At 41.0% G+C, this 72,089-nt stretch overlaps 1 protein-coding gene across 2 annotated transcripts; it reads right to left on the bottom strand.

Moving 5' to 3' along the window:
* Nucleotides 1–32,787: 32,787 nt before the first annotated feature.
* On the bottom strand, nucleotides 32,788–71,435 carry PPM1A (protein phosphatase, Mg2+/Mn2+ dependent 1A). 2 transcript variants are annotated; one of them, XM_054970444.1, is made up of 6 exons: nucleotides 71,100–71,435; nucleotides 46,447–47,300; nucleotides 45,110–45,227; nucleotides 40,035–40,143; nucleotides 37,333–37,390; nucleotides 32,788–35,764 (listed from the first exon to the last, which is right to left on the bottom strand). In XM_054970444.1, exons 2-6 carry the CDS (start codon nucleotides 47,278–47,280, stop codon nucleotides 35,735–35,737), a joined length of 1,149 nt encoding a protein of 382 aa, XP_054826419.1. In that variant the 5' UTR covers nucleotides 47,281–47,300; nucleotides 71,100–71,435; the 3' UTR covers nucleotides 32,788–35,734. The 2 variants fall into 2 exon arrangements, with proteins under 2 accessions (XP_054826419.1, XP_054826418.1); XM_054970443.1 differs by lacking the exon at nucleotides 71,100–71,435 and adding an exon at nucleotides 55,453–55,639.
* Nucleotides 71,436–72,089: the final 654 nt, after the last annotated feature.

The raw sequence follows: 72,089 nt of genomic DNA, 5'->3' as shown, positions 1-72,089 counted from the left end.
TGGAAGGTGACATTGGCGGAGGATCTTTCACAGACAACGGCAGTGTCACTTCAACTAACCCTGGTTAGTACTGCAAAGTGGAAGAAGGCAAGAGTAAACCACTTCTGCTAATCTCTTACCTTGAAAAACCTATGATGAGACAATCCAAAATGAAAAAGATACAGTGCTGGAAGACAGAATCCCCAGGTCGGATGGCACTCAATTGGCTAATGGGGGAAGAGCCAAGGACAAGTACGAATAGCACTATTCTTAATGATGGGACTGGATTAAAGCCGAAAGGACGTCCAGCTGTGATGGAAGACTGGATTTTGAAAGTAATGAATATGGCAGAAATGGATAAGTTAACAAGGAAGTTAAAAGAACAAGATACTTTGGACTATGTTACAAATTGGGAGAAATTTAAGAATTATGTGGAAAAAAAGTGGGACATGAAAGGAAAAATGTGGTCTTTGGATAATTGCTAGAAGGGGAGAATAGATCTTTACTGGTTTGCAATTAGTGATGGAAATATGATAGTATATGTTAAGAAGAATATAGTAATATTGAAATAAATATTAGAGTTATATTTGGAATATGATAGATAGAGATGAGTATATTATGGTTATATTATATTAGAGGTTAGGTTATGTTATATTATATAGTATATATTATAATGTAGAAATACTTAAGTTCATATAGTAGGAGATAGTAATTTAGTATAAATGAAGGGAATGGAAAACTGTTGGAAGTCAACTGAAAAGGGGGGGAATGGGTGGGAATAATATAATGTGATGGTTGTTAAAAAGTATGTATGGTGATTTATATATATTGACCCATCCAATAAAAAATCTTTAAAAAAAAGAAAAGAAAGGATGTCCAGCTGTGGACGTGAATACATGCAAAAGGAACGTCCAAAGCTGTGCGACAAACATAATAGGAACATGGAACATGAGAAGTATGAAAACAGGTAAGCTAGAAATCGTAAAAGAAATGGAACATTTAAACATTGCAGTCCTGGGTGTGAGTGAACTAATGTGGACCGACTCAGGACATTTTCAGTCAGAAAATCACAGTGTTTTACTGCGGAAATGAACTCAAAAGAAATGGTGTTGCTCTAATAGTGAGGCGAGACATAGCACAAGCAGTTAAGAGCTACAACGCAAAGTCTGATCGAGTAATATCAATCAGACTTCAGGGAAAGCCTGTTAACATAACCATCATTCAAGTTTATGCTCCAACTATGGTTGCTGAGGAGGAAGAAATAGAAAACTTTTACGCAAGTGTCCAAGAAGAAATTGACCCATCAGGATGCACACACACACACAGGCTCGGCTCTCTCCGAACCCGGCTGCGCTCTTCACAGCCCCCTGAGCTGGCTGAAACAAACTCGGCTGCAAACACAGACACTGGTGCCAGCATCTTCATACAACCTAGGTTCCTTCTCCTTTACACACTTCCACTTGGCTCGCCCTCGAGCACTCTTAATCTAGTGGATTCCACTTCCTCCCCTACATCGAACGGTGCCCCTGCTCTATACCGAGACTGACCATTGGACTCACTCGCCACTGCCTGGGGGAGGGCTTTTTCCTTTACCTTCTTATTCCGCGGCTTCTGTTACCATTTCTTTTTTCAGTCTCCGTCACTGGACTCCATTGGCTTCCGACAGGTCCGTTGCGGCTTCCCCCGGATGCCACCACCGTGCGGGCACCACCAAGGTCCTACGGGCTGACCAAATTCTAGTCAGGGTGCACTCCCCGAGAGACATTGATGCCCTCCCGTGCTGGCAGCACCCGTTGGGAGTGCAACAAATCGGACGAGTTCCCAGGTTTGTTGCACAGATTTCTTTATCTTATCTTGTTTTGGCCCATTAGTATAGGAGACCACGCCAGAGTCCGAGGAGAGAGATAAACAAAGGCCTGTTTTATTGTTTATAAACAAGGAAGAACAATTCAATTACCGGGATGAAACAAAAGGCTCCTTGGACTGATTAGTTCTTTGGAGCTATGATGCTACAACCTAAGAATTTATACCCTTGGGTCAATTAGCATAAGTTATATAAGTTACAACCTTGGGACTACATTGGTCCAAGCAAGTGACCACCCACTGGTCCAGTGATCACACATTGGCCAAACAATTCTGGACATCATTACAATATGCATACTTCTCAATATCTTTTCAAGGATCATCTTCTTGCGTTAGCCTTGCTTATCACTTTAGAACATTGTTAATCTTTTCAAGGAACATCTTATCAGTTCCTCTGTCACTTTCCCTTTCATAAAGGTCCTATTATGTCCTGTCCTTTTGGCAACTAAATGTCGCTTCAGCAGCCTTGTACCATGTAGGAAGAGATTGTTCTTTTGGGTACTGTGAGAGGGGAGCAATCCTCCTTTAGAACGTGGTTAGAGCTATGTTCTCTGGTTCTCCCAGCTGGCTTCTTTTCTTTCTTCTCTGCTCTACAGCTACTCCTAGCATGGTTAATTCAAAAGGAGATTTCTCTTATCAGTCTATGCATAGTACTACAGGTGCATCTGAATATCTATGAGCCACCCCAATGTACATAGGTGGATTGCCATTCTTCAAACTACAACAGCAAGCATTTCACAGTCAGTGGCATACTGCTCCAAACAGTAAAAATACAGTTCAATTACATGAAAATAAGGAAGTCACATAAAATATTTTAGTCCATTAAATTTACTTTCCACACACCTAAACAAGATATGCTGATAATCATAGGTGACTGGAATGCAAAAGTAGGTGATAAAGCAGAATCAAACATAGTTGGAATATGTGGATTAGGATCATGAAGCAAAGCAGGAGAGCGGCACATAGAATTTTGTGAAGCCAACAACCTGTCCATTGCTCATACCTGCTTCAGGCAACAAAAAGATGATTGTATACGTGGAAATCACCGGGACCAATGCAGGAACCAAATAGATTTCATAATTGGAAGCAGAAGATGGAGAAGCTCTATTCTCTCAGCTAAAACAAGACCAGGAGCTGATTGCGATACAGATCATGAATTGCTAATGTCAAAAATTAGAATAAAGCTGAAGAGAAACCCTCTTTTAGTGCCAAAATACAATCTAAATAATATTCCTGAAGAATTTAAAGACCAGGTAAGGAACAGATTTGCAATACTAAGTTTAATTGATCATGAACCACAAAAACTATGGGCTGAAACCAGAGATATTATCAAGGAAGAACGTGCAAAGACTATTCCTGTAGCCAAAAGAAAGGAGAAGCCTAAATGGATGACTGAGGAAACTCTTTAAAATTGCTAAAGATAGATGAGAAGCAAAGGCAAAAGGCAACAGAAACAGGGTCAGAAAACTCTAAATGCAGCTTTTCAGCGGCTTGCACACAGACACAAAGATATCTATTATAATAGCCAGTGCAAAGAAATAGAAGAGAACAACAAAAAAGGAAGAACAAGAGACTTGTTCCAAAAGATTCAAGAAATCAAAGGGAAATTCAAGCCACAGCTTGGGATGCTGAAAGATCAACATGGAAATACAGTATCTGATCAGGACAAAATAAAGGAAAGATGGAAACAATATACTGAAGAACTGTACAAAAGAGATGGAAGGATGACAGATACTTTTGACGAAGAATCTTTTGATGAAGAACCAGAAATCCTAGAAAGTGAAGTAAAAGCTGCACTCGAAGCAATTGAGAGAAACAAAGCACCTGGAGTAGATGGAATACCGATAGAGCTATTTCAAGCCACAGAAATGGAGTCCATCAGAATCTTAACAAGAATATGTCAACAAATATGGAAAACAAAACAATGGCCCACAGACTGAAAACACTCAGTCTACTTTCCAATCCCCAAAAAAGGAATGCTAAGGAGTGCAGCAACTATCGGACAATCGTGTTAATTTCCCATGCAGACAAAGTGATGCTCAAAATTATACAGCAAAGACTCTTACCTTATATGGAACGAGAAATACCAGATGTTCAAGTTGGATTCAGAAAAGGAAGAGGCACCAGAGATCACATTGCAAATTTACGATGGCTAATGGAACATACCAGGGAATTTCAAAAGAAAACCAGCCTGTGTTTTATAGATTACAGCAAAGCTTTTGACTGTGTGGATCATGAAAAGCTATGGAGAGTCTTAAAAGAAATGGGGGTACCACAACATCTGATTGTTTTGATGCACAATCCTCTGGACAAGAGGCAACTGTCAGAACAGAGTATGGGGAAACAGAATGGTTTCCAATTGGCAAGGGTGTCAATAGGGATGTGCGTTTCGGCATTCAGAATGCCGAAAGAATGCCGAAACAAAAGTGTTTCGGCTTCTTTCGGGGAATGCCGAAACGTTTTTTTTTTTTTTTGAAAAATTTTTATTGGGTTAGAACATTTTTATTTTTACATTACAGTCAATTTTCCCCTAATTTTTCGTTTCTAACCCCCTCCCTTTCCCCCCCTTTTGTTGACTTCCAACAGCTTTCCCACCCTCTGTCCCTTTTCCCTTACTTCTATTAAGTTCCTCTGTCTAAAACAGATATACATTCTCCATTATATTAAGCAGTACATCTTTAACTCCTTTACTTATTATACACCCAAACTATACGTCTTTAGATAAACAATTTATCCCATTTTCCAGTTTTGAGTAATTCTATATAAACCTATATATCATAAACCATAAAAATTTCCCACATTTAAATCAAACAATTTGATTTGTTCTCTATATATTACTCTTTTCAACTTTTTATGGTAATTCTATATAACTCCTCAGATACTCAATCAATTTAACTCTTCTATACATTCAGTTTGGTGCATATAAATCTTGTCAAAGAAAGAAAATATTGTTAGTTAGTCAATCCTCATGTTTAAACCTTATCATTAATTATTCTCTATCAGTTGACCTATACATATCTATATATATCTCAATCAATTAATCTAACTGCTTATAAATTCACATTTCTCTTCCTCCCCCGGTAAAGTCACCCCTCTCTTTTATACTTTTATTATATTTCAGTAGTTCTCAAACTGCCACAGTTTTCCTCCCACCTCCCATTTCTTCTCCAGGTATTGTTTCAGCTTCTCCCAGTCTGTGTTGAACTGCCCTGAGTCCAGATCTCTCAGTTTTCTTGTCATCTTGTCCATTTCAGCCATATACAGCAATTTGTAGATCCAATCTTCAATAGTTGGTACTTCTTGTACTTTCCATTTCTGCGCATACAAAAGTCTAGCTGCTGCAGTCATATAAAAAATCAACGTCCTATGATGGGCTGGAATTCCCTCCATTCCCAAGTTTAGCAGCAGGAGTTCTGGGTTCTTATTTATTTGAAACTGTAAAATTTCACTCATTTCTCTTATTATTTCCCCCCAGAACTGCCTAGCTACCTCACACGACCACCACATATGATAGAGGGAGCCCTCATGTTTCTTACATTTCCAGCATTTATTAGAAGTATTCAAGTTCCCTAGCGCAATCTTCTTTGGTGTCATGTACCAACGATAGATCATTTTGAAAATGTTCTCTTTAATATTGATACATGTCGTTGTCTTCATTGTAGTTTTCCACAAGTATTCCCATGCCTCCATTGTTATTTCTTTATTAAAATTTATAGCCCATTTCACCATCTGTGTTTTAACTATCTCATCCTCAGTATACCATTTCAGCAATACTTGGTATACCTTGGATATTCTTTTCTTGTCTTCTTTAAGAAGGGTCTGCTCTAGTTCCGAGTTCTCTGTTCGTATGCCCCCTTTTGCAAAGTCTGAGTTGTATAAGTCTCTAATCTGTCTATACTGGAACCAATCATAGTTAGGTGATAGTTCCTCTTGCATCTTTATTCTAAGTTTAGATACTTCAATCTTAGTTATTTCTTTGTACGTTAAACATTGTTGTTCATTATCCACAGCTCTCGGATCTATCACCTCATATGGAACCACCCACAAGGGGGTTCCTTCTTGTAGGTAGGTTCTATACTTCTTCCAGATTGTAAATAGACTTCTCCTTACAAAATGATGCAGGAACATCGAGTTGACCTTTACTTTGTCATGCCATAGGTATGCGTGCCATCCAAAAAATTTTTTATATCCCTCTAGGGCTAATAGTTTCTTATTCTTTAATGTCATCCACTCTTTTAGCCAAACTAGGCAGATTGCATCATGGTAAAGTCTCAGATTGGGCAGTTGCATTCCGCCTCTCTCCTTTGCATCTTGTAAAACTTTTACTTTCACTCGAGGCTTCTTGCCTGCCCAAACAAAATCTGATATTTTCCTCTGCCATTTTTCAAATTGTTTAGAGTCTCTGATGATTGGTATTGTCTGTAACAAAAACATTACTCTTGGTAACACATTCATCTTAACTGCTGCAATCCTGCCCAACCATGACAGGTTCAATCTATTCCATTTGATCAAGTCTCTCTCTATCTGAGTCCATAATTTTTCATAATTATTCTTGAACAAATCTATATTTTTTGCAGTCAGCTCAACTCCCAGGTATTTCACCTTACTAGTTACTTCACAATCCGTTGTTTCCATTAACAATTGTTGTTTCTGCTTAGTCATGTTTTTGCATAATATCTTTGACTTCTTTTTGTTAATGAAGAAACCTGCCAAATCTCCAAACTCCTTGATCTTGTCTATCACTTTTGGCATGTTCTCCAGTGGGTCTTCTACAATTAACATTATGTCGTCTGCAAATGCTCTGACCTTATATGAATAGTCCTTTATTTTTATTCCTCGTATTTCCTCATCTTGTCGGATTTGTATCATCAGAATCTCCAATACTAAAATGAACAACAATGGAGATAACGGGCAACCTTGTCTTGTTCCTTTACTAATCGTCAATTTCTTGGTCAGTTCATCATTCACTACAATTGCTGCAGTCTGGTCTCTATAGATTTCCTTGATTGCTCTGACGAATCTTTCTCCCAGTTGTAGCTTTTCCATAGTGGCAAACATAAAGTCCCAGTTTAAATTGTCAAACGCTTTTTCAGCGTCTACAAAGAAGAAACCAACCTCTTTGTCACAACGCTTGTCGTAGTATTCAATAGCATTGATCACTGTCCTTAAGTTGTCTCTTATTTGTCTGTCTGGCAAAAAGCCTGCTTGTTCCTCCTCTATGACTTCCGAGAGCCACCCCTTCAATCTCTCCGCCAATATCTTCGCAAAAATTTTATAGTCATTATTAAGTAGTGATATAGGTCTGTAATTTTTCACGTTGGTCAGGTCTTGGCCCTCCTTTGGGATCAATGATATATTCGCTTCACTCCAAGTATCTGGAATCCTTTGATCCCTAAAAACTCCATTCATCACCTCTTTTAGGAATGGTGCCAGTTCATTGGCCATTGTCTTATAAAATTTAGCCGTAAGTCCATCTGGCCCTGGCGCCTTTCCTAGATTTGCAGATTGTATTGCCTTGCTTATTTCCTCGTCAGTTACTTCACTGTTCAACTTACTTCTCCAAGCTTCCGAGATTTCTGGAAGTTTGGTTTTCTCCAGATATGATGCTATTGATTCTTTGTTTACTTCTTTTTTATTATACAGCTTAGCATAGAATTTATAGAAGGCTCTACTAATGGTAGTCTGCTCCAAGTACGTTTTATCTTCTTCACAGATTTTATTTATTATTTTCTTTTCCCTTTTCTTCTTCAATTGCCATGCCAAATATTTCCCAGGTTTATTAGCACCCTCAAACGCTTTTTGATTCAGTCTTTTAAGATTCCACTCCAATTCTTTATTACTCATTGCTGTTAGCTGTTCTTGAAGAATTTTGATTTCCTGGTATATTTTCTTTTTCCCTGGTCTCTTTTTTAACTGTACTTCTTTGGCTTTTATTTTCTCCTCAATCTCTTGTCTTTTCTCCTCTTTCTTTTTTCTTGCTCTGCCATTTAAGTCCATTAGTATGCCCCTTACAACCGCCTTGTACGCATCCCAAACTTTATTGGTTGGTACTTCTTTATTCACGTTGTATTGTATAAAAAACTTAGTCTCTCTTCTCAATGTTTCCATATTCTCACTTTCCTGTAACAAGTCCTCATTTATTCTCCAGGCTTTCCTTTTTCTCCTTTTTCCGAATTTCCACATAATTGGGTTGTGATCTGAGCCTACCATCGGCATTATTCCTACCTCCTTAGTCCATAACGCTAAGTCCTTTGAGGCCCAGATCATATCAATTCTTGATAATGTAAGATGCCTTGCAGAATAAAAAGTAAACTGTCTGGTTTTAGGATATTCTCTCCTCCATACGTCTTCGAGAGTCTCTTGTTGAATCAACTCAAAAAAAAGCTTTGGCAATAATCCTCTTTTCTTTTGTGCTTTTGTAGTCTTTTTGTCTAGTTCCAAATCTGTCACTCCATTGAAATCTCCAGCAAGAATTATCTGGTCATATACAAGATCGTCTAAGTGCTTCCTTAAGTCCTCAAAGAAGCTTTCCTTTGCACCGTTAGGTGCATAAAGTCCGACTACCAACACTCTCTTTAAGTTCCAGTTACATTCCACTGCTACAAATCTAGCTTCCACATCTCTCATAACAAATTTTGGCTGCAGCTCCTCTTTTATATACAACACCACTCCTCTTTTTTTCTTGTTGGAAGCCGCTACAAATTCTTTGCCCAATTTTCCAGATTTTAAATATTTTACATCCTGTTTTCTAATATGGGTCTCCTGCAAACAAACAATATCACATTTTTGTTTTAGTAGCCAATGAAAAATATTTTTTCTCTTATTCGGTGAGTTTAGTCCATTTACATTCCAAGATAATACTTTACTCTCCATATTCATGGTTTTGTTGGTAAGTCTTTTTCATTGTCCTTAATAAATCTCTCCATCTCCCGCTCAGATCTGATACGCTTTTTTGCCCCTCCAAACTCAAAGGACACTCCTTCCGGTAACTCCCATCTGTACCTAATGTTCATGTCCTTCAAAGTCTGAATTAACACTCTATATTTTTTCCTGTCCAGTAACACTGATCTGGGCAATTCCTTCATTATGATAATCGTCTTGCCATCAATCTCCAATGGGTCTTGAAATTGTTTTGTCACAATCCTCTCTTTCATATTTCTAGTTGTAAACTGCACGATCACATCCCTTGGTAGTTTCCTCTGGGTTGCAATTCTCGAGTTCACACGATACGCCACATCTAGGATAGCCACAATTTCCTCCTCCTCCTTCCCCAGGTATTCAGCCAACACCTCAGTCATCTGTTCTTGCGCTGACTTCCCTTCAACTTCTGGCAGACCACGAAAACGAAGCTGCTTCTCCATGTGTTTAGTTTCTGCAACTGACATCCTCCCCTTTACCGATCTCATCTCTGTTTGTTGCGTTTCTATTAAATTCTCCATCGCGTCTTCTACTGTTTTGACTCTCTGTTTCGTTCCTTGTAATTCACTGCTAATCGTTTCCACGCCTTTTTTCACTTCTGACAGCTCCGACTTTACTGTCTGTGTAACTTCTTTGACCTCTTTAATAAGCTCCAATTTCGTGTCCTTAAGTTCTTTCATCATGTCTATAAGTTTTTTGTCCAAATTTTCTATTGCCGATTGCCACTCTTTTTTCGACATCGTGGGGCTTGCTTTAGCTCGCTCCCACGAATCTGCTCTCTTCCTCAGCTCCGTGGCGTATAATTAAACGTTTTCCTTTTTTTTTCAAATGTCCCAATCTTTGCCAAAATTAATTTTTTATATCCAAAATGTCGGGCGTCTTTTCTCTATGGTTTCTCTATGTTATTATAATCCAAGATGGCCTACTTCCTCTTCCGCTGAAGCCACGACCCTTCCACTTTCAAAAATGGCGATTCCCCACTTCCTGTCCCTTGGCAAGGGCCGCTTCCCTCCAGCCACTCTATTGTTATTACGCACTTCCTGTCTCCCGTCTTCCCACAGCAGGTCTCGCGATGGTGTCTTTTTCCCACAGCTCCAAGACCACAGGTATTCAAAACAATAGTCCGATTTTTGTAATAACTTCTTTAAACTTAGTCTCTTTTAAAATACAACTCCTGCCGAGTCTTCACCTCCTTTTCACTAGTCTGTTGCAGTTTAAAAATCTACTTTCTTTCCTCTCTGTTTTTGTCAATCTGTCCCGTTTCAAGAGATAGCGATCTTTACCTTCTCTTCAACTTTCTCGGGTTGTAATCGCTGTTTCGATCTTAAATTCTCCTCTCGACTTCCCTCCCTGATCGAAGCTTGGGTATGTAGGTCTTATGCCAGCCGAGTTGGCCCCAAAATTGCCGCAGAGATTATAGCCGACCCGTCGCAAGGTGGGACCTCAAGGATCGGGGGGGAGACTCCTTGTGTAGAGCCCCCCCTCGTCCGAGATCTAGCTCACCCTAGGGTCTTGAGCGTTCTTTGCCTGCTCCCCGCCTGAGAGCAGTCGGCCGCGGGTTATTTTCACCCCTCCGGCCGGTTAAAACGGCAATCCGGTCAGCTCCGCAAATGGAGCTGCGTTAGACCTCCATGAATCCCAAACCGGAAGTCCTGGAATGCCGAAACGTTTTGGGGAATGCCGAAACGTTTCGGGTAGCCGAAAGAAAAAAGCCGAAACGTTTCGGGATTCTTTCGGCTTTCTTTCGGCTTTTTTCTATGGGAAAATGCCTCCGTCTTCCCGGACGTCTGGGGGAGGCATTTTCCCACCGAATAAGCCCAAAATTGGTGGGGACCTTCCTCTAACCCTTCTCTAACAACCACCCAAGTTTCAGACAGATTGGACTTTGGGGGGCCATGTTATGCCCCCCCCAAAGCAGGTCCCCCCATCCTCCCATAAGAAAGCGAAGGAGCAGCATATTGTTAGCATGCTGCTACTCATCTTCTTCATTATTTCCTATGGGGAAAAATGAAGAAGCAGGCTTCCTTTGCCAGGGGTGGCATTTTGCATGCAAAATGCCCCCTCACCCTCAGGGGCCCTTCTCCCACCCCTCCTCCCACCCCCCACCAAGGCTCAGCCTGCTCCCACTTGGGGGGGCCATTTCATGGCCTCCCCAAGTAGGTGCTCTAATCTCTACCACTGACAGCTGGGGGAGGCTTGTGTTGAGGGACACCCTCCCTCAAATTCCCCCACCACCTACAGAGATGGCTGGCCAGCCAGCCCCATTGTTCCCTATGATGGGAACCAACTGCACAACAAAGAATAAAACAAGAACAACACAAAATAAAGTTTTAAAAAAAATATTTTCTCCCTTCCAAAGTACAAGTAGGCAAAGCATTATGACACATTACACCAGCAGTCCCCCACACAGAAAAATTAAAACAAAACTCACTTAACATCAGAGAATCACAAAACACGATTCCTGTCAAAAACACTTTATTTTTTGAACAGCTTTAGGTTACACAGCAGGGGGGAACACCAAAGGGCATGGCAGCACTATCTTACACAAAAATAACACAACTCACTTAACATCAGAGAATCACAAAAACACAATTCCTGGCAAAAACACTTTATTTCTTGAACAGCTTTAGGTTACACAGTAGGAGGGCACAACAGGGCATGATAGCAATGTACTACAAAAAATAATACAACCCACTTCACCGTTTTTGACAGCAATTGTGTTTGTGTGATTCTCTGATGTGAAGTGAGTTGTGTTATTTTTGTGTAGTACACTGCTTTCCTGCTCTGTGGTGCCTTCCTACTGTGTAACCTAAAGCAGTTACAGAAATAAAGTGCTTTTGACAGCAATTTTTTGGGGTGATTCTTTAATGTGAAGTGAGTTGTGTTATTTTTGTGTAAGATACTGCTTCCATGCCCTTTGGTGTTCCCCCCCTGCTGTGTAGCCTAAAGCTGTTCAAGAAATAAAGTGTTTTTGCCAGGAATTGTGCTTTTGTGATTCTCTGATGTTAAGTGAGTTGTGTTATTTTTGTGTAAGATAGTGCTGCCATGCCCTTTGGTGTTCCCCCCTGCTGTGTAACCTAAAGCTGTTCAAGAAATAAAGTGTTTTTGACAGGAATCGTGTTTTGTGATTCTCTGATGTTAAGTGAGTTTTGTTTTAATTTTTCTATGTGGGGGACTGCTGGTGTAATGTGTCATAATGCTTTGCCTACTTGTACTTTGGAAGGGAGAAAATATTTTTTTTAAAACTTTATTTTGTGTTGTTCTTGTTTTATTCTTTGTTGTGCAGTTGGTTCCCATCATAGGGAACAATGGGGCTGGCTGGCCAGCCATCTCTGTAGGTGGTGGGGGAATTTGAGGGAGGGTGTCTGTGGTTCAGGTGCTCTTTCACAGGGACCAGCTGGCACTCAGAAGTGTGCCCACCATTGTGGCACCCCTGGGCTGTGCAGAATTGCCCAGGGAAAGAGAGTTTAGAAGTTCCCAGCATAGGGAACAAAGGGAGAGGGCTGGCCTTTGCCAGCCTGTTCCTGGGGTTATGGGTGTGGGGCAGGTGGGGGTGGATTTGGGTCTGTGAGGGGCTAATGTGGGGATTTGGGTCTGTGTGTGGCAGCTGGGGGGGAATTGGGTTTGTGTGGGGCTGTAAGGGGTGGACTTTAGGGGCTGAGAGGACCTACTTGGGGAGGCCATGAAATGCCCCCCCAAGTGGGAGCAGGCTGAGCCTTGGTGGGGGGTGGGAGTAGGGGTGGGAGAAGGGCCCCTGAGGGCTGGGGGGCATTTTGCATGCAAAATGCCACCCCTGGCAAAGGAAGCCTGCCTCTTCATTTTTTCCCCATAGAAAATAATGAAGAAAGATGAGCAGCAGCATGCTAACAATATGCTGCTCCTTCGCTTTCTTATGGGAGGATGGGGGGACCTGCTTTGGGGGGCCATAACATGGCCCCCCAAAGTTCAATCTGTCTGAAACTTGGGTGGTTGTTAGAGAAGGGTTAGAGGAAGGTCCCCACCAATTTTGGGCTTATTCGGTGGGAAAATGCCTCCTCCAGGCGTCCTGGAAGACGGAGGCATTTTCCCATAGAAAAAAGCCGAAAGAATGCCGAAAGAATGCCGAAAGAATCCCGAAAGCCGAAAGCCAAGATTCTTGTTTCGGCTTTCGGCTTTAACGATAGAGAATCTTCTTTCGGCTTTCTACTTTCGGCTATAGCCGAAAATATTTGGCTTGCACACCCCTAGGTGTCAAACAAGGATGCATATTATCTCCTTACCTGTTCAACCTCTATGCAGAGTATATCATAAGGAAAGCTGGATTATATCTAGAAGAAGGTGGAGTGAAAATTGGTGGGAGGAACATTAACAATTTGAGATATGCAGATGACACCACATTACTAGCAGAAAATAGTGAGGACTTGAAACGACTACTGATGAAAGTTAAAGGGGGAAGCGCCAAAGCAGGATTACAACTGAACATCAAGAAGACAAAAGTAATGACTACCGAGTAACTACACAATTTTAAAGGTGACAATGAGGAAATTGAAGTGGTTCGAGATTTTCTATTCCTTGGCTCAATCATCAACCAACAGGGAGACTGCAAGGAAGAAATCAGAAGAAGATTGAGACTTGGAAGAGCAGCTGTGAGGGAGCTAGATAAGATCCTTAAAGATAAAGATGTCTCTCTGGGAACCAAGATCAAGATAATCCAAACTATGGTATTCCCCATTGCCATGTATGGATGTGAAAGTTGGACGGTAAAAAAAGCTGACAGGAAGAAAATTGATTCATTTGAAATGTGGTGCTGGAGGAGAGTTTTGTGGATATCATGGATAGCCAAAAAGACAATTACGTGAGTACTAGATCAAATCAAGCCTGAATTCTCCTTAGAAACTAAAATGACAAGACTAAAGCTATTGTACTTTGGTCACATCATGAGAAGACAAGATTCTCTGGAAAAGTCAATAATGCTAGGAAAAGTGGAAGGCAGCAGGAAAAGAGGAAGACCTAAAACGAGATGGCTTGACTCAATAAAAGAAGCCACGTCCTCCAATTTGTAGGATCTGAGCAAGTCTGTTAAAGATAGAACATTTTGGAGGTCTTTCATTCATAGGGTCACCATAGGTTGGAAACAGCTTGATGGCACTTCACACACACACACACACACACACACACACACACACACACACACACACACACACACACACACACGGATTTGTCTATTCGTAAGTTTTTATTTGATATGGACTGGATACCTTATCAATTTTGTGATTGTTGTTATGCCAATAAAGGTATATGAACCATGAACCAAGTAAAAGATAAAGTGAGTATGTTTTGGTTGTACTACAAGAAATGTGTCTATCATGTGGCAAGTTGTAGTTTGATTCTTTATTGTGTTCACAGAAAAAAAATCCACAATATTGGTCACCCTTGACAAAGCAGTGTGCGAAACGGTAGTTCTTGCTGGCATCGAAGTTGTCAGGTGGGGCCATGGTAGGCGTCCAGTTTTCTGGCGCTTCTCCGATGTGTCTGTGTAAATTAAAAGGAGAAAATATACCTTTAATGAACTGACATGTATTACTTCCTATAAATTATATACCTTCAATGTATACAGTCTTGCGAAAATCCATTCAACTTGATACATCTGCAATAGAGAACATGACAACAGATTAAAATCACATTCCAAAAGGAACGGTACCTTTAAGAAGTCTTATTGTGGTCTGTTGTGGACTTTGTGGACTTTAAAGCTAATAGGTCTGTTGTGGACTTTAAAGCTAATATTGTAAATTAGGTGTTGTGATTTGTCTCTGTAATGTTTACTATGATATAGCACCATTGATAATAAGTAGGTAATTGAGCACTTAGCACTTTAGTATATTTATACTGAAAAATATTTTTAAAAACATTTATAATATTTATTGAGGCTGTATAGTAATTTATTGTTCTATTCAAGATAATCTATTCAAATAACTTTTATATTGTTGCCCAGTTGGGGAGCATTCTTCTCTTTTTTGGTATTATGGTCAGTCTTACTTACTCAGATTAGCAGCAGCTCTATAGGGTAGCGTTTCCCAGCCAAAATTCTGCAGAACCGTGTTAAACAGACAATAGACAAATAACAAAACTTAACATAAATAAACAAAGGCTTCTGAGTTTCTCTGAGGCAAACAGAAGTACAATGATAAAATTATCGCTTATTCTATGGTGACAAAGAAAATCTCTCTTTTTTTATCTAGATTTTTTTCTTAATCGTCAAAACCACAAATCAGGAATTCATGTCTATTTCATGCAAAAAGTCTATAAGAAGGATGGTTGTTGTGGGTTTTCCGGGCTGTATTGCTGTGGTCTTGGCATTGTAGTTCCTGACGTTTCGCCAGCAGCTGTGGCTGGCATCTTCAGAGGTGTAGCACCAAAAGACAGAGATCTCTCAGTGTCTCAGTGTGGAGAAGATGTTGGCAGGTAATTTATAACTACTCAGGAAAGTGGGTTTGGGCTGAGTCTGGGAAACTCCTACAGGATGACTCAGCCCAAACCTGCCAACATCTTCTCCACACTGGGACACTGAGAGATCTCTGTCTTTTGGTGCTACACCTCTGAAGATGCCAGCCACAGCTGCTGGCGAAACGTCAGGAACTACAATGCCAAGACCACGGCAATACAGCCCGGAAAACCCACAACAACCATCGTTCTCCGGCCGTGAAAGCCTTCGACAATAGAGTCTATAAGAAGTTTCCAGTCAGCAGTAAATGTAGATATTGTCTTTTCTCTAATCAAAGAAGTAAGTTTCGCCATCTCTGCTACTTCCAGCATCTTCACTAACGGTCTCTAAATGTTTTCATAGGTGAGGTTCCTCAGAATTTGAAAAAGTAATTCAGGGGTTCCTCCACGGGAGAAATACTGCTCTAGGGGCTCAGTCAATTATCACTCTCATTAAATCAGCATCCACTTTAAAAACCACAACAGGGGCTGTTAAATAAATATTCAAACTAAGATAGGCAAGTGTCAAACCGGTGGAAAGATTTTTCGGTTCTGTTTCTCAGTTTTGAGTGGACTTCCATTAAAAAGTGGTGGCTAATTCCAACTTCAGTAAATTCCGCTTGGCCACCCATTGCAGTAAATTGATCGTTTCCTTCCTCTCTGCTCAGCGAATGGTGGCCTTCTCCTCTGGCATAAGGAGCCTTCCTTTGATATAAAGAGGATAAAAGATTGGCACCGGAAGAAGGCACCACTGTTAGTTGAAAGGAGGAAATAGGATACACTCCAATACTATTAATTCTTCACAAAGATTTAGGATGACCATGTTTGACCACAGCTGCACTGCATCATGGGTTCTGGAGTTTTACAGTTGCTTTAGAGCTACTAATGCATACATAACCATATTTGCATAAGGAAGGGCATGAATACACAGTGTTTCTTCATATATAAACACAATTGATGTCTGAAGCTAGACATCATGAGCACTCATGCAAAAACACCTCATGGGACAGACACACAATCCTCTGTTTTGGTGACAAATGTAGTGGCAAGCAAATTGAAAAATAACGGTAGCTCTGTACATGTTACAGTGAATGCACATAGAAGTTTGCAAGGAATGAGTGTTAACTTTAGCAATAAAACTGAGAACCAGTCCCTGTGGAGTTTATTGTGCATTCAGCCATACAGGCACTGAATGTAAGGCAAGAATTACTCACCGTAGGCATACACTCTGTGTACAGTGTACACGTTTCTCTTTGTGTATGCATTAAATAATTCTTACATTATGTTCAATGTGTATTTGGTTGAACACATAATTTAAATCTCACATTTATGCAGGGTCTGGTTCCTGGTTTTAAAGTGAATGAATGTTGGCTCTTCCATAGGTACAGATATGCATAGCACTGTGCATTCTAGAATCCAAAAATATGCACAAAATCACTGTTTTGGGTTATCATCATGATTTCCCAGAATGGTTACACAACTCCAGGATTCTTAGGCACCACAAAAAAATACACCTCTGAAAAATCCAGGTAGTTTTTCAAGTTTGGGTGCTTGAAATCATCATCCACAGCAGGCATCTTCTTTTTCTTTGACTTTCCAGGCAGTGGCCCACAGAAGGCGGCTCCTGGTCAGTGGAAGCCAGGTGCAGGGCCCAGCAGAACTGCAGTTTTTACTCTCTCCTTAGCCTTCTCTCCCTGCTTCGTGTGAGTGGGGCCATTTTTTCTCTGCAAGTAGGATGGTTGGGGGCACCCTGTTCAGAGACTTGCAGAATTAGACCTCTTGGTCGAATTCGCTTGAAATGTGGAGGTTCTTTCGTGGACAGCGCTAACTCCCCAATTTTGGTGTCGTTTGGCTGAAAAACAGCTGCTCCAGTCCCCCACGGGGGATAATGGTAGAGTTGCAAATCTCCTTCCTTTGCAAGACGATGCAAACACATCACAACAAGGAAGCATGGCAAACACAGCATTTCCCATAGAATGGTAAAATAATTATTGTCAGTCATTGTAAGAATAGGAAAATGAAAAGAAAACAGACAAGGTTTTTTTTAATGCTGGTGTCTGGCTGACGTTCTCCTACTAGGTCATTCCTCCCCTCCTTCCACAGGAATTCTCAGAGAGAGGTGTACCTGCACCAAGAGGCACCTACTTCAGGGGCCTGTAAAACTGAGCCCCTTTGTTCAATCTGCTGGAAACATTGAAGGTCTTTAGATTAGAGGGAGAACTGTGTTCTGCACAAATTTGGTGCCATTGACTTTATAAACAGCTGCCCCAAACCCTTGAATACATTCCCCATTGAAAATATTTGTCCTGAAACTCTGGAACCAAAACCCCCACACATTTGAATCCTGAACTGGTAGTGTCCTGCCCCCAAGCCACCAATTATGGCAAAAATTTCCTGAATCCCAGATTCAAAATCATAACAGCTTTTATCTTGACGCACACCCCTAGATTATTATTGTTGTTTATTTATAATTCGCCTTTCTCACTGAGATTCAAGGCGTACTATATACTGCAAACGAATATAATATAAGCGATAGCTAGCACATTCACAGAGCAAAAATATATCATGAACAACAGTTGGTACATTCTGTGAAAACAGGTATAATAGGGTATGGTCGCTGCAAATTTGAAAAACTAGCAGAAAGCCGAACACATAGATGGAACTTTCTGAATTGTAATTAACATGACATCTTTAGCAAAGTTGAACTGCCTAGCAGGTACATATCTACATCAGCAGACAGTACCCAATGGCATAGTCTATAGTCCATAGCAGACAGTACCCAATGACATCTCTCTGAGCTATTTCTTACGACACAGCCTATAGTCTGAGTAGATAGCCCTCCTGAATAATTTAGCTTCCACTCTCCTGACCTCTGCAGGCATGCCATTTCAATAAGGTGGAGGATACATGGCAAACCATCTCTGTTAGTCTCTTGCCATGAAAACCCCACCAGGGGTCACCATAAGTCAGCTATGACTTGAGGGCACTCTTTACTACTACCACAGAGAAAGCATGTGTGCGAGCACATCTGGATTTAGCCCAAATGCAGAAGACCTTGTTCAGATAAGCAAAGCTGCCTTGGTGGAACATATAGGGAAAGGTGGTTTCACAGATATGAAGTCTACACAGTAGCACCTTTAAGACTAACCAACTTATTTGTAGCATAAGCTTTCGAGAACTGGGTTTGATTCCCCACTCCTCCACTTGAAGCCAGCTGGGTGACCTTGGGTCAGTCACAGCTTCTAGGAGCTTCTCAGCCCCACCAACCTCACAGAGTTTGTTGTTGGGATAATAATGACATACTTTGTAAACCGCTCTGAGTGGGAATTAAATTGTCCTAAAGGGCAGTATATAAATCAAATGTTGGTGTTATTGTTGTTATTCAAATTATCCAAAACACAATCAACAATAAGCAGAGGTCACATGTTATTATTGATTGGCCTTGCTAAGCTGATACAAGTTGCCACCGGAGGCCTAAGTATCAACCAGATATTTATTTATTATTTATTTATTACATTACATTTCTAGACCGCCCTCCCCATCAGACGGACTCAGGGCGGTGTAACAACCAACAATTTACAACATACAATTTAAAACAATAAAACATCATGAATAAACATTTAAAACATTATCAACGCTGTTCCAAGTAGCGCCGTCTTTTGCCGTTCTGTAGGTGTTATGTCAGAAAGCTGCAGTTTTTCCCAATGAATTGCAAAGTTTTTCAAGATGGTTCCAAGTGCCCTGATGACAATGGGAACTACTGTGTTGCATTCTTCTTCCACAGTCAGGTGGTTTCTGTTGCCAGATCTCTACATTCAATTGTTTTTTCTTGTTCTTGTTCTTTTTCTTCGACTCTGGCATCCCCAGGAATTGCAATGTCAATTATCCAGACTTTTCGATTTTCCACAACTGTTATGTCGGGTGTATTATGTTCAAGGTGCCAATCAGTTTGAATTCTGAAATCCCACAAGATCTTGACTTGTTCATTTTCTACCACCTTTTCCACCTGATGTTCCCATGAATTCTTTGATACTGGCAAGTTATACTTTTTACACAATGACCAATGAATCAGCTTTGTGACCCTGTCATGTCTAGCTTTGTAATCCACCTGTGCAATTTTGCTGCATTCACAAATAAGGTGGGACACAGTTTCATCTTTTTCCTGGCAAAGTCGACATTTTGGATTTTCACTGATTTTCTGAATTTTTGCTTCATAACATTCATTTGCAATGGTTGTTCTTGTGCTGCGAAGATCAGACCTTCAGTTTCTTTCTTGATTGTACTCATCTTCAACCACGCCCAAGTTAGGCTGTTGTCACTTTTTCCTTCAATATTTTTCAGCTGTTGCCCACGTAAGGGTTTGTTCTTCCAGCCATTTAATCTATTCTCAAACTGTTTCTTCTTGTATTCAGCCTTTGTTCGGTTGTTTTTAATATGTTTTCTGTTTTCACAGACTGAAGTAATTTTTCTGTACTTCTACTGATGTAATCATTCAGGCCTCTCTTTTCTTCTTCTACTACCTGATGTACTTGTAACAGTCCTCTTCCACCCATTTTTCATGGTAAATATAGTCTGTCAACATCATTTTTGGGATTTAAAGAGTGATGGATGTTTATTAGTTTTCGTGTTGTTCGATCCAATTTTTCTAAATCTCTTTGTGTCCAATCTATTATTCCAGCTGGATATCTGATCGCTGAAATTGCCCATGTATTTATGGCCTTGATTATATTTCCACCATTTAATTTTGACTTCAGAATTTTTCGTACTCTCTTGATATATTCTTTCTGAGTCAGTTCTTTTACTTTCACATGCAGAATGTTATCTAATTTTAATATTCCAAGATATTTATAATTTTCATTGTTTGATAAAGATTTCATAATGTCGCCATTTTCAAGTTCTATTCTGTCAATATTTTTGACTTTTCCACGCTGCATGGAGAGCACTGCACATTTGTCTAAGCCAAATTTCATTTGAATATCATCACTGTACATTTTCACTGTTTTAAGCAATGATTCAAGTTCAGTGGGACTCTTTGCATACCATTTCAAATCATCCATGTACAGGAGATAGTTTATTTTCCCAGCCTGATCAGAGATATAACAACTCTTTTTTGTTTTCTCTAGGACCGTTGTCAAGGGGATTAATGAGATGTTGAATAATAAAGGTGACAAGGAGTCCCCTTGAAATATGCCTCTTTTGATACAAACTCCAATTTCTTCACCATAGGCCATTAACATGGTTTTCCATTTCCACATATTTTCCTTAAGGAACAGCTTGAGGTTTTCACTAATTCCAAAAATTTCCAAGCAGGTATTATCCAACTGTGTGGCAATGAATCAAATGCTTTTCTGTAGTCAATCCATGCCATATTCAAATCTGTCTTTCTTGTTGTTGTTGTTGTTGTTGTTGTTGTTGTTGTTGTTGTTGTTGTTGTTGTTATCCCTGATGGCAATGCAGCAAAAGGAGAGCACGTGCCTTGGAAAACTCTCTACATGCAAGATGTTTGGAGTACAAATAATGGCCGCCCCATCATTTAAAGGTTCATTATATGAAATGTACACAGCAAGAGTAACAACAGAATTCCCCTTCTCCATTCTTCTTCACTGATCTGCACACATGGAATAGAAGAAAACACTGGACATTTTTTTCCCTTGCTTGCTACAGTACAATATTATAATGATCTACTGCCATAACCTGCTAGTACCTCTGAATTCTCATCATTCCCTTTAAAAAGCCTCTTGCTTTTTCCGTTGCAGAAGTCGCGCTTTTTTTGAAGCAATTCGAGTAGAACACCTGCTTGCTCATTTTTCCTTTTAGCTTCATAAGCTAAACATTCAGGGAAGGAGCTTTAGGATATGGGGGTGGGTGGAAGAGGCGCAGCCTTAATCCGCTCCCAGAAGCTTCTGTCCACCTCCTAGCTCCCTTTTGACACACCTGGAGCAGTTGGAACCATTTATACCACTGTCCGCATCCGAGTCAGAAAAACCAACTTGGTTGCAGGCAATTTTGTAAAACAACTGATGTTGGTATTATTACTGAAAGCATTTTAGGGGAAAGTTCTCAAGCTCAGCCGAGCCCAAGGAGCAGAGTGTGTTCTGCCAGGGCATTTTAATTGCAACTTCCGCAATGTTAGTTGACAGTTTCCTTAGCCTGTATCTTTCAGGGACAAGTTTGTTCGCATTAAGGTTAAGAACCTTTTCACATTAGTTGAAACTCAAGTTCCCCATTTACACAACACCGCCTAATGCTAGAAACTAGCTGCATAGAGAAATTATGGAGCCATTTGATGGTCTTAAGGCTCGAGACGCTGCTTTTTCAAAACCTCCTTGCCCGTGGCTCTCCACAAACTGATCTCATTTGTTTCCATGCCACGTACCTGCTTTTTCCAAGGCAGGATGGGAAGCAGTAATATGAAGAAGTATTTTGGCAACAAGATGCAGCACTCACACACACCTTACCCATCTGAATTTTTCTGAATGCTAGGAGAAATTTTGCTCAAAAACCTGGAAAAAGCAATGCATGCTTGCTACCATCCATGCAAAGTCTTATCAAAATGCATGGAAGGGTGCAAGAACTAGGGAAGAGAAAAAGAAATCAGGTCAGAACTCCTATTATACAGATCTGTAAATGCCTCGGGGGATAAAATAATCTCAGATTGCTTTTAAAAGGGATTAGAGGTGTTTCTGTGGAATATATGCAATTACCTCTGTGATGCAAGAATTTCCCTCAGCATAATGCAAGAGGCATTCAAGAAGAGCCATCATCATGGCATTGCTCTGTCTAAAAGTAAAGCAAATGACTTATTACCAGTCAGGAAACCAGCTAAACAAGGTCTCCCCAGGTCGGAGTTTCTATACGCTGAAGGGGTTTCCCAAGTATGAAAACATGACTTCCTGTATTAGCCAATGAAAAGGTCAGTTTCCTAATGGCCCAGTGTCAATTGAGCATGATTTAGAAGGCTCAGAATATGGAAAGTGGCTGAGATTATTATTGTTGTTGTTATAAAGAAAAGCATGATCGTGAAACTGACTTGCTCTCTTCTGGGATTCGAGTCAGATTCATGAGGGACAGGTCTATCAGTGGCTACTAGCCGAGACTGCTGATTTGGTATTACCCAGGTATCCTGAATAACATTAGAAACTGGAATAAATTTGGGATAATAACAACATCATTCAATTTATATACCACCCTTCAGGACAACTTAATGCCCACTCAGAGCGGTTTACAAAGTATGCCATTATTATCCCCACAACAAAACACCCTGTGAGGTGGATGGGGCTGAGAGAGCTCCAGAGAGCTGTGACTAGCCCAAGGTCACCCAGCTGGCTTCAAGTGGAAGAGTGGGGAATCAAACCCGGCTCTCCAGATTAGAGTCCCGCGCTCTTAACCACTACACCAAACTGGATACCAATTATATCAATTGAGTTTATCCAGCAAACAAGCTACAACCCTTTTAAAGCTTGCTGGCTGCTCTTGCATGTGCTTTTCTTTCCCCCTCCCCAAATTTTCCAAAGCTTTCCTGGTCTTTCTTCCCCCAGGGAAGAGGGGAGTGAGGGAAGGTTTTTCCCCTTTACAGGCTTCCCAGACTTGTAATGGTTTGATGTTGGTTGTTGGTTCTGTTGGGCAACCGTGTCCTTCCTGGCGTCAGGTGTTTGTTTTTTTTTGACGTTCTGTTGGGATTTTGTGGTTAGTTCTGTGGCACTTGCATGGGCTCTGGGTTCTGTCTGCCTCGGTTCTTTGAGTGACACTGGTTCTGTTAGGCTTGCAACAATGTCCTTCTTTGCTTCAGTTTGGTTCTGCTGAGATTCTCTTGCTTGATATTGGTTCTAGTATTCTCTGATTTGACATTGGTTCTGATAGGTTTGTCTGGGGTGATGTTGGATCTGATAGGTTTGTCTGGGGTGATGTTGGTTCCTTTGCTTCAGTTTGGTTCTGGTGGGATTCCCTTGCTTCAGATTGGTTCTGGTGGGTTTTGTTGGATCAACTAGCATTGCGACTTCCATTGGGAGGGGCTTTTGGCCAGGGGTTTCACTTTTGCTTAAGGTCTGCCTGGAAAGCCTTGGAAAGGTTTTCCCTACAGGAAACAATGGGGAATGGTTGGGGGCACTTTGCTCAGGGCCCTATAGAATTGGATCCCCGCATCCAATCTTCCTGAAAATTCAGGGTCTTTAATGGACAGGCAGGACTAGGTTCCCTCCAAATTTGGTAGAGTTTGTTTGAAAAGTGCCCCCCAGTCTTCCTCAGATAGTTTCCTCCATAGGGAATAATGGCCACATATATTTGGTATTCTCGGTTAAAACTTTATCCAAATTGAGGATCTGATCCAGATATCAGGGACAGTGAATATTTATAGTATTCCCAAATACTGGATCTGAATTAATCCAATTTGGGGGGGAGGGGCTGCATACCCCTAGTCTCATCCAGCAGCACTCTTCTTATGCTCTTAAGACCCTGTGAGTTTACATTATCCCAAAGGAATTTCCCAAGAGGCTATCCTCCCCCTTCTCCACTAATTCGCCCTGACCTGGTTAGCCCAGGTGAGCCTGATCTCAGAAGATAAACAGGGTCAGGCCTTGGTTAATAATTAGATGGGAGACCAGGGTTGCAGAGGCAGGCAATGGTAAACCACTGGTTAGTCACTTGCCATGAAAACCCCACTAGGGGGTCACCATATGTCAACTCTAACTTGAGGGCACTCTCCACCACCACCTCACCAATTCTTTACAGGCTCTCTGCTTGTAACTACCATATATAAACCTGCATTTCCACTGGTTTGTCCAATGCACCACAGCAACTTAGATCCAAAATATACAAAGAGAAAATGCAACAGAAAGTCAATGCTCTGCAATGGCGTTACGGCTTTGACCAGAGAGACCTTAGCAGACTGGGACCAGCGGGACCATCTCTCATCGTATGTTCTCTGGAGGGTGCTCTGTTCAGCCAACAAACAGCTGCTGCTGGTCCCCGGCCCCAAGGATGCTCGCTTGGCCTCAGTCAGGGCCAGGGCCTTTTCAGTCCTGGCACCAACCTGGTGGAACTTGCCAAAGAAGTGAATATATTAGTTGAACAAGGAATGTAGGACAGCTGTGCCCAAAGCGGACTATCTTATGGAATTTGTATTGAGAATAAAGTCTGGTAAAGTGACTATGACTAGGTGGCAGCTTGGCAGATGTCTTGAAGCGGAAGTCCTTGGAGGAAGGCAAGTGTGAGCTCTGAAAGAATGAGCCCTTACTGCGACAGGACTGGAGACACCAGCTTGTGCACAACTGTCGTTCTGCTACTATCCATTTGGACAAAGATTGAGCTGAAACAAGTTGGTCATTATGAGGACCAGAGTGACATAAACTTTGGGATCTCTGAAAATCTCTTGTTCTGTGTATATAGAATAATATTGCTCTTTTAACATCTAATTTGTGTAGCATACTCACTGGTTCTGAAGATGGGTAGGAAAAAATACAGGTAATCTTTTAGCACAAGTGAAACCTGGAGACTTAGGGTAAAAACTCCGAACTTGTGTGTAACACAAAACTTTTCTGGAAGGAACTGGGTAAAAGGAGGGTTGACTCTGTGCTGACAGCTCACCTACTTGTCTAGACGAAGTGATATCAACCAAGAAGGCCACTTTCTGCGACAATAATGCTAAAGAACAAGATGCCATGGACTTGAAAGGGGGAAGCATGAGCTGTGCCAACACTAGAGACAGACTCCGCTGAAGTGGAGGAGTGGGTTTTGGAGGGAAAGTGTCAAAAATGCCCTTCAAAAATTGCTTTAAAATATGGTGAGGAAAAATTGTCTTGGAATCCACTAACTCATGGAAAGGCAATACGGCAGCTAAGTGGACCTTAAGAGAGGACATGCATAACTTAATACAACTAGCAAAATTGTTGGAAATAAGTGCCAAGGGTGACGAAAAAACTAATTTCACTTATGCCCATAGGAGGTATGAATGGAAGATGCAGGAGCATTCAGAATTATTTGAGATGCCTCTTCAGAGGAGGAGGAACTGAAAGTGGGTGGGTTTGAGTTTAACAGAAAAATGTGATCCCTGGGAACAAAGTCTGGTACAGAAAGTAGGGGTAGTGACCCTGGAACTAAGCTAGAAGGGTGGAAAACCACTCCTGATGGAGCTAGAAAGGAGTAATAAGGATGCAGTGCGTGTTGTAATGGTGAATCCTGCTTAAAACCTTGGGATAAGAGGAAAAGCATAGAAAAAAAGTCCCTTCCCCTGAGATTACTCCCTGCTATTGAGCAAAAGTTGATGGCCTTGGTGTTGACAGCGGTGTCAAAGTTATCTAATGCTGAAGAAACCCCACTGCAGAAACACAGGTTGAGCATATCCCTCGTTCAGGGCCCAGTTGTGGTGCAAGTAAAGCACTCTACTGAGGGTGTCCACTTTGGAGTTTGATGTGCCTGCTGGGTGTATGGTTTGCAGGGACACATTGTTGATTAATGCCCGATCCCATAGCACTGTTGCTTTGGCCCAGAGAATCAGAAGATATAATTCCCCATTGCGTGTTCAGGTAATAAAGAGCAGTGATGTTGTCCGTGTGTATCTGAAACATTTTGCTGCTCAAGAGCAAGGGGGTAACAGATCGCTTTGTAGCTCTAGAACATTCATATGCAGTCTGAGGGGACCCTGGTCCAGTAAGTCTTCACAACGGCCCCCTCGTCAGAGAAACATCCATGGTTAGTGACCTCAGGATGCCGAATCCTGAAATGGCAGGCCTTACGCAAATTAGTGAGAATCAACCATGATAGGGATTTTATAATGGATCTCAGGATGGAAGGTTTAAATCTACTGTTAAAGTCTGATAGGATTGTACATTCTTAGGAACCAGTTCTGCAATCGCCTCTCATACGGAGATGCATAAACGGTACCACTGCCATAGTGGAGGCCGTAATCCCCAATAATTTCTCAATCATATGAACAGATTGGAAGTGTTTGGAGTGAAAAAGGAGGGCAAGAGAACGCAAGGTTTGTACCTCAACCTCTGGTAGGAAGATCTTGCCAGTCTTGGAACTGAGTCTAAGAACATGTGATTTATATACCACCCTTCCGAACAACGTAACACCCACTCTGAGCGGTTTATAAAGTATGCTGTTATTATCCCCACAATCACCCTGTGAGGTGGGTGGGGCTGAGAGAGCTCCGAGAGAGACCCGAGGTCACCCAGCTGGCTTCAAGTGGAGGAGTGGGGCATCAAAACTGGTTCTCCAGATTAGAGTCCCGCTGCTCTTAATCACTACACCAAACTGGCTCTCGCACCAATGAACTAAATACATTGTGTGGGAGTGAGACTGGGCTTTTTTCAATCAACCAAGAAGTCTAAGCAACACATGGGGCATATGGCAAGATCTAGTGGTCAAAAAGAAGGACTTCTGACTGCGCAACAAAAAGCCAATAATCCATATATGAGCAAATTGAGCAACCTTGGGGTCTTAGTGAGGCAACCAGGACTGCCATATATTTGGTTAAAAACCTTGATATGGAGGCCAAACCAAAGGGGAGTACAGTGTACTGTTAACACACACGAATCATAGGTAACTTCTGTAAGTAGGGTGGACGGAGATAAGAAAACGTGTCTTTCAAATCTATGACAGCAAACCAAGATTTAAGCACTAATAACTTTTGATAGAATTAACATACAAAATGTTACAGTTTTAATAACTACATTTAACTTTTAGAGATCTAAAATGGGTCTAGCGCCCCCCCCCCAACCCTTTACCCCATCCTTCTTAGCGACCAAGAAATACCAAGGAGTAAAACCCAAGAGGAGAAACTCCACCAGGCACTTTCTGAATGGCTTTCCTTAGATAGGTGCTCGTGTAAGGTTTGTTGTAAGCCTTCTGAACAGAGAGTAATTTCAACTGGAGGAGCGCCCACCGATGGCAACTCCATGGAATGAATACAGTAACGATGCTTAACAACAGAAGTGATCCAAGTGTATTTGGTAAGAGTGTCCCATAAAGGGTCAAAAGGCACTAGTCTGTCCAGAAACAACACCGAGACCTCCAGTGGAAAGTTAGTTTAAAAAAAGATTTTTGTCCTGTTGAAGAGGTCTCTTAGGTATTGCATATTCTTCGACTGTGGTCTGGCCACTCTCTTCCCGGTCTGCATGCAAGATAACGTGTAAAACCCTTGGGCCTGATACTGATGAGCCAGATACCTAGTGGAGCAGTGGTGGTGTTGCTGACGGCTCTGATAATATGGTTCTTTTTATCTGGGATAAGAACTCATCAGTGGTTTCTGAAAATAGATGGCCTTCTAATGGAAAATCCTGGATCTTGTCTTGTGTTAAGTGCAGTTGAATTCAGCCAGGCATGAAGTCACAAAACAATGGCTAAAACCAGGGACCAAACTGAAGAGTCAGCTGCACGTCTTCCCACATTCATCTGCTGCTTAGCAAGACAAATGGCCTCGTTTTGAAGGCCTCTAAACGAGTGCACAACAGTCATAAGGTAGGTAAAAGGTAGTCCCCTGTGCAAGCACGGAGTCATTACTGAACCATGGGGGGATGTCGCATCATGACGTTTTCTTGGCAGACTTTTTACGGGGTGGTTTGCCATTGCCTTCCCCAGTCATCTCCACTTTACCCCCAGGAAACTGGGTACTCATTTTACCGACCTCGTAAGGATGGAAGGCTGAGTCAACCTTGAGCCGGCTACCTGAACCCGGTTTCCGCCAGGATCGAACTCAGGTCATGAGCAGAGCTTGGGCTGCAGTACTGCCGCTTACCACTCTGCGAGTCATAAGGTAGGTCCTGGATATAGGTAGAAAAGCATTTCCTAAAGGAAAAGGTTGTATGAACCCATGATTGCTGGACAGTTTGCAATCCTGAAATTCAGTGTCCCAGAAGAGTAAAACTTGCGACCTATAGCATCACGCTTTTGTACTTCCTTATCTGCAGGGACAGATTGGGAGCCTTGACAATATTGGCTTGTACCTCTTCTGCTACCAGAGAAGATGGAGGCCAATTAGTAAAAACGGAAGGCGCAATCTTGCTGTTTATAATAATTTTCCATCTTTGTGGGCATAGCAGGGATAGATGCTAGTTTTTCCCGGACGCTACAGACTATGTCCAGTAGGTCTTCAGTTGCAAGAAAGGCAATAGTAGCAGGCAAGTGTGAGAAAAGAGCCTGGGACACTTTCTTGTTTGGCTTGGGAGGTAAAGACTCAAAAGTTCTTGAAGAATCAAGTATTCTGGCTATTAAATCAGCCTTACGAGACAATGAAGCTGTTTCTCCCTTTGATTCCTTTGGTGATGGATCTGATGTTAATTGTGAAGTAAAATCAGAGCAAGAATTTCATCATCAGAAAACAGGTGAAGTCGGCTGAAACTGATGCCTTGGAACTAAAGAGGCCATCGAAACTGACGTGGGTATTACATCTGAAGAGGAATCCGGAACCAAGCACAAAGCTATAAAGGGCAATGGTTGAAGTCATTTGAAGATGGACGGCTGGCCCAGCTCAGCCCGATGTCCTGGAACATGCTTTTGCAGCCATGACTGGTTGGTTGTGGCAGAGTCCGCTGAAACTGAACCCGACGAAGACGGAGGTCCTGTACTTGAGCCATGGGGGATTAGGTTCGGGACTCTGGCTCCTGGACCTCGATGGGGCACCGTTAGTGCCAGTTCCGAGGGTTAATAGCCTGGGAGTGATCTTGGATGCCTCCCTGAAAATGGAGGCACAGGTCACAGCGGTTGTCAGGTCCTCTTTTTTCCATCTGGGGCAGACCAGGCAACTTGTCCCTTACCTGTCAACCTATAACTTAACTACAGTGATCCAAACAACAGTCATCTCTAGGCTAGATTATTGTAACTCGCTGTACGCGGGGCTGCCCTTGAGCCTGACCCAGAGATTACAGCTGGTACAAAATGCAGCGGTGCATGTTATTACAAGAGTGCCAAATAAGGCACATATAACACCGTTCTTATGCGAGCTGCATTGGTTGCCAGTGGAGTACTGGATTAGATTCAAGGTTCTGGTATTGACCTATAAGGCCTTGTGTGGACTGGGAACAGCATATCTACGGGACCGTCTCTCCCCATATATTCCCCGGAGGACACTCTGATCAGGGGACAAACAGCTGTTGGTGGTCCCTGGCCCCAAGGAGGCCCACCTAGTCCTGACTAGAGCCAGGGCCTTTTCGATCCTGGCTCCCACCTGGTGGAATGCTCTGTCTGCTGAAATCAGGGCCCGGCAGGACTTACTATCCTTCCGCCGGTCCTGCAAGACAGAGTTGTTCTGCCAGACATATGGCTGAGGCTGGGCCTCCACCAGCCTGAAAAAAAAGAGCTGTATAAAATCTTATCCCTCCCTGTGAAGGCTGTCCACCATCCTGTTTTAAATGTGTATGGATTTTATCATATTTTAATATGTTGTTTTTATTGTATTTTGTATTTTAATATGTTGTTATCCTCCCTGAGCCCGCTCGCGGGGAGGGCGGAATAGAAATTTGAAATAAATTTTTTTTAAAGAAATCCTGCCAGTTGGGCATATAAGGAGATGGAATGGCACAGGGTAGCCATGGAACCAATTGTATCAGAACCGAGGTGGCCAACTGGTAGCTGGAAGAGGCAGTTGCATTTGTTTAGTACTGATGTGCTGTGCAGCACCTGATACTAGTATCAGAACCAATATTGGATCTAGGATACCTTTGGCTAAGGCGGTTCCCTCCTCTCCACAATGTAAGGAAGGAGTATGGGGAGGTGAAGGAGCACGAGGCAGGATGACGACCTCAATAGCTGATGGAACAGACTCCGTCATCGACAGAGCTGACAAGATGGGATGTTGTGGAGGAAGATCTCTTCCGGTGCTTCATCCTGGATTTTGATTTCTTCCGCAGCAGTTCAGAGGAAGTGATCCAAATGAGCTGGATCTGGCAAATGGTGCCTCTATGACAGCCAGATGTTTGAATCATGGGAGCTGAACAATGATCCGGCACTGGCACTGCTGGAACCAGTTGTTGGCCAGGTGTCGGATCCCACAGAATTGAGAAACAGCGCTCTGTCTGATCCAGAACCGAATATACCGATTTGGATTGGGGATCAGGCTCCTGTGCAGCAGTTGACTTAGCTGCCGGGTTTGTCTCAGCCAGACAGGACCTTCTCCCATAAACCAGCCTTGAGGCCTAAGGACCAACCACTTCTTGCCTTGGGGGTGAAGCGCTGGCAGTGACAGCACCCTGCTACATTATGAGCTTCCCCCAAACACAGAAAGCACAATTCGTGTCCATCAGTGGGCAGCATTTTAATTTCACATTGAGAACATTTCTCGAAAAGGGATTTCTGTGACATCCTTGTCTTTTAACTTTTTTTTACACAGAAAAACGATAATGAATAAATGAGACAAAGAAATACGAAGAAGTATTGTCGAAGGCTTTCACGGCCGGAGAACGATGGTTGTTGTGGGTTTTCCGGGCTGTATTGCCGTGGTCTTGGCACTGTAGTTCCTGACGTTTCGCCAGCAGCTGTGGCTGGCATCTTCAGAGGTGTAGCACCAAAAGACGAAGAAAAACACCAGGCTAACAAAACATTCTATCCCTGACAATAGCCCTGCAGAGAAGATTAGCACATCAAGCACCAATCCATATGCAAAAGAACCTCCTCAGGATACAGTGAAGCCTCCCGCCATTAGCATTCCACACCCTGGGAAACTCTTACAGGATGACTCAGCTCAACCCCACCCCTCCTGAGTAGATACAAATGACCTACATCTTTTCCACACTGTGACACTGAGAGATCTCTGTCTTTTGGTGCTACACCTCTGAAGATGCCAGCCACAGCTGCTGGCGAAACGTCAGGAACTACAATGCCAAGACCACGGCAATACAGCCCGGAAAACCCACAACAACCATCAAATACAAAGAACTTGCCACGATGCAAAAAAAGCTGAGGGATAAGAGCTAACATGCAACAGTGTCAAAAGAAGAACTGAGGGAATGGAGGTGCTCCTGAACAACATGCATTGTTTTTGCAGGAAACAAACTCTGCATGTGTCGCGGGAGGCAGGCATCCTCCACAATACATCAGAGATCAAAAATCTCTCTCCGCGGCTGGCCTGTGCAGTCCCAATGTGAAACTTCACTGAAGAATGAACTACAAGTAGCAAGCAGCTCAGGCCTGCCATCAAAAACAGCAGCCCTGTACCACCCCCCACCCCGCATGCACCTTGAACAGCTTTCCTCTGCCCTGATATTACAGTGTGAACGAGCAGGCACCACTAGCCATTGATGAGGGAGTGCCCAGCATCATGTTAAGAGGTATTGTATTAGATGTTATGGAATGTCAGGAGGAAACATAGCACAGGGTTTAAGTCCACACTAAGGATGGGAAAGGGCTTCTGTGGGCAAGTACGTGCTCCCCACTTTATACCCCCCCCCCGTCTTTTCTGATTGATTGAAAGGAGGGAAGAGAGAGCGCACCCAGTTGCAATCATGTAACTCTCTAATGGAGGCAGAAGGGAGCAGGAAAGACTTCGAGGTGGGGAACCTGCTAGGACACAAATGAAGTAGCAGGTGCCTGGTTTGTGCTTCTCAGTGGCTTGGACCCAGTGCAGTATTTCCATAGTGGGGCATTTCAGACTGCTGCAAGAGGGGGGAGAAAGGGCAGAACGCCTTGCACGCCTGGAAACACTGCTCTGGATCCAAGCTGACATCCCTATACTTTCAAGAGGAAAGCGCTCGGGTGGGGGGGTGGGGGGAGCATGTTCTTGTCTATGCAATGTCCATGCATTCAAATGGAGGATGGTACAGAGACGATCCTTCTTTTCTGATGCTTCAAAATAGCTTTTGAATTGGAACCCCATGCTAATTGCAGCACTCAGGATTCTTCTGGGATGGTAAGGAAGGGAAGCTCCATTGGCTGAAAGGCAAAACCATGTTCAATTACACCGGCAAAACGGAGAGATTCCTTTTGCTTGATGGTAACTCTTGCCAAATCCAACTTTAGCACTACTTTGGCATGTATCTGGGGCTTTGTTTCCCTGTAGACAACTCCTGCGTGTGAGCAAGTCCCTCAACGTAAATGAAAAGCTTGCATTTCAGGAACTTTCAGAAGCTGAAACTGCTCCTCTTCATCACCGCAGAGAACTTTATACAAACTAACCCCAGAAAAGGAATCTAACGTTGTGGTTTGGCTATAGAAACGAATATATAAAAATGCTCTTCTGGTGCAACTGTGTAGTTTTCAATGTATGGGTAGATGTATAAAAGCTGTTGCAGAAGCTTCATATAAGATTCCTCCATGTTTAGTAAATGAAATACAGGGTCAACTCCACACCAACTCTGCTGCAAAAGTGAAAGCGCTTCTGCTCCCCTTTCCCACTGCAACCCCCAACCCCATCGATGCTGTTCTGAGGGTCAGGGGGCACACGGAACTGCAGCATGGGAAGGCACCAAAGCTTTATTCCGTATGTAGAACTCTACTCAAGTTCCTTGGATCAAATCCATAAAACTGAATCCAACAACGCTGACTGTTATGAAGAGTCAAACAGAGGGAGTATTAATAGTTTAGGGGATATATGAAGCCAGGGTTATCCAAACACTGCATATCCTCAGAATTCACTGGTACTATAGTAAGTCAGAAATTTAATGAAGTTATACAAAGCAGCATGCATATAAAGTAAAAAAAAAACACCCAGATGTACAAAATATCAACACCTTTTAGATAAATTTGGGACCATCATATTACTTTATTTTATCAGCACACAGGAAACCACACCTCCCCCTCCAGTTAGGGAAATAAATAGCACACAATTCTTCAAAGCTTTGCTGCATTGCCCCTGAGGTGTTCCAACATTTTTTAGCATTTTTTTAAAAAAGTTGCAAAAATGAAAAGTGCTTTTTTCTCTTTTTTGCAGACTTATGAACAAGAGTAAGTCCCTTGCTAGAATGTGATGCGTTGAATACATGGATTTAATCTCATTTTGGTATACATAAAATAGCAGTGTATTAAGCAGGCATAACTGACACAGTGCTCTGACCACTTTAAAGTGCCAAACGTAAGGTAAGGGAATCTGCAAACGCTGAGCTTCTTTTAGCCCACGACCCTTTGACAGCACTAATAGTAACAACAAAATATATATTTTTAAAGGGTGCACCTGTAGCAACTTTAAAATACGTGCTATGTCATTATGACACTTAAAATTATCATTGTTTAACATATGGCTTTCTACTTGCGATTTTTAAAGATTTTAAACCTTAGCTTCCACCCGGTCAGAGGTTTTGCGATTTTTAGAACTATGACTACTTTTACACAGGAAAAAAAAGGAACAGTTTTCTTTCCAGCACTAGCGCCTGTTCAGCTTTCTCAGCTAGCTTCCCATGTAGCATTTCAAACATGTGTCTTAATTAGGTGCTCGTGAAGCTACCACTGACAACTTTATAGTTTGAACTCAAAGAAATTCTTTATTTTAAGCATTGATTTGTAGATCATGTGAGGGATTGGTTCTTTAACCCCCAAATTGCTAAAAATTTATAAATACAAATAGTGCTTTTTTCACTTATGTTCTGAATGAGGGTTACAAACTGAATACAATGATGTTAAGTTTAAGCACCTGACACAAACAAGAGGGATAAAATAAAGTGTTTGCTGGTATAACGCTACTCTTAATTGAAACAGTTACTTAAATTACTGTCTCACTGTTCAACAATCCCTAACTCTGCAATAGTTTTAAGGCTATATATACACACAAATGTATATTTCAAAGTTAGGGGGGAGAAAGACAGATATAGAAAAAAACACATTGTACATTGCTTCCTATAAAAAGGTACATTTTACACCTTTTTAAAAAAATTTCTAACTACATTGCTACAGCCTATTTATATTTTGTTGATTTTCTTTTGGGGGGGGCATCTGCTGACTGAACTTACAGAAAGCTACATATTAATCATACAATATCTTCAACTTAAAAAAAAGACAAAATACAAGGTGCATGAAATAGTAATTCTGCAAACACCTGACTGATTTTAAAAGTTATTTGTATGCTCTGTAGAATAAAAGTCAAATTAGTTGTATTACTTTTACAGGTTTTTTTAACTTCAGTTAAATCTGAACACTTAATATTTTGAACATGCTGTATTTCAAATGACACATTGTTAAATCACTAGCAGGGTTTTTTGTTCTAAGTTAACAGGGGTCATATAAAACATACCATAAAAGGTAAGATTGTCAAGGCTCTGACAAATGAATTTTCATTAACAAAAAGAAAATATAAACTCAGGTGGTTCTCACAAAATAAAAAAATCATGTAAATAGATTATTCCATTTTTTCAAGCCATACTACCCACTAACTGAGGGGGAAAAAAGAGTCCATCTATGCCTTAGGCAACAGTCAAGGTTTCTTCCCATTTCATAAATGGGCAACAATTTAATAAAAAATAATTATCCACATATGACATCTCATTTACAAATATTTCAGAAGACAGGGGAGGGAGGAATTACACATATATTGTTAAATTTCTTGTTTGTTAAATCAAGCTTTATTGACAAAATGGAATTCAAAATATTTTACTCAGAACAGCAGCCAGTCCAGCCGATCAGGAGAATAAAAATGAAGCAGGCGCCCACTGAATATAGAAAGATGCAGCCTTTCATACAACAGAGAATTAACTGTGGGTAAAGGGTTGCCTCCTACCACTCTGCTGTGCTTACTACAGCGGTGTTATCCTCCAACGCAAATACTACACCAGAGGAAAGCACTACCCTTAGCAGAGCAATAGGATACAGCCAAATGATTTGTTCTAAAAAAAAGGTGCAAATAATCAAGGCATTTTAAATCTTCCCTATTCCACAGCCCCCCCTCCCTCGCCCAGGCCGAATTTGTAGTTATAAAGGCAATGTTCCAATATTGGCAAACCTGTCCCTATTTCTGCTAAACCTCCCACACATTTCAGTGGGAGTTTTAGGCTCCCTGGAGGAATTCGAGAACAAGACAATTAAAAGTCTGATGGAGAATGAACTGTATTCCAGTTATTTTCCATACTGCAGTTACCAATGATCTAACTTAGATGTTCTGCTTTACATAAAATATCCTTTTTATATTTCTGTGCACCTCCTGAGCATTTAGCTGGCTAGGTTGCTGCTCCCAGCAGTCCAGAACCACAAATATGAATGGAAAAGGGCTGGGTATTTGTTGCACTGAACAACAAACCAAGCACTTAATCTAACCTTGAGTGATGTAAAGCAGATCATTATTAAATAAGCATTTTGTACAACCACAATTGCACTTTACAAAACAAAAAAAAATCATACAACATAAATTGTTTTCAGAGTCCAATTTACAACATTATGGTTTTCAATATCACGTTTACAGAGGGTGTTTTGCAAAATAGATCATCAGTTCCTGGGCTAAGTAGGTGTAGGACTGCTGATTCCTGGTGTCGCCACTTTCGCCGACACATCTTTCCCCCTTCTTTAAGTAAGGTGGAGGATGGACGTTAAGAAGGGTCACTGTGAGTTGGGTGCGTTTTCCACAGAGAGGATGGATGTAAACTCCACAGCTCAGATGGCAGTTTTACCACATTTCATCCGTTGATGCAGAGTCCTTAAAGAAAAGAGAAGGAACCCTTTAAAGTCTGGAGCGCCCAAAATTACAGCAGTTTCTGGATAATCCAGACTGGAAAGGGTAGAAATGTGGATAATTTTAGAATTTCAATTTTCTTTGCTTTTTAAAGAGCTTTTCTCTGGAACTAATGATTATGAATATAAACAAAAGAATGGATACCCATGCTGTTCTGAGAGTTCAGAGCTCACCTCTGAATGATTAACTTCAAAAGTAGCCTATTTTCAGATGTCAGCGTTAACTTGGCTAATGATTTAACAAAAAAGTTACTCATACATGTGCTTTCCCAGCTTTTCTGAAAAATAAAGCCTTAGGCACACTTAAAAGCATTTTCACTGAAATCAATGGGAGATACTACAAAATTTACACACTAGCTCTACTTAGCTAATGAGAAGTTTATTTTATATTATAAACCAAAGAGATTCTCTGCCCCTATTGTCCTGCCCAAGATCTACAGCAATTCACCACTATGTGAGACACATCAGCTGTTTGGTTATTACTACGGCCTCCTTTACTCAGACGTTTCAACATATGATTTCTCCAATCTTCAGGTATTGGACAGAACAGTCCAGAGGAAAGGCCAGAATTTATCTTTCAAATGGTACATTCAGTTTCATGTGTAAAAGCAGGAGTATGTGTGTTTGCACTCACTCATGCAGGATAAATTCAGGCCCGCAATTTATCCCACACAAGATGCCTTTCCTCATGATTGCCCCACCACTACTCTGCTCCAGTTTTATTCACGCAAATGCAGCTGGAGCATAATTCCAGATTCTGCCTTAACAGATGACAATTGCCACTAGACTCATCCAAGGAATGTTCACAATACTTAGCATTAAAAGCAAGCTGATTCAATGCAAACGTTCACCTTTAAAGCTAACATGCATAGCTACATGTATACAAGTGGGAAAAAGTGCAAATTTGAAGGGGGGAGTTTTCAGTTGGCATCACCTATTTCATGATTTAGAACAGGGCTAAGAACTTTCCCATACACCTCCCCTGAATTCCTAAAGAACAGAAAAGAAGCTGTTTCAAAAAGTGGAAAGGGAAATGTGAATCAAAATGGGAAAGAAAACAGGAAGCAAACAAAGAAGCAGAAGAAAAGGAGGAGGAGCTTGACAGGGCAGTTAGTAAAACCAAGAAATTTTGGCCAATGAACTATGCCTGATGAATGCATGAAGCAAGTATCAAGATGCCACACACACACACCCTGCCCAAGGAATTGGGATAAGCTAATGGTATATCTACAAAGTTAATCCAAGACCTAACTTCTCCCCAGCCACTCCGCGGCACAGCACAGAGGACTTTAAATTCTATCCACAGCAGTCTAAGGCATCTTCCCACACACAGTGAATTTTTTCTTGGGGCAAGCTCTGATCTCTGAAGGGATAGCGACATTTTAGTCAGAGTTTTAGAGAAAGCAACGCACACATTTTCAGGGCAACTCTACTACAGGGTGATAAGTTTTAAGTTCTGAAAAACAGCCATCACCTTCAAATCAGAGTTAAAATGAGTAGTAAGGACCAGCTGGGCACAGAAGCAATACTCACAGTCTCATCATTTCTATAAGGGACCAGTCTGTTATAAACTGCTTCAATCAAACCCCGTCTAAAGCAAGCAAAGGGAAAAAAAAGAAGTTTTAAAGGAGGTCAACATTTCCCAAAGGCCAACCATGATTTAATATCCTTAAAACAGCAATACTTTGGAAATAAAGTTCTCCTACGTTATAATTCCAAATTCCATACCATTTATCAAAGGTTTGTATCCTACAAATAGTGAGTGGAAGAAGATAGTAGAAGCAGATCTTCCACCCCTTCCCCCACATCCAAAAGGAATTGGCAGCTGGAGGAATTTCCGGGAGGGGGGTGGTGGCAGATTTTCCCTCCTCACTGCAGCCACTCATACCAGGCGGCTTTATATCTAAAAGGATCTCCTGACACCTAGCAATGCTTTTTCAAGCCTCCCTGGTGCAGGAAGGGGAAGGCAGGAATAGAGTCACTTCTACGGGCACAAGGATCAAACACATTAATAGTACTTTGTCTACCATTACATTTCTGCTGGTAGGATGTGGTGTTTTTTTACACTGTTGCTGGAAGCCTTGAGTCCCAGCCAGTGGGAAATTATGAGGCTTAATGGAGCGAGCAGCCAGGGGCTACCTGTTGTCTAAAGGAATCATGTAAGCACTACCAGAGATCACTAGTAGACTCAGGAAAGTTGTGATTGAAAGTGCCAGAAAGCTCAAATTTCTACTTCTTTGAATAGCAAACCCCAAGCTATTTTGGCAATCCACTGACAATAATGAAGGTAATTAAAAGAAATATAATAATCTGCTTCGGATGCAGAAATAACATCCCACTGGGCATATCTGAAACGGCCTTTTGAGTCCTAGCAAATATGCCAAGGAAATTCACAATACCACACCCTTGTATTGGGAAATCTGGAACACTATGGCTTGCTCCTTTAGACAGGGAAGTACTACCAATTGCTTTGGCTCTTTACTACTAAAAGTCAAGCTTGCGAAAACAACAAGGCCTGCAATGTTCTCAGAGAATCATCGAGCTGGAAGGAACCTACAGAGTCATCTAGTCCAACCTCCTACAGAATGCAGGAAATTCCCAAAAACTGCCCCCCTCCCCCGCACACACACCCAGTGACCCCTGCCCCATGTTAATAATCGTGATTAGCATACAATGTTAATAATGAGGGCATGGAATGAGAACTTCCATCAGGTGGTTAATTGGAATGTCCAGTCGGGTGCTATGGGAATCGGAGCATCAAGGATTAATGAGTGAGTAGAGTTTAAAATTGTATTTTTGTAAATAATAAATAGTGCAAATTTAAAATTATTTTATATTATGGATGTAATTTCTTTCCAGTCTAATGTAATATTGCCCAGGAAGAAGTTATAGAACGAAACGGGAATTGAGAATTGCACGCACAAGCCCGTCGGCAATATGCAATTTGGTTATGTGGTTCCATTCTCGGATTGTGGACTATTTCTCATTGCAATCTGTTCCTGACGCGTCTTCAAGCACTCCGGTTCTTGTACAGTGGACATTGCTCATTTGAGCTAAAAAAATTGACAACATTGTGGATGACAGATTTTGTACACAGTATTTATTGTATGTATTTATTTATCAATTGATGTATTTATTGCACAACTTTGCACTTGGCACTTTGATAACATTAAATACTAAAAGTTGGTTATAATAGGTTTTTGATTCCCCGGTTGTGTGTTAACAAGCCATGCCCAGATGATGGCAAAAAAACCTCCAGCATCTTTGGCCAAACTGGCCTGGAGAAAATTCTTCCTAACCCCAAAGTGGCGACTGGCATTACCCTGGGCATGTAAGGAAGGGCCACAAGAACTAAGCACTGATGTGACCCTTCCTGCCTTCCCTCTCATGCTCTGCCTGGGTTCACAGAATCGGCATTGCTGTCAGATGGCCAAAGGATCCAGGAGGTTCTCAAATCACCTCAACTCTTCCCTGATGCAAAAGTGGCCAGCGGCCACAATTTTGGTATGAAGTTCCTTGAAATAACCACACTACATTAAAATGGCAACATTTAGATCTGGGAAAGCAAGCCGTGAACGATTCAATATATGACCCCAATTATGCTCCGTTATACAATGAAACTGTTTTAGAGTTTGGAGCCTCATATTATTAAGCATTTTGATCGTAACATTGTACTATATTTGAAATATTTGATCTTTTTTTTTTTTTTGGAGGGGGGGGGTATATACTCTATGACCAGTTTAATTACGAAAGGCCATTGACCCACTCCCAGCATTTCATGCTGAATTGGCCTAAGCAAGTTTGAATTTGGTGCAAATGTGAACAAAGTATGAAGCGTAAAACAAAAACAAAATTTGTTTAAAAGTTCAACGCATAAATAATCCAGATGTCAAAACTGAAAACATCCCATGATTTTACATGGAATATTTAAGAACTCTGATTAAATGATGAAGCCACCCTTAAAAATAGCCCGACCTTTACTGAGCCACAGTATGACACAGGTTTACTTTTAGAATCCACCTCCCTGTCTGCCACAGACTTGCACGTGCTTTCACTTCCTTTTTTAAAAAAAAGAATCTCAAATTGGAAACAGGTGGTTCAGTTTAACACTGTAAGCCCCATTTTTACTCCAAGCTATTTTGATGAGCTTCTTTTCTTACCCTCCCCTTTTTAAAATAGTGGTTTTTATGTACATATTTAAAATCAAAAGCACATTTACACTGGTGTAAACTCACTTGCTCGCCAATTCACCCCCTGGTGGAAGGTTTGGGATGTTCTCCGTTTGTAACGTACGCATGACGTGGACTAAGTCCGGCACTCCTTCACCCTGCTTCTTTATGATCTCTGGGAATCAGAAGTACTTTCTTTGTAAATTCAGTCCAAATGCAATTGAAAAGATTGCAATATTCAGTTTTATCACAGGCAAACAATAGTATTAAAGGCTTCTCATGTAGTGAGACTTACAGTAAAGTTGATACTCTTAAAAACAGCAGGGGAAGAACAGTTTTACATGACATCTTTGCATAAGATCAGTTCCCTCTGCAGAACTTTCATGTAAGCAACTTTTGGAGGCATACATCCTTAATTTTATTAAATCATTATGTAACAATATCAAGCCTGGTGTTCTTGTAGTACTGCAGAACAGCTTATGCTAAAAGAGCGCTAAGGTCTGGTGTGCTTATATTGCCTGAGAGAAAAAAAAATTAGTTATAATAAGTTAAATGCAATTGCCACTTCTGGCCAACGGAAACAATACACTCCAATAGGCTGGTTTTTCAGAGTTTTTATCACGTGAAGTGTTAAAATATGATCGACACAATAAAAAGCACACCAACATGAATACAAATAGATTTGCAAAACAAAGGATGCTTCACAAAGTATATTTATGCGAAACAATGCAGACAGAATATCACAGAAATACTCAAGTCTCATTGTATGAATGAACCACTGAACAGCCATGAATCTGATTTTTGCTACAATACTGTTATTCAGTTTTAAGTAATAGTTGAACACTGAATGGACATTTTCAATTTGTTTTTCTTTCAAATGAATAGAAAAAAAATGTTGCCTTTTTATAGGCATCGGAAACCAAGATTTTAGAAAATGGGTAACTGCTAATTTTCCAAAGTGCTTAATCTCACCAATTCTGCTGCATTCAAACATCTTAGAAAACAAAGTTAAAGATGTTACAGAAGTAAAAAAGAAATGGTGATATTGGGATCTACCTTAGAACATCAGAGTATTGGTAGATTGAGCAATAGAACATTCTTCACTGGCAGGCTTCCCAACTTCACTACCAGAGATCCTTTAACCAAAGACTTTAGAGGGACCAAACTTGGAAATGTTTGCTTGTAAACTTTTCCTATTTTGTAATCTCTTAAATGCCTAAGACTAATATAATAAACAGCTTTGTTCACAAGAGCAGCACAGCTTTCAATCAAGAGAAAATGTGGGCTTTATATATACAACTTCAAGTACAATTGTATGAAAATACTTGCAAAATGACAGAAGTGCTGGTCTCCAAAATATGTAAATTTAACCTAATAGTCAAAATAAAATGAAAAGGGATATTTACCAAGTATCACTTGAGCACCCACCAAAGCCAAGAAGAAAAACAGAGTATAAATCTTTTAACCAAGCTTCATAAACTTTTTTAGTCTACACCAGTCAGCTATATGCACAACATCAGAAAGAACACCACAGCTTGGTGAAGTAATTTTTCTGGAGCACAAGACCACATCTTCCGTAATCTTTTCCTTACAGCAAGTTTTAGCCCAATTTGTAGCCATGCCATTACATAATGCATCTGATAGCAAACACACTGGGGGAAAAAGTTTTAGCAGCTGCCAAGAAATTTACAAGGCAACATTTAATTTAACCCTAGAACTATTTTTTTCCAGTTAAGCAAGAACTGTCAATAGTGGCCAGGATCTGAAGAACTGTTTTAAACCTGGTGGCCAGAATTATACTAGTCCAGTGAAAGTGCAGACTTTTTTCCCATTTCAACTGATAACCCTCCCAGTATTAGTTTCAAAAACAGTTCGCTATATGGAGAAAAAAAGCTGCTGCTCAAGGGGGAAAACCCCACTAGGTTCACAGAGTTGTTTTCATAGTTCTTAGGATCCTGGACAGTATTTTGAAGCAGGTGCCTGAAATTTTTTTAGACCAAACATATTTTTAAAACGAAGCACTAAGGCCAGAGGTTCATTTTTCAACACCTACTGTTTAGGATAAAAAGACTTCTAATGCTGAAAGCTGAATAAAGAGAAAAGATCTCAGTTTTGTTTCGCCAAGTTCTTTTATTGTGAATTGTGAACATCTAGTATTGTCTACATCACTCTAATGCTAAGTTATCTTTTGTACAAAAATAAAGGGATTTAAATTTACCTGAACTACACAGTTCCAAATACCTAAAGCTGCAGTACATTTAATAATACATTTTCCACTAAATTAATACATTTATACTCAATAGAGATATATGCACAACCCACATGAATATTTATGGCACAAATGGAACCAACATGGTGGCCTTCATGCTGTAATATCTTTTTTGTGTCAATGAATATCACAGCTCCTCATTAGTATACTCAAATTCCGGTACAAGATTAAAGACAGACAGATGATAAGTGTACCTTATTTCAACAGGAGGCCAAGGCGCTAAGTCTGAGAAATGTTTTATATTTTTACAGTATTGGAAGATGTTTTTGCATCCAAACAACGAAGAACTGCTTTTCTCTCTCAAGAGAGGACAACATCTATCACTAAGCATGTCTCTTATTGAAAATATAAAGGATAGGTCAATACCATACTTAAAAATTTACCATACTCAATGAATTTCTCAAATTACAGACATTTAAGTAGTATTTAACACTGTGTGCTACAAAATGTATTTTCAAAACAGTTTTTCGGACCAATTCCTAAATCAAAATACTTGTGCAAGCCCCTCTAAAATGGAATTTGCACACACACTGGCAGAGTAGCCTTCGGGATTAAAATCTTAATGGTGAAAGTTTTGTTTTGAAAAGTTGGGCTAGACCCATTATCTGTGGTGTTAACAGGACATTTTGGAACAAAGTTCTCAACATTTGCAAGTTTGTACCAGAAGGGGTAGGAATGGTTTAAAGATTATTTGTCACATTTATTTTCATCATCTCAACTTCTCTGATGGAAATGCAAAGGAATTTGTTATTGCCATAGGTTCTTCTAAGCCGACAGCATGGCTCCTTCACAGCAATAAGTCAAAATGTTAATGCTAACAGCAGTTCTTTTTGCAAAATAACCTGGTCAGAAATATGAGCCCTAAGCCTGGTCAGTCAGAAAAATGCACTGCAGGCACTTTAGTTGCCTTGCCTGGATTTTCACTATTCGTACATTCTGAAATACTTCAAAAGTTACCTTTCATTATTTCAACGTTAAAATGCTTGCAAGTTTTCTTCCTGCTTTGTCGCTTTCAAATGGTGTGAAAGATGACAAACCCTCTATTAACCAAAAGATATCCTTTCCCAAGCAGAACTGAAAGCTGGGTGCAAAGTTATCCTTGAACTTTTGCAAGAAGCTGCCCCGAAGAACCCTAAAAATTGTTCTGCACCCACACAAGTTAAAACAGTAGCAGAGGAATTTCACATAAAACCATTTAAAGAAAAAAGCGGAGGAAAATACAGCACGCACACCACCTGCAGTTCCCTTTAAAATGCTCTAGCATCAAATTCCTAAAACTGATTATTTGTACTAAGGGAATTTAAAGAACAGTTCAAGGGATCTTTGGGGGATAGAACTAGAAATGTTTCAAAAAGATGCACGTTCACATCATCCACGAGATCCCAGATGTGCTGCTTATTCATAATTTTGTCAATTCCACTAATACAAATTAAGAACCACAGAATCAGGCCTCCCTAACAACCAGCTTACACTTTTAATATTTTTATCTTTCAGCCATACTGGCTGCGGTCCAAAAAGGCTCATGCGGGCAATGCACTTTTACCCACACAGGCAACAAACACGGGAAGACCACCTATTTCCCCTTCTGGCCACTTGCACCTTACCAGATGCAGCTACGTGGAAGGATCCTCTGAGCATCAGAAGCAACTTTTCAAGAGGAAGGTGTGGGGGGAAAATGAGCATGACCCTTTCGTACATGCCTACTGGGCACAATTTTAAAGTTTCAATGCAAGGAAAATTGACAACATTTAATATGTTAAATTAGGATGAACAGGTCATGGGATTGCTGCAGTATGCCAGACAGGCAGTAGCCATCTCTTAACCAGAAACAAGGAAACGGGTCACATTTCAACTGCATTAGCTTCCTATGTACGTTACATGCCACATGTCCACGAAATGTGACATTTAAATAATTAACCATTAATTGCATCGCCTCCAGTATAAAGTGCTATGGTTTTGTTTTTTCTAAAACAGAAATTTTCCATTCAATAGGCTGTAATGTGTACGGGCCAACAAGTAAATTGCAAGAGAAAAAAAACTGACGAGCAACTTATGGCTGATGTAGTGTATTTTTGTTTAGCTTTATACAATCAAAAATAAAGTGCATGGGACATGGAACTCAATCATTGAGACGGCCGAGACAAAAGCAACTCATGCCAGGACACACCGCTGATGACATCGGAGCACGTAGGTGGACACGTGTAGGTCTGTAACGCCATTTTATCAATGTACCCGCTTTAATAATCTGTTTAATGGGTATGACATACAACATTGTGGCAATGGGTTTATTTGGGAAATGACTATATATTCATGCTAAGGTTACCTCATCTTCCACCTTCCATGTTCCAAGGCACTAAGTATTCCGGATTATGGCGTATCTTTTAAACCTCTATTTTAACCAGATTCCATTCTGAACCAAATGGCAAAAATTATTTTAAAAACCCACATTTTTTCCTACCATTTAAAAAATAATTAGGATTAAAATCTCCTACAGCTGCAGCAATTTCAAAATGACTATTACGTAGCTGTAACAGATGTTGATATATCGTTCCCTTTAGTTGTGTATTATGATGGCTACCTGGTGTCTCAGCAACCTAGAACAAGACATCATTTCTGTCCTGAATTTATTGCTGTTAACGGTCCATCATCTCTTGCAAGCAGCATTGCCCAAGAGCAGGCAGTGGATATACTTATTATTTGGAAAGGACATTTTACATACATCCAAAAAGACAATAAAAGGGCCTCTTCATGCGATGTATGCTAAATGTCCTATGGCACTTGCGGATTTAATAAAAAGCCTGTAGACATTTAGTGCTTGGCTACTGGGCTTTCACTTAGAAATGAAATTACTTATTTTTTTTAAAAGAGCCACCTTCTACTCTGCTTTCCAGGAACTTGTCCAGCTCTGTCTCTCTCTTCACTGCCTCTGGTAATACCTTTGGTGCATTTGGAAAACAAATCAGTATCACGCTCATGTTGTCTCGGCTACCCTGCAGTGGAAGAAAAAAAACAGATGAAGTCTTATTTTCCATCACATTATGCACAAGCGCAGTAATTTTTTATTACTTCCAATTTTCACAAGAAAACCATACAAGTATAAAATATTCTCCTCTGCCTCCATATACAAGGAAACAAATCTATTTGCTTATAGCTCAATTCTAGGGCTCCTTTACTGATCATAATCACTCTCATTACTTACTATGATGTCTCCTGCCTTGACAAAACAAATTCAAACTGCATGGCTAATGAAACAAGACAGCCAACTGGCTACAGAAATAAGTTTCCAGGTGTCAAATTCATTCCCACCTTTTGAATACTTCTGATGAAAATATAAATTGCATAAAATAAATAGGGAATGGATTATTTAAACCATGAAACAGAACAGGAGGTGTTCCATTTTGTTCCAATCATAGGCAGATTTAGGCCCAAAATTATTATGATTTTTAAAAAGTAGCCTCAAGAGGCTGAGAATTTTGGACAGAGGAATAACAGAAGGTTTTTCCTTTCCACCATTTTCTGACTCAAAATACTCCCCACAAAAACTATTCTTCCTCATGTGAAAGAGATGGGGGAACCTGAATTTTATTCCCAAGATGGGGCGAAGGCAGCTAAGGGAGCCAATTCTGCATGGGGAAAATGCCATAGGGGCTATTCGCTTCTCCCACAATTCATCATCCTCTTAAAACTCTCAACCCAATGAGGATGTCCAAATGATGACCTTTTAAGAGGCTGCACAGGGAAGAAATATTAAAAACCAAAATTAAATCCAATGTTCAAATTGCTCTTAAAAGATAGGATCAGCTGTTTACAATTAACCATTTAGATAGAGAAAAATATTTGCAACACAAATACAGTGATGCGCTAGCAAATAAGGTTCAGTTTATAGGACATGTGCATTTGATATCAATCTTATATAGGCTAATCCACAACCTGTTTTCCAAAGCCACTGGCAGAAGCCCATTTACAGTGAAATCCTAAACAGAGTTACTCTATCTAAGACCACTGAAATCAACAGGCTTGGACTAGAGTAACTTTGCTTAGGATTTCACTAATAATGTGACAGCCAATATTCTATATATGTGCTGCAAAGGGACATAATCTAACAAATTCTTAATTTATAAATCATACATCATCAGATCTGAACACATTCCCTTGTATAATTCCTCACGGAACAAAAGTGTGAGGATTTCCCTCAAATCATCTGGCTACCTTGTACAAGCAGGTGTCGACTATCTCATTGCAAACTCTCTCAAGGTCATCGGTGACTTCCAGTCTTGATCTTACAAATTCACACAGCTCTTCGTTTCCCATAACATCCCAGATACCATCACAAGCCAGAATGATGAACTGATCATCATCTTCTGATCTCTCGATTTCATAAACTTCAGGCTCAGGGGAGACGAGCTGCTCTGTAGGGCCCTTCCCATGGACACATTTGTAATCAAAGTCTCCAAGTGCTCTAGACACAGCAAGGGATCCGTTCACACGCTGAATCATTACTGAACCACCTGCATTCTGTATGCGCTCCTTCTCCAGTGGATTACTCGGCTTGTGATCTTCTGTAAAGAAATAAACCTTCCTGTTTCTACAAAGCAAACCTCTAGAGTCTCCACAGTTGATAAAATAGGTATGCTGGGGAGAGATCAGGACCCCCACAGCTGTTGACCCACTTCTGTCCACACCATGTTTCTTCTCACAGATTAGCCTCATTTGATCATCAATTTGCAGAAAACCTGCTCTGATTCCAGCCTTTACATTTTGCACGGAGGGTGGACCACCACCCATTAGAAAATCATCATTGTGTGTGATGTGATATAATAAATGCTCACAGCAATATTTGGCAACTTGGGATCCAGCATGCCCATCATACACAGCAAAAAAAGACCATCGATCAAGTCCATTTGGTAAGCCAATTACAGCTGTATGTGCATCCTCCATCTCAACGCGCCAACCTTGCATGCTACTTAGCCCGTAACGTAGTCCATTGCCCTGCCCTTGGGCATTGTGCTTCTCCATCTTTGGCTTATCTAAAAATGCTCCCATGATGTCTTGTCCTTTCAGATCTATGGAAACAAAAAAGCCTGCTGTTAAGCTATTTCTAGAGAACAGTTTATAGTTTAGCTGCCTGAAAAATAAGTAACACTTAAGACTGAACCGTAGTCCTTAATATATACAACAATGCAATGAGGAACTGTATAGGGTCTACCTTAACTTGAAGCCAAGTTATTTTGCTTTTTGTGGATTGCACTCATAAGCATACTTGCTATATTTTATAAATATTTAAGCTGTTACTATGCAATAGGACAGTTTACACTACATTAATGTAACTTTTATCAAAACATCAGCAAATGTAAATAAATCCAACCACAACCTCAACTGTTCCAAAATAAAGCTCCCTCGAGTAGCTGTGGCAGTGCCCACTTATACATCAACAAATAAAAGTCAGATTTAATTAGATCAAACATGTCATGTGCTTGGACAGTTGTCCTCGAAGTCTAAGGTTTCTGACCATCCCTGGAAAGCACAATTCATATGTGGAGTCTCTGTTCTGAACTAAGTAACTTTTTGCATTACACTGCATATCAGATTAGACTATCCAACCTTCAAGATATAGGATGGACTAGGGGGAGAGAGACTGATGTGTAAGTGTTTTGGAGGACAACCCTTGTAAGAGATATGAATGCCAATATTCGATCAAAAGGCTTATTTATTCAAACCAGAAGGTCCTGACAAAGACTTGCATTTTATCACTGATGAAGGAAAATCCATAAACAATTTTTAAATACAACTGAAAATATAAAACAATAGAAAGGAAGACTATATAAATTCATAAATGCTTCTTTCCATAAAGATTCCCGTACTCCATATTTTCATGCAAAAAAATATCTAACAATACTGAAATCAGCCTAGTGTGTTCCAGTGATCAATGGAAGGTGGATACAGCTAAGAGCTACACTGGGTTGTGCAGAAACCTCAGAACTGAGAATGAATCACGTCCCTAGAGATTTAACTGCCTCGCACCGGCCTATACAACCTTCAATATCCATCTCTCCAACCCAAACGTAGCCCACAAAAGGTTCAGACCATCTGTTTTAGTTGCCTATTAGATACTGAGAGGTTGTCAAGCACCTGGTGGACCACAATATCTGGTGGCATGCTGTGTTCTGCCTAGTGGCCACAAACTGTGCAAGCCTGATTTGGTGTCCTGTTCTCACGTAAATAAGATGTACAATGTTCACGTGACAAATTACACAAATTTCATGCTGTGCAGAGAAAGATGCCTTCCACTTAGGAACCCTCTAGCACAGGAAGCATTGGTTGATGAGAAAATGAAGCAACTTTGTTTGCTAGATACCAACAGAACCTGAAATAGATGCAGCAAACATACAGTAATGAGAAACCCTTGTAAGGTAAGGAACTGCAAGTGAAGGGAGGTTTGGAGCAAAACTTACTGGGGTAATACACTCAAACAAAAAATGACATTTGGGGATGCAGAGGTAGTTTCAAAAAACACCTGAATTGCCCTATGAAATAAAGGGTAAAGCTGTTTAACGAAGGTGGTTCAGGATCTTTAAAAATGCAGCACATTTTTGGTGGGCATTATTTCTACCTATGGAAGGGGTCATAATTGCAATCACCATTTCATATGCCTCTTCTTCACAGCAAAAAGGTTATAAAATAAACATACACAGTTGAGAAAAAGACCTTAATCCCATTATTCCTTTGTACACAGAACCAACCCCTTACCTCTTAAGTGCTAAGTTTCAAAAAATTCAATGAATAGAAGATTGTTGGGAGTAGAATAGGTCTGCACAAGAAGCTAAGTGTGAGGAGTCTTTATGTAGAAAAGAATGAGTCTTTATGTAAAAGACTATGATTTAAATCTAGTCTTACTGACTAGTGATTTAAATCGATTGGATTTAAATCAAATCCACCCTGCCAGTCAGACCACAATTTATTCATAAATCCAGTTAATCTGTTTTTTGCCTCCCTTCCCTTCTCCAAGAAGAATCCCTGAATATTATCCAAAGTTCCACTGCACTGCCCAGTTTATTAGCAACTGCCCAGTTGCTAATAAAGCATTATCATGTACAGAGCTCACTCACTGTTGGCCACCTGCAACCAACAGGCAAGCAAGCAGAGGGTGAAGCCAAACCCCAAGCCAACATGGAAATGTATGCACCACGATATTAAACCAATCATTAGGTTCCCATTTAGTCAACTCTTCAAGTTCGCAGAGCTGCTTCATTGTATTTTCTACATCTAAAAAAGCTGCACAACTAAATAGATCTTTTAAAGCCCTCATTTTCCCCACTCTCCAAAACAGAGCTACCTTCTGTAGCCTTTTAGTGCAGAAATAATTTAGAAGTTGCGAAGAAGCACATGATTATCGCCAGGTCACTCTCTCATCAGCTCTCCCCTAAGATACTAGGGGCGGGCTCTTATGAGGAGTGAAATATGACAGTAGTGGTATGTGGTTTGTAAGCCTCTGACTGCAACAGTGGACTAGATCCTACGGGCAAAGACTTTCACTGGTGGGCCTTTTACTTTTCCACTGAAACAAGGTTCCCTGCAATGACAGATGGCTCCACTGTTTGCAAAACGGATCCAATCCAGCGTTTTGAGTGGAGGAATTTCTATTGTGTATGTTGACTGACTGAAAAAAAAACATGTGATTAAGCAAAGTCTCTCTGCCTTTTACATTCCCCCTTCAGAGAAGTTCTCGCTTGATGGGTCATCGCTAGCAGGGACTGAAGCACAGACAGAGGGGGTGTGTCTCACAAAAGCTCGATGGTTCGCCTAATGTCACCACAGCTTCCAGCTTTCTCTGCTGCTCCATGTGGAGAACTTTGTATGCAGGAGGGTGAGAGGGCAGTGCTAATGAACCAGGATTTCCAAATCCAACCAAAACAAGACGTCGCTTGCAATATTAATTGTAGTTAACAAATCAGGTATAAGCTCTAGCATAGAAACTGGAAGTTATTGTGATGTCTGAATGCGGCCAAGTATTATACAAAGTAAGCTACTGTCCCTTCTCAGTGGTGGGTTTGGTTTTTTTTGTATGCCGAGGTAGCCTTACGAAGCCTCTACATCTCCATGGAATCATACTATAATGACAGGAAGCAGGAAATGAGAATCCTATGGGGCGACTGTACCTCCCATGCCTAACATGCTAATGATACTTTCTGCAATGCAGATAAGCAAGGATAATGCAGATAAGCAGATAAGCACTGGCTAAAGATGAGTGGAATATAAATAGCAAGGAATCCATGCAGTCCATCACTGGGATTTCTCACACTATTGTTCTTTTGGAATCTTGTACATCTCATATATACTACTGAAGAGATGTCTCAGTGTTGCATTACTTACTGGAAATCATCTTTCCTCATTATTCTACGAATAATCTAAGATATCACAACTGCAGGTTAAAACATAGTTGTTGCATTGTGTAAGACAGATAGGCAATAGTCAAAGGTCAGCCTATAATAAATATACTCCTTACAGCTGCGCTGTAGCAAAGACTTGGAATGTATTACTGTTATAAGCATATTTTTGTCATATGAACGTATGACTCTTAACAGGATTCTGACATCTATGAAAGCCATTACTTGTGTTCTCAACCCTTGCCCATCTCGGCTGCTAAAATCAAGAAAGCATCATAAGCGAACCACTGAGGTCTATTGTGAATCAATCACTAACTCAGGGCACTAACCAGCTCCAGACTTTCTTGGAAAACACTAGTGCTCCAGACCCTTTCCAGTCTGGATGCAGACCAGGGCATGGGACAGACGACATTAGTAGCATTGATCTCTATCTGAACACAGACTCCTTATTGCTCTTTCTGGATCTATCTGCAGCCTTTGACATAGTAGACTATGCCATCCTGTTGAGGTGTCTAGAGACAGAAGTGGGCATCAAAGGATGTGCCTTTGCCTGCAATGGCAAAGGGTTGCTGTCAGAAATCAGCTATCTCCAGAATGGGAGCTACCTTGCAGGGTTCCACAGGATGCAATCTTGTCTCCCATGTTATTCAACCTCTATGTAAAACCTTTAGAACTCATTCGCAGCTATGAAGTTGAATGTCATCAATAAGCAGATGACACTCAACTCTATATCTTGCTGTCCAGGTCCCCACAAGATTCAGTAGAAATCTTGGATTGCTGCCTGACAGCTGTGGCAAAATGACTGAAAACCAACAAAATGAAATTAAACCCAGACAAGACAGAAATTATGCTTGTTGCAAAGGCAGAGATCCTGAAGGATATTGTACTCCCCACTTTCAATGGAGTTCATCTGACCCTTGCAGACTCGGTTAAGAGCTTGAGCATTATACTGGATCCAGCGCTATTGCTAGAAAAACAAGTTAAGGCAGCTGCAAAAAATGCTTTCTACAACCTCTCCCTAGCCTGGAAAATGGCTTCTTACCTTGACCTGGCCGCCTGGATCCATGCTATAGTAACATCAAGATGACTATTGTAACGCACTATACACAGTTCTCCCATCTAAACTAACTAGGAGACACCAATTGGTGCAAAATGCTGCAGCTCAACTGTTATCAGGAGCGAGCAGAAGCATGAACATCACTCCGATCCTGCAGTCACTCCATTGACTACCCATTAGATACCGTGCTCAGTTGAAGGTACTGGTTACCACTTACAAAGCTCTTCATGGCCTTGGTCCGGCATACCTACAGGGCCGCCTCCCTCCCTATGCTCCTCCATGGCAGCTTTGCTCTTCCGAACAGGGTCTCGTGCAGGTGCTACCCTGCACATCGGTGAAATCGACAGCAGCCCAAAATCAACATAAATTAATAAAAATAAATAGTACACGTAAGACTATTCCCAGCCCCAACCAAGTTTACATGACCTTGGGAAAAAGCAGAGGAAGGGGAACGGAGGCCAGGGAAAGACAGGCAGCAAGAGATGAATATGTGAGATAATAAAGTGCCATCAAGTCACAGCAGACTTATGGTGACACCCCCCCAGCATAGGATTTTGTAGGCAAATATAATTATTCATACTTAAGACTTGGATACAGTAATTACAAAGATTAAAAACAAACTCGTACATTCACTTGGCTCCTACAACAAGTTTAGAATTATCTTCAGGAGACCATGAAAGAAACCTCTAAAACGTTTACTTTTTTTCGTTTTATTCAAGAAATGACTGGTGTATATGGGTAGATAGTCGTGTGTGTGTATTACTGTCATTATTTTCAGGAAAAACTCTTCCTCAGTTAATCAAGAAGAACTGCACGTTAAAAAGTCTAATAAAGCATACATATACCAAGATCCTCTAGAGAAAGTGGACACATTTTCTCACTGATGTACCTATTTATTTGTTTCTAGTTTCTGTGTAAACTGCTACATGATTCTGTAAACTTAGCTACAGTCCCAAACTAGTGGGTACAGGAAAATGAAAACACTCTAATAAGGTTATAGTAATGGAAAAGTTTTCAAAGTGGCAGAAGGTATTTTCAGACTCCATATTTACCCCATGACAACCAATCACATGATGTGTCCAATGTTATCATCAGCTTGTTTATGGAAGCAGTGCACATGTTCTTTTAATACTGTGCTAATGTTGTTAGCACGAGGTATTTGTACCTGTACACAAATCATCAGATATTATCTGAGAAAGATTTTATAGTACTGTGTTCTGAAAAAAATCTACCAACACTCTCATAATTGCTGGGAGGACGTATGATTTTAAAAGTAACATATACCAAAGGATATGACAAAGACCCCAAAATATTTTCAGCGTTGCATATCATGCTATAAAGTGATGTGATGACAAATTGTTATAAAGGATATTCCAATGATTGCATGCATGCTTTGTGGAGGCTGCCAACACCAGAGAGTAAATATAGCTTCTAAAAGCACCCCTCAGACAGGAAAGCGTAGGAATATATGGTCAATGTCATCACAGCAGAAGATCAACAGGGCATCTTAAGCTTCTGAGCCAAGGCAAACCTCTTTCAACCATACAGTCTACAATAAGACACAGTAATAAGAGTAAAATTTGCACTCCACGTTAGTAACCAAGTTAGCTAGCTAGCAGGTTTCAATTCAGTAAACTAAAAAACGTAAGATATATGTTGTATATTTCTGATGTATACATCAGAAATCAGGAATGTCTAGACCCAACTCCATCCAAGAGCACCCCCCTGCGCATTTTCCAGCTACCCAGAATAAGAACAGAGAGAGAGAGAGCGAGAGCGAGAGCGAGAGAGAGCAGGAAGCAGTCAGGTACCTCTCCACTATTCCTGAATCCTGCCCCAGCTGCCACTAGTCTCCCTTCAGCTGCTAACAGCATCAATTAGGCCCGCAGGGGAAGGGACACACGGATCCAAGTTAACTAAGAATCCATCCCTCTTCTGAAGAACAGTTTATATTGACTTTTGTGACTGTGAGCCCCACTCTAATTCTGAACATGCTCTTAGATGCAGATCTTTGAATCTGCAGTTGAGGGAGATTTTCTAAGGAAGAAAAATTGAAGAACTAGAAAAAGAACAGGGATTTAAAATCTAAAAACTTACCAAAAAAAAAAAAAGACCCAGGAGACCACAATAAGCCACCATCTTGGGAGCTGCTAAGCAACCCCAAGATGATTTGGCAGGGAGATTGCTGGAAGGCAACAGACAAAAGCAGCCAGGGAATGTAAGCGCAGAGCATCAACAGAGTTTGGACTACGGCCACTGCCCAAACCGTCCTCCATTCCTTAGCCCTCCCTTCTCTACCACCTCCCCCGCCTAGTGTTTTTAGAAAGTGGGAGTGGCTAAGAGGGGCTTTTCAGTTTCTAATGTTTATGGTATGATGCTGACAGCAATAGCTTTGTATAAGATACTTCACCCTTACAAATAGTGGAACTTCCTTATAACTAAACACGATAGGTCATCAGGGACTTAACGCACTTGACTGGAACTTCTAGTGAAGCCATCGTGGCGTTCCAATTTGAACCTCTCTCTGTTATCACTTTTATCACTCTCTCTCTCTCTGTTACCACTTTTCAAAAATCATATATGCTGTTATAAAAATCTGGCCAGAATCTCTCCTACTGTACCCATCACATATACACAATGAGCTCTCACCAGCCCTTCAGCACCAAGTCAATTGTTACAAGAAATAGAGGTTGAAAAATCCTGGGGCTCATAAGAGAAGCTAAAGTGGAGACAAAGCCAAGAGAAGCATTTTTCCGAAGTGTGTTAGATTCCTGCAATATGAAGACAGATATGCCAGATGAGGGGTTTTTTGCTAGCTCAGTATGTGTGCATGCAAGAACATTTTTAAATCTGTTGACTTCTAAAGGCATCCTGTTAAACAGAACTTCTGTCTGAAATGCTGAAGAGCTACTATCAGAGTTATACATAACTGACATTTTGTAACTGACTCCACCTCCAATGGCAGCCATTTTATGGTTCCACCCAGCAGCTTCTCTCAGAATTCCAAATTTGCCCACAGGTTCAAAAAGGTTGGGGACCCCGGTTTAAAGAGAAAGGGCCAAGACACCCCCATTTTCATACCGAAAACCGCTACTATCAAGTTGCTTTTACCTCCACTAAAAAAAAAAAGTAGGAGTACAAACAAATTTTCAGTTGGAGTAAAAGCAGCTTAGTTGTAGTGGGTGATTTTCAGCAGCAAGATGGGACTTAGTTTCTGTAAAGAACTGCAGCTCTGGCTGCTGTTCTTCAAACATTGTGTAAATCTCCTCCCTAAATAAAGATGGAGAGAAAACCAACAAATATGAAATCAAATAAATGAGAAGCTGAACACGTTAAGAAAGACAGGGAAAACAATTGATGACTTTTCTCCTTTGCACTCAAGTGTTTTTCAACCATCACAAAAAAAGTACATGCAATCTGTATGGAATAGAAGCAATGCTAGATTGGGCCCTTGATACAGTTTCCAAAGACTTGCCTCTCCTATCAAAAGAAACACTTTTCTTTTCAGGTATTCTTGGGGGGGGGGGGTCCTTCATATTGAATGTTTCCCTCTTTGGTTCCTTTTGCTTAATACACAAAACTACTTCTGCCTTCATTCTACAAATACATCAGTGTGGTTTCATGAATACATAAGAGTTCTGGTCAACAATATACTCTTTACCCATGTCTCATCTTGACATACACCTTTCTCCCCTCAACAACCCCCCACTGCCATGACTTTCCCTCTGTAATTATCTTACCATCTCGCTCCACAAGTCTTTCATGCTCTCATACCTTTCAAGCTCTCCATCTGCCCTTGCAGCCTCCTTCACTGGTGTCTAATCCAAGAACGGAGAATAAGCTTTTTATAGGGAAGAGCACCCGGAGGTCCCCAGAGCTGGAGACTATGGCTTGCTTGAGAAGTGAATGTAATCAGAACTAGCCAAGTTCACCAATTCCACTTCCATTCACAGAGGTCAATGAGGAAGCAGTTTTCTTTTAGATGTACTCGAATGGCCTGTCTCATGGCTCTGGCAAGTCCTTAGCTTGTTAAGGGACAGCCACTGAGAGCGCATTTACTTGACGAATGGAGAAATTAATTAGAAGGGTGTTCTTAACTGCTCCAAATGATCATGATGTGATAACTGAGGAGCCATTCTCTTAGGTAAGCTGGCCTACATCACAAAAGGTTTATATAGGTCAATGTCACCACCCTGAATCATACATGGAAGAAAATAGGAAGTCAGCTGAAACAGTGACGCAATGCACTCTTGATGTCTCATACAAATTAGCAAATGGACCACATTCTGTAACAGCCGAGGCATTAAACTTTACCAGGGCACCCCGATACAGAGTGTACTACGTCAAGTCATGATTATGAAGACACATATGGTTGATTACCAGGCACTGAAGGAAGAAACGGCAGACTTAGTTAAAAAAAAGAGGTAGGGAAAGCCATCCTTGCTAGGGTGCCAGGATAGAAGAAATATTTTAAGGCGTATAAATTCAACAGTTTCAGAAGTTTATTGACAATGACAAAGGAGAAAGTACATATTACTAAACATAAAAACCAAATATCTTAAGACAACAGAAAACCAGTGAGAGGGGGAACAACTCCCTTCAGATGACAAAAAAAGTAAAACTGGTACTGAAGGAAGTTTATTATAAATAAAAGATAATTATAAATAACTGACAAATTAAGAATAGCAACTTAAAGGGACCATATGGAATTTGCCCATAAGTTATTAAATCTCAAATTTCGTTTTAATTCTTTACAATGGGGGTGAAGATCCAGCACTCCCTAACATCTTCACTTAAAGGTTTAGCTAATAGATGTGAAAAACTAAAACCTTGAGCCCTGGAGAGCTGCTGCCAGTCAGAGTAGCCCATACTGAGCTTGACAGACCAATGGTCTGACTCTGTATGAATCAGATAATATATGTAAAATCACCAACTAGCTTCGGGCTTCTTACCAATGCACAAGGAAGATCTCGGGGTGATAGTTCTTTGAAAAAAGATATTGTTAATGGAAGCAAAACAGCAGCAAAACAACCACTTTACACTAAGTACCACAAAACCATTATATAAATCTGTGGTTCAACCATATTCAGACCATTGCCCAAGTTGCTCCATCTTAAAAAGGACAAAGAATCAGAAAAGGCAAAGGGCAAGCACAATAAACAAGAGCTGGAGCATTTCTCTTATAAGAAAAGCTAAGAGGTCATGGCTTTTAGCTTAGAAAACAATAAACTAACAGAACCATACTATGAATAGTGGAGTGAGAGAATTTTACAGGTATTTCTCTCATATAATTCTAGAACATAACTCATGTTATGAGGAATGTGTTATGGTCTCCAATGCTCATCTCCTTGTTTTCTGGGAAATATTTAATTCAATAACCACTGCTATATTGCACTTAAGATTCACTTTGCTCCCTGCCAGCTCAACTTCACTGGCCGTTGCTTGAAAAGAGTGAGGACGGTGAGCGTGACATGGTGCACTTCACGTTGTTCACCAAAAAGCATCTGATTGGTTTCAGGTCATACAAAAGCAAATATTTCTTCACGTAACTTAATTAATTCATATCAATAACCACTAAAATGACTAATAAGTTACTTCTAAACAAAATGATTACATACTAACAGAAGATAAACAATCAGGCAGAGCAACAAAACAGAATCCAGGTCTCTTGGTAGTATCTGGTAGTATCTTCCACAGAGACAGATAGGGAGGTCAAGAGGGTGATGAACCTTCCTTGCTTGTTAGCTTCCAGAGGCATCTGGCTGTCCACCTTTTAAATGATTTTAGCCTGTTTCAGCAAGTTAATTCTTAAACACACAATGCTTTTGACCACTGATATTCTGCCCATTTCTTAGTGTGAGTTTTTTAGTGTTTGGAAAAACAACCTGCTTCACAAACCTTGTCTTTCTCTCTCAAGCACATTTTACTTTCTACACAGTCAGTATGAAAACAGAACGGATGTAGCTGTTCTGTCACAGAATAATAATGAAAGTGTATTAAAAATGAAATTCAAATATTATTTCTGGCATTCCGGGCAGCAACTGAGCCACTGAACTACTCTACAATGGTCTGATATCTATTAACACACCTGTTACTTTAATGATATAAGAAAAATCATTTGAAATGAGTAATTTTGTTTTTAAGTCCAATGCACTGCTGCATTAGTTTCACTACCAGAGCCATAAAGCAGGTTAAGACGATATCTTTCACTAGAGTATCCAGCAGCTAGTTGATCCAATAAGATATTAATCTATGCTAAGACAAATCATGTTTTAACTAAGAGCTCAACAGGAGATTATCAGTCATGATACGAACACGTTTGTCATCTGTTGCCAGGTTAAGATTTTGTACCTAAAACATCCCTGGCATTGATAAATGTACATCACTGTATAATATCAGCTCTTAGCCCAGGAAACCATATGCAGTGCAGTGCAATCTTTAGCGAAATCAAAGCAAAAATCTTTTATGTTGAAACACAAATAAGCTAGATTTTCAGAGATCCAATACATCACTTTACCTATGTTAATTCTTTATCAAACTGCTATGAAGAATTTTAGCATGTAATAGTGAAATCTGAAAACAGGCTGAAATGTGGGTAGCTGTATTCATTTTAGTTTATGTTCATTTTACCATGTTAGCTGCAGACTTTTTTTTTTTTTTACAAGTACAATGCTTTAAACATGGACTGCTCAACAAAGGAACCATGGAAGCATTTTGACTTAAGTCAGAGATATTCCTATTCCAAGAAGAATTTTATGTTGAGTTCCTGAGTATGTCTGAAAATATATTTAGTTTTTAAGAGTTTTAATACAAGATGCAGAACTTCTGGTGTAAATTACAGTATGACTCAGAGGGAAAGCAAGATGGGTCAGTATTAAAGGGAAGGAATACAGAAAACATGGGTATTAAACCCCGAAGCCTTCAACTTCTGGGCCCAATTCTATAAGGCTCCCTCCATGTCCAAGTGACTACTCAAACTGACTACACTTTATCTGTCACATATCAGAGCAGACAAATCCTTTCCCTGCCTTGGCATTTAGACAGCAGTCTTCCCCCAGAAATTCTCTCCGTTCTTACTACTGAGCTACTACTGCTTTCCATCTACTACTGCTCCCCTTTAGACGTAGATATTTTTCTATGAGGAAGTGACCCATACAATCAGATATAGTCATGCAAAACCTGACACTGCCTCACAGAAAAGCAGCTCCCATTGGTCACATATACCCTGTCTTTCTCCCCAGGGGGGAACCCAAATCAACACTGTTCTCCTCGCCTCCATTTTATCCTCACAACAAGCTTGAAAGGCAAGTTGGGTTCAGAATGTGTAATGGCCCCAGGGTCACACGGTAAACTTCCATGGCAGAGTGGAGATTGTGCAGGGAGTTGAACTAGATGACCCTAGAGGTCCCTTCCAACCTTATAATTCTATGATTCTAACCCAAGTCTCCCAGATCCTAGTCTCGACACACTAACCACTGCACATTACTGCCTATCTCTGAAGCTCACCTCTGACTTGTTCAAAAGGTGGTAAGAGTTCTTGCCAATATTCAGAAGCAACCAGCAGTAGCCAGGAAATAGAGCCAGTGGGGACACACATTCAACCTTCACCCTATAGAGGTCACAGCCATCTTGGTTGTATGAACAATTGTATAACAAAGTAAAGATTCTGATCAGCGCAGAAGTAGGGAACTGACATTACCATGGCTATTATTTATTGTTCTGGTCTTCATGGAGCTTTCCGCGTCAACACAAGCCTATGTGTTTAGCAAGTGATACTGGAATGAGATTACAGCCAACAAGTAGTACAGTAGATGAACCCACTTGAATTATAAAGAGGGCTGCCGTAACTACAGCACACCCTTTTCTGTGTATTTTCACTATATGTGTCTTGAGAATCAGAGCGCCAGACATTTGCATCTGGAACTCCATTTGAGTATTTGATTTAAAACACCTAATACACCCAATGAAATGCTATACAAAAAACACTTAAAATTGAAGCATCTTTGAATGTTATGTCCTTAACACTTCTATATAACATTCTTTGCTGACAAAGGAACACTAAAGTGATGTAACAGCAAAATACTAACAAAAATCACAACACTGAACATTTAAAAACACATCAGCAATTACAAGAGTTACCAAAACATTCACAAAAGCATTAAGGTAGCAGGAGAAAGGGAACTTTATTCAATCAACTTCAGTCAGTATGAACCGCCATTCTGAAGACCCAAGTTTTTTTTTTTAAAAAAAATTTTTTATTGGGTTAGAACATTAATATTTTTACGTTACATTACATTCAATTTTCCCCTAATTTTTCGTTTCTAACCCCCTCCCTTTCCCCCCCTTTTGTTGACTTCCAACAGCTTTCCCACCCTCTGTCCCTTTTCCCTTACTTCTATTAATTTCCTCTGTCTAAAACAAATATATATTCTCCATTATATTAAGCAGTACATCTTTAACTCTTTTACTTATTATACATCCAAACTATACTTCTTTAGATAAACAATTTATCCCATTTTCCAATTTTGAATATTTCTATATATCATAAACCATAAAAATTCCCCACATTTAAATCAAACAATTTGATTTGTTCTCTATATATTAATCATTTCTTCTTTTTATAGTATTTCTATATAACTCATCACATAATCAGTCGTTTTAACTCTTCTATACATTCAGTTTGGTGCATATAAGTCTTATCAATTAAAAAAAATATTGTTAATTACTCAATCCTCATGTTTAAACCGTTAATTATTCTCTATCAATATTCTATCAATTAACCTTTACATATCTATATATATCCTGAAGACCCAAGTTTTAAGAGATTTGGCTAAATGGTCTTCCAAATGGTAATGTATTCATTTTGCCAGAAACTGTGGGCTCTAGAAAGGGCTGCATACACCTCAGAACAGTGATTCTTAATGGAGGGCAATCTATAAATGTGGGGGATGGGGCACGCAGAACTTGTGGGAGCAAATGGGGGAGGCTATTTGGGGTTTCAGGCAGCTCCTTCTACTTGCAATGGCTTCAGAAAGCAAACAAGGGAAAGGTGTTTTATACTCATCTCCCTATATTGAAGATAAAAATCCCAGATTTGTCCCCAGGCCTTTAAAAATGTGGCATACAGCAAAACAAAGATTAAAAAGAAGGCTGAATCAGGCACAAGGGGTCTCACTGAATGTATGCCTTAGAATGTATGCCTGTGCAGTTTATGCACAGATATCATAAATATATCTATATGAAAGCTGCCTTGTGGGTAAGATTTGGGTCCAAGGAGTTTGACTCTCAAAAACGCATACCCTGGAAATCTAGTTGGTCTTTAAGGTACTACTAGACTCAAATCTTGTTCTACTACTACAGACCAACACAGCCCCCTATCTGAAACTACTGTCGGGAGTGGTTTTCATGCTCTGACTCTTCATTTATTTGTTAACAACATCCTCTTTGCTACTTCAGATTCTTGCAGGGCCTCCTTTCTATGGAGTCCTCCCTTCAAGTTGTCCTTCAGGCCACATTACAAATCTGTTCTTTTGCAGTGGTGACTCCAATATTAAGAAACGCCCACCTCAATGTGGTGCGGAGGACCCCTATCCTGTGTATCTCATGTAAAATATACAAGCCCTTTTTTAAGGCAGGAATTTGTGCAGTTAATTTCATAAGCAGGTTATTACGCTGGAAGCAAGTTGTATAGCTTTATTTGTTTTAATTTTAATTAAGGGTCAGGGGGGTTGGTAAGCTGCCATGCTTGATGGAAAAGGTGGCATATCAATAGTTAAATATAAAAGGGGGGGCTTTTGACAATAATGTTGAATACTTGAGGGCAGCACTAAATTAAAGGATAAGAACCTGCACCCTAAAAGATCAGGCTCACAGCTTAGGGCACTGTTAAATTTTCCACATTACTGATGGGCATACCAAGTAGTGCCTGTAGCTTAGAGCAACTTTGCTTAAAATCATTTCTATGATGCCAAATAGGGTACCCAAGGTGGGAAACATCAAGACATGAAGACATTTAAAACTCCATTTAAAACATGTATACATAAAATATTTAACAATACAATAAAAACAGACGTGCAAACAACAAAACCAGTATCAATAACTGTTCACGGTGTGTACGCCAAACGAAACAAAGTCGTGAACAGGTAGCAGAAGACAATGACAAAGCGAGACAGATGAATCTCTCCGGTTTTCAAGTTTCGGCACCTCGACCAAGAAGGCCCTTTCTCAGGTTGTCACCTATCTAGCCTCAGATGGCAGGGGCACCTGAAACAAGGCCTTCAAAGATGACCAGAATGGACAGGTTCCTATGGGAGAAGACGGTCCTGAAGTTGAGGCTACCCCAAGCCACACAGGGCTTTAAAGGTCAACTCAAGCATCTTGAATTAGACACGGAAGCAAACTGGGAGCCATTGTAGATGGAACTGGAGTGATACAGTCCCTGTGATTTGTGAATCTTCCCAGAAAAGGACGGTCTCTCTATGGCAATCCATATACCTTCGTAACATCCAGAGTGGCCTGTATAATGCATTGTACATGACAATGTCTTTTAAAAAGTCTGCAGAAACTTCAGTGGGTCTGAACTGCAATAACTGTTCTGTTAACTTGATCACACAGAAACAAATGTATTTTGTCAGTGCTGAAAGACCTACACTGGCTTTTAGTTTGTTTCCAGCATAATTAAACATGCAGGAGTTGGGCCTTTAAGGCCCTAAATAGTATGTCATCAGAGTACCTCAAGGATGAGTTTTTCCTACACCCAGAAACATCCCGCACTATCCAGCACTTGAGTTTCATTTGAGGCTCTTCTCTAGGTTCCTCTGCCTTCTGAAATAGACTCTGAGGTCGAACCAAAGTGAGGCCCTTTGCTGTGGTTACACCTAATTTGTGGAGTTTCTTTCCATCTTTATGACATGCTAGGCATCAAGTGAAGGTGGCCCTATCTGTCCAAGGTCTTGGAAGTTAAGTGCTTTGGCTGTCCACCGTCCCCACTGCCTTTTTCTGTAATTCTTTTTTTTAAAGCTTCATGCCATTGTGTTAACTTTACTACTCCGTAGTTTATGTATACTGCTGTTTTAATGAGTATCTCAGTTCCTGTCATTCTGGTTTTTTTCACTACTGTAAGCCACCTGGTATGTCTACTAGACAGAAAAGCAGCATACAGATTTTAAAAAGAAATACATGTATAGCATTGGCATTCTCTATCTCTTTGCTTCTTATAGATTTGGAAAATGCCAAGCACTTGATCACTCAAGCTTCCCAAAATCGCAACGGGCACCTAGAAATTTGAAAATACTTTCCACTGTAGTTCAGCATCGTCATCTTAAAAAATGATTTCGGTAATTCTGATATCTAGGAATTTGAAATATTTTACAAGTCCAGCAGCAACTGCCCTATTTTGTCCCTCCCCCCCCCCCATATTACTTAGAAAAGCCTGACTTAAAACCACTAAGAAGGAAAAACAAAAGAATGATCTCTCTAGGAAATTGGGGCATAAATCTGCACAATACACGCTTGCAGAATGCATGTTTAACTGAACCAGTTATTCCCATAAGCCCCTCTGCAACATCACCATTTCAAAAATTACAGCATATTTACAGAGACTTTGTACTTTGATTAAAAGTAATTAAAAGGTTAGTATCTTTTGCTTAATTATCAGGTATTGCTGCTCTCAGGTCTGGCTCTTTGCTTTTACAAAAACCGCATATAATATAGCATGGACTGATAAAGGTACATTTACTTCAGCAAATCATATTGCACTCAGCACACTACTGCCTGTATCCAGCAAGGCCAATACATCTGGGTAATCGTGTAATACCCAGAACGCTGACATACACATCCCTTGTTCAGCCAGCTAGTGCCAGCTCTGAAGAAGCAAAACATACTTTCTATGTGTCTCTTCTGAACTCCTGCTTCAAATACTCTATGCTGCTTGTGTGAGTACATAACCCACATGAGAAAAATCGAGCACAAAGTATCCTGTGAAACAGCTCCAAATTTGGATATAAAATACATCCTGTTTATTTCCCATCACTACTCCAATCCATTTGTTAAATTACTTTTCTGATCACCAGCATATACTAAACTGTTTCTGCCGCACACAATGCTGACAGCAAAAATGCAAACTTTGCACAGATCTACCTTTGTACTATATTTTGACTTAGCGTGTTTATTGTGTCTGCAGACTATTGCCTAAGTTGATAACACTTAGCACTTCAAGAGAACAAGGTTGTTCTCAACATACTGGACATGTCCTTGAATCACAGTGTAGGTGATTAGCCATGTTGGTCTGCAGAACAGCAGGATTTGAGACCAGTGGGACCTTAGAGACCAACTAGGTTTTCAGAGTGTAAGCTTTCAAGCTTCAGAGCTCCCTTCTTCAAACACAAAAAGGATTCACAGGCCCACAGCTTTTTAGATCCTCTGCAGAAGCTGCGAATGGCAGTGCAGTCTCAAGACCCAACATACTATGTAAATAAATGCATAGGATGAAATGCAACAGTGACACCACATCAACCTACCCCACTCATATGAATTGACCCAAGATACTATGACAGTACTGTAGCTGACGTAGTGGCACCACTTTACCAGAACATCCTCCTTTGCAGTGAAGCGCCAATAGGTAGAACTCCAAACAGGCCTACAGTCAAGCAGGATGGGGGCAAAGCAAGGACAGAGTGGGACAGGACAGGAACCATCCTAAGGGCATTTTAATCATCACGGAACCACCCTCAACAGCAGAAGTTATACACCCAAAAAGTTATTAGTGCCCTGATCTGAATAGCCCAGGTGAGCCTAATTTTGTCAGATCTCAGAAGCTAAGCAGAGTCAGCCATGGTTAGTAATTGGATGGGAGACATCCAGTGAAGACCAGGGTTGCAGAGGCAGGCAATGACAAACCACCTGTTAGTCCCTTGCCATGAAAACCCTGCCAGTGGTTGCCATAAGTCGGCTATGACTTGAGGGCATTCTCCACCACCACCACCAAGTTATCATCACAGGACTTCCCATTAAACAGAGAATGGTAGGAGAGATACACTCCACTTGCCTCTAAGAGGATGCCAAAGTTACATGAACACGTGCTACTCTGTGCCCCACAGCAGTTTTATCCTCAGGATTAAGGTAGAAAAGTTTGATTCTAAGAACATAATTTGAAAGTGCAGTCAATTGGAACTGATGAAACTTTCTTCCAAGCATGTATTTCAGGCAAACTGCAAAGCACCTAAAACCTAAGCCAGCCAAAGCTTGACCAGCTTTCTGACCAGACTACAAGTCTTATCTATGCCACAGACACCACAGATATGATTCTTGCTTCCCCCCCCTCCCCATTTCTCCTCTTCTGTGTTTTACTTTAGTGATCCCCTGGAGAAGGGGGTCTTGTCATGCTGAGCTTTGGCGGACACTCCCCACCAGTCCGAATGTCAGAGGGGTGCCAGGATCCCATGCATATCACACTGCATTTTGAGGCCCCTGGAATGCTTTCAAAGCACACTGTGACTACAAGGATAATTCTCTGCTATGCTTTACGTCGCCAAGCTTTGGAAAGGGGCATGTATTCATCCTTTTATTAGCCAACTATACATAGTTCTATATGCAGGTTGACTCTGACGCAAAATGCAGAAGTAAATTATCCCCAATTAACAGAAACCCATCAAACACACTTAGTATTAATTATTTCAATGGGGACAATGATCCCCCTGCAAATTATCTGGAACTAGAGTGCTCAAGTTTGGATGGATCATGCTCGCCATATTCCAGGCAAAGATATTAATCTCACAAGTCTGTAGAACTGGAAGCCTGAATAAAGCACACAGGATAGGACATATTTTTTACTGCATGAACATCCCATCATAATCTTATCTCCTCTCCATTTCACTGATACACCACTTCAGACCTCTTGCAACTCAGAGGAGTTCATATTAGTTTATAAGAGAATCAACTTTTTGAAAATGTTTGAATACTCAGCAGCTCAGATTTATTTAGTCTACAACTCTACCACAAAGGTTCAAGGTGAGTGAATGATTATTACAGACATTAAAAAAAAGACCCTGTTTAAAGAAACAAGAATTACAAACCAAGAACCAAGCTCAGTAAGCTTTAAGGATGAAGCACTGGCCAACTGACTATATCTTGTCTGCAGCTGAATATTACATGGTCTCAAGAATACCTTTGTGTAACGGTCAGCCTACCTTTTTAACTGCATCACGGTGTCCATCTAATAAAGACAGAAGTGTAGGTTCATTACTTCTGTTCTATTAAGTTCATGTCTTAAATACTGAACCAATACTCAAGCCATCTGAACAATTCTACTAAGGAACAAGTAATGTACCAAAAATCAGATAGATGAAGCTCTGAAAGCAAACCCAATGAAACTAAGCTTTGTCCTGCTGTTTCTTAGGAGAATAAGAATTTGGACTTGCATCTCCACTAGCCCTTCCCTTTCCCTCCACCCATCCCAGGCAGAAAGGAAAGCAGAGCTGAGTTCCAACCACTCCATGGAGAAACAGACCTTAACCTCTCCCGTTCTCAATACAACACTAGTGCTTCCCATAGCAAGGACAGCAGAGAATGCACAAACATGACCCAGAGAGGAGATGCAAAACTCCAGGGGGAAAAAACCATTAAAAACTCCATGGAGGGGGGAGGGGTCTGATTTCTCTCTCCTTTTTTCAATCTTTCCAATGGAAAAATTGGGATATTTTGAATAGTTCTGAAAAAACCTCCTATGCCCCCCCCTTTTTTTTTTGCTCTTTGGGAATAAGAGCAAAAATAAGAGAAATGGTTTACTCACTCAAAATATAAAGGAATGAAAATTGTTCTGGATATACGACATACTTTTAAGGATACACTAGTTTAGTGAATAATCTTGGCAACCGCCAATATGGGAAGGGCTGCATTGTAGGGATGGGGTCTCAGATGCTTCCCTAACAAGTTGGGGATCATAGACTTCATCACCATTTTTGCCTCATATATTATCTGCTGCTTTAAATATGTACTTCTATGTACAACCATCACTCCATGCTGTCTAATGTTACTCCTAGAATTGATTATGTTTTGCTCCAGTAGTTTTTCTACTATGTCTTGGATCCTTGCTAATGCTATGTCTTTAAACTTGTATATGTTTACCTTATGGTATTATATTGTATTAAAATGTACTTGCTTGATACTGATTGTATTAACCTCATACTGTGTAATCCGCCTTGAGTCTCAGTGACAAAGGCGGACTATGAATGACGTAAATAAAATAAATAAATAAATGTTTTAATGATAATTTAAAAGTTTTGTGTTTTTAATGTTAACGTTTTTGATATCCAAACATGATGCTCTTCCTACCTACAGCCACTATATAAGACTGTATTTGTTCAAATAATAATAAGACAGTTTTGTCTTTACTACACAATTTTTAATTTCTGCTTTTATTTCTTCCCTACTTCTGAAATGGGAAAAATTAAGATACATGTGCCAAGATGACAGAGGGAGCAGTGGTTTGTAAGTATTGGGTATATTTGCAATTTTGTTTGTAGAAAGCTACTGCATTTTTACTTTTAAATTCCATAAATATGCCAATTTGTACAATTTTATATGCGGTAAAGTTATAAATAATGCATTTGATGTTGTTAGTGGAACAATACACATTTAGGTTTGATAGAAAGTACAACATATATTTCAACTTTCCCCCAAATTTTAATTTTTCCCAGGACTCCAAAATTACCAGACATTTTACATTTCTAACCCAGGGAGGAGCTTCATTTCCCAGCAGTAACACTAACCTACCTTACAGTGCTATTGTTGAGACCAGCCTTGCAATTTGCCACTCTCACGGGACAAGTAATTTGCTTTAAGGAACTGGTCTACTGGACCCGTTACTTGAGGAAAGCCCTAACACACATGTATATGCAGATGGATCTGGTGGATCCAAGCCATGATAGTCACTCACAACATATTTCATGACACTTTTCAATCAAAAATTGATTCTTAAAGCATCTCAGAAACAAAGCCTAAAACAAATCAAATTTCAATGATAAAATGCTCCTTGTGGAAGAGATTCCAAGCTTAGTTGGATTCAGACACAACTGGGGATTGCCCAACTGCCCTCCTTCTGATAGCTTTACAAATGATAACTGGAAGTAGGGCGGTTCAACAAGAGCTAGTTTTAGCCAAGATGGAGGAGCATATGGCTGCTTCCTGCCTTTCCTTAGTACTTTAATCCTAAATATATTCTTTGGGTTGAAGGCAGTGTGATTTGACTGCCAAAGAAGTATTTCATGTCAGGGTGTTTAAAAGTGTGCAGTGTTTAAAATGGGAGAAGGAAAGTCTGACACATGGGATCTAGCAGCAAAGGCCCTAAGCCCAACTCCAAAGGGTCAAAAGCAGTATGAGGAGATTTCTAAAATTATTTTGCAATGTTTAACATCCGTCTCTAGCTGTCATCTGTATGTATAAATATTCCACCCATCTGGCTCTTGAAAGAAAGCAGAAACACAGAGGAAGATTACCTGGCTGCTCAACATCTTTATATATTCCAATTTTTTCCCCTGATCTTGCTTCCAAGCATTCACTTCTATTGCTACTTACAGCTTTACAAAAGAAGAGAGAATGAAAACTGACAGATCCCGACAGCTCTACTGCTTCCTTCAGGGCTCTAGATAAACAAGGACCAAGAGGATCACAATCTTAATTTCACTCTTAGAGCCTGACAACGCCTTTAGCAGCACAAGCACTGCAGCACTCTTCGTCTGCAGGCTCAGGAAAAAAATTGCTGGGTCACATTTGGACTGCTGTTATAATGAAGAAGCCCTTTTGAAAAACAAGAACTTTAAATTTCATAAACTGGTGAGATCACAAACAGACACACACCAACAAAATGTGTCATGACTGAACAATAAGATATTAAGTTATAAATCGTTCCTCCTGTTTCAATAGATACTTGCTTTTACAAAATACAGCATCCAGATTAATGTCTAAATACCGAGTCTTTAGTAAGCACAGAGATCCTATATGCCAATGAAAAGTCACATTAACTCAAAATAACTAATCAACCATAAGCGGGACAATAATTATCACACTGAAATAATCTCGACTATACAACTTTAACACCCTCACTTGCTGCTGTCCACCTCTACAACGGAACATTTCTGAAGCAATACTTCCACCTCTGCTTTGTATTGTAAATTAATCCCAAAACCTGTGTTTTCAAAACACGCCCTGCTGAGCACAATTATATACACCTCTGTCTTTAAAACTTTCAGCATCAGGGCGGTGTGTATTCTACAGTCACACCACTCAACCACATGACTGCCTTCTGGGTGCAAGACTCAGCATCCAAGCAACCTCTGCTCTCTACCTCTCTTTAAATACATTTATATCATTTATGATTGTTAAGGGAGACTTGGAAATGTGAGCAATGCCTAATGAAATCTGGGGATGAGAGAGCTAAGCAGGATTTCTAGCGACCTGGGACAGGACTTCTGTGCCCTCTATAACTTTTCCCCTTCTTGATGACTACCATAAATAGAATACACACATGTAAATTCTATATACAAATCAGTTTGACTTTGAGAAATAATACAGGCCAAAAAATTAATCTTTTCTTGGGATGTGTGTGTTATATGCCAATCTGACTAATTTTCAATGCTGAATAGATGCAGTCTGAATCATAATATGCAAGATAAATAAACGTAGGAGCATTGCTCTGTAAAATACCACTTAAAATAGCTAATTTCAATGGCAGCATTAAAAAAGTACTAATTAATTACTTTTACTATTTCACTGGGCAGTGACGCAATCCTCTCTTAAAACAACAAAGCCTCACACCCAGTTTGACTATTTGAAATATGACAAGAGGCAAATTATTTACATAACCTTTTTGTTTTGGTTCATAATTCTCCCTTTCCCACACCTTTTTTTTTTTTTAAAGGCAGCAATAAGCACTTGTGCGTAGGAAGGCGATCACTGAAGCAGACTGATTTATAAATATGACATTTAAAAGCATATACCTAGTGAAGTGTTTTATTCAGCAGGGTGGGGTACTTTATAAATAGATTAATTTATTAATGGTTCTGTGAGTGATAGGAGAATGCTGAGCTGGAGGTGGGCTGAAAGAGGAAAATGTGTACTTATAACCATTATTAATAAATCCTGGCAGACACGGAGCCCTTTCTCCCACCACCACCATCTTCCTCCCGGGAAAGAAACAGACATCACGCTACGTCACCACAAGACTAAGCTGACTTAAACAATGAACACAGAGCAACCCAATCCCAAACTGGCCTTTTTTCTTAATGTATCCATTTACTGATTAACTGTCGCAACGCAATGTACACTTTACCTGGAAACAAGTTTTATTGAAACCATAAAGGCTTTTTTTATCTTTTCAATTTTATTTAACGTATATACTGCCTCTCCACCACATTTAGTGCTCCAGGCGGTTTACACATTTTCTTCTACATAAATGCACTCAGGACTGTCCTACATGCTTTATAGCTCTCCCTGTATCATAAACCTTACTACATGATTTTTTTTAAATAAGCACTTTGAAGGATACCAGTCTCGTGTTAACAGGTTTTAAAAAGAAAAACATCAACTGCTGCATTACAAGCCTCAGAATGACAGCACTGATGCTGTGCCATTACCTACTTTCGAGGGTCCCTTTCTCACAAGTTATCACCTAACTGGGGGTGGGGGAGGCAAGCGGAAAGAAATTTAACTCCATTCCTGAATGGCTATTCTTGCCCTCACCCCTCTATTCTCCCCTACCTTCCCTGTGTGTCAAACTTTACACTGCAAGATCCTCAGGGCAGAGACCAGCCCTTTTTGTCCAAAGAGGAAAGGGAGAGAGAGCATTACTTTGAACCAGCGTCACAGTCGGCGAGGATGGCCACAATTTCAGAGGCAGAAATAAAACTTACCAGGAAAACGAGGAAGGAAGATTTGTGGCGGTGGTGCTGGGAAATTATCTACTCTGTAAAAAGGCACCCAATAGTCCAAAAAAGCCCAGTTTCTATCGCCGCCCACCTCCCCAGTGCCATCTGTTAGCGGGGGAGGCGGCAGACGACCCCTTGCAGAGGATTACGACCCGCAACGCCCACACCCAGGCGAGCATGGTTGTCAACCTCCAGGTGGTGGCTGGAGTTCTCCCGGAATTGCAGCTGATCTCCAGACGGCAGAGATCAGCTCCCCTGGAGAAAATGGCTGCTTTGGAAGGAGGACTCTATGGCATTAGACCCCGCTGAGGTTCCTCCCCTCCCTGGGATCCACCCCAAATCTCCAGGAAGGCCCCAACTCGGAGTTGGCAACCCTAGCAGGGCGCCTCTCCTCCGCCCCACTTGTTTACAGGCCCCCGGATCAGAGCCAGGCGGGGCGGCCTCCTCCCTCCGCGCCGCCCCCACTCCAGCCCGGCGCCCTCCCGGCCTTCGCTCACTCACCCGGCTGCCAGAAAGGAAGGGGAGTCGGAGGCAGCTCGGCGCTCCGGAGAGGCGGGTGGGCCAGAGGCGGCGCGGGCCTGGCCGGCGACGAGGGGCCTGGGCCTCAGTTCATTCGCACGGCGGAGGCGACGACAGCCGCCGCCGCCTCTCTTCCTCCCGCTGCTGCTCGTCCGCTCTGGCCCAGGGGGGGCACCGAGCGCGCATCGCTCCTGCCGAACCCACGCCCCGGCTGGCCCGGCTCTTCCCCTCCGCGCCGGCCGGCCGCGCCACAGAAAGGCTCGCCCCGCTCCGCTCTCCCTCGGCGCCGCTCGAGTCCCTCAGGCGAGCCAGCGAGCGGCCGCGCATGCGCGGAAGGGAGAGGCAAACCCTCCCTGCGCGGACCTCGCACGCGCGAGGGAAGGAGGGGGGAGGGGGAAGCAGCCCGCCCCGCGCGCACGTCCGACGGATGCAACGTACGCATGCGCGAAACGAAACGCCCTCTTTTCTTTAAAAAAAAGAAAGAGCTCTTCGATGACGTACTCGCGCTTTGCTTTCCTGACCAATCGGCTCTCCCATCGCCCCTCCCTCCCTCCCTCCTCGCGCTCGGTTTTCTCGCGCGCTCGCTCTTTTTAAAGAAGCTGCGACAGCTGTGTGTATGCTTTGGGTTTGCAGACTCTGGCGGAGCGAGCGGCGAGAGTCCCGGATGTTGGGGGGGGGAGGCTTGGAGTAGGAGGTGTTTGCTCAGGCTGGGGTTTCTGATTACATCACCCTTGTTTCGACTGCGCCTGCGTCTCTGAGAGAAAGAAAGAGAGAAAATGGCTTTCGTTGCCTGAGGGAAGAAGAGGGAGAAGATGTAGTTGACGTCTTACCTTCCCTCTCTCTTTCTCTCTCTGCTGAAGAGTGAAAGTTGTGGGAAGTGTGAACGTGACACACCCAACAAAAACACGCCACACCATTAAAGTTGCCAAGTGAGAAGCGCTTTCCTTGCCTTTTTTTTTAAAAAAATGCAAG

This window comes from Eublepharis macularius, chromosome 2 (assembly GCF_028583425.1).
Source record: "Eublepharis macularius isolate TG4126 chromosome 2, MPM_Emac_v1.0, whole genome shotgun sequence".
Taxonomy (NCBI): domain Eukaryota; kingdom Metazoa; phylum Chordata; class Lepidosauria; order Squamata; family Eublepharidae; genus Eublepharis; species Eublepharis macularius.
The sequence above is the reverse complement of the archived record's forward strand: the minus strand, read 5'-3'. Positions and strand labels throughout refer to the sequence as shown.

What these genes read in the sequence shown, in the direction of transcription:
- PPM1A (XM_054970443.1), bottom strand. An exon ending in TCGACACCTGCTTGTACAAG is followed by an intron (nt 45,228 to 46,446) that starts GTAGCCAGATGA and finishes CTTCCACTGCAG; the next exon opens with GGTAGCCGAGACAACATGAG. An exon ending in GGGGGTGAATTGGCGAGCAA is followed by an intron (nt 37,391 to 40,034) that starts GTGAGTTTACAC and finishes TGCTTGCTTTAG; the next exon opens with ACGGGGTTTGATTGAAGCAG.